Source organism: Dama dama, chromosome Y (genome assembly GCF_033118175.1).
Source record: "Dama dama isolate Ldn47 chromosome Y, ASM3311817v1, whole genome shotgun sequence".
NCBI lineage: Eukaryota > Metazoa > Chordata > Mammalia > Artiodactyla > Cervidae > Dama > Dama dama.
Window position 1 is genome coordinate 13,715,017 of NC_083715.1, and position 72,089 is coordinate 13,787,105.

A 72,089-nucleotide genomic window follows, 5' to 3' on the forward strand; every position below is an offset into this window, starting at 1 on the left:
TAAAAGCCACATGTTGATAGTAGTAGTGGTAATTAGTCACTAAGTCAAGTCCACCTCATTTTTACCTCCATGGACCATACACCACCAGGCTCCTCTGTCCCTTGGATTTCCCACACAAGAATAATGAAGTGGGTTGCCATTCCCTTCTCCAGAGGATCTATCTTCCCCACCCAAGGTTTTCCTAACCCTGGGTCACCTACATTGGCAGGTGGATTCTTTATCTTGTCTTTCATGTATGCTAGATCAAACTTCTGTCAAGACTGGGCTTGTTCAGGACTTCCTTAGTGATCCAGTATCTTAGAGTCGCTTCTCCATGCAGGGGATGTGGGTTATATTGCTGGTCTGGGAAAATTCCACCTGCTGAAGAGTAACTAGGCTCATGGGTCACAACTAAGGAGTCCATGCCCCACAACAAATGAGCTCATGTGCTGGAAATAGAGCCAGTGCTCTGCAACAAGAGAAGCCACCACATGAAGAAGGCTGTGCCTCACTTGCCACAGCTAGAGAAAGCCCTTGGGCAGCAATGAAGACTAGGCACTGCAAAGAAAAAATGAATACAAATTAAAAAAATAATACTGATACAAAAACTGAAACCTTAGAGAAAGACTGAGTCTGTGGAAAATAGAAGTGTAGTTATATATACATAGTAACAAGCAAATATTCTTTAATGTTGAAAAGACATAAAATAGGTATTCTTCCACACATGATGAAATAATACTCATTAGTATGAATTTATCAGAAAATAAAAATGGGCAATAGTTCCACCAGGAGAAGAGGTCAAGACATCCCAAGCATCAGTGTTCTAATTTGTGTTTTGAATATCTCAACCTAGGAATCATCATGTCACTCATGTAATTCATATATATATATATATATATATATATATATATATATATATACACACACACACATATAAAATAATTCATATATACATCCCCTTTAGCCCCTAAGCTCTCTGTTCTGCAGCTATGAGCATATTCTCTTTATATTTCCTTTGAAGCCACCTGGACTTTCTTTTTTTATTTTCTAAAAGATGATATACGTTTTCCTTGTTATAATTTCTGAGGAGACTTCTCCTTCTACACAGACACTAAGAAAATTTTAACATATTTTCCGTTAATAGAATTCATGCTTCCTCTGCCCTAACCATGTTTACCATTCATGTGCACTGCATTTGTTTCAGCAGGCTCTTTAGCACTATCATCTTGAAGCTCTTTTTGCCTTTCTTTAATTTGGTTATAAAGCTCACAAATTTGAAGAGCACATTAACACCTCTTCTCTAACGTGCCCTGCTAGAGTTTGGTGAGCTCTTGGTGAGTTTCAGGGTTTCACTTGCAAAGCCCTGCATTACTCTTGGGGCTGTAGAATCTTCTGAAACTGAAGGAGAGACTACAAGTATTCCAGACTACTTTGATTATGACATATTTATCTAAAGAATTAAACAGTTTTTGCCTTCCCCCCAGAAAACCTTGCCCCTAACTCCTAATGTTCTTACTGATTTTATTGTGGGAATCTGGTAGAACTGACATTTCTCAGTGCTCCCTAATTTCATCAGTAAGCTTTTCTGAGATGAGAACACGTTAGAATTAGTTTTTAAATTAGTCCTAGCAACAGCAATCAGAGAAAAAAGAAGTAAAAGGAATACAGACTGGGGAGGGAACAAAAAAGAAAAAAAAAAAGAAAAACACACCTCTAACTGTTAGCAGATGTCATGACCCTCCAAAGAGAACACTAAGGATGCATGCAGAAAATTACTTGAGCTAATCAAGGAATAGAACAGTTGCAGGATACAAGGTTAATACTCAGGAATCCCTTGCATTCCTATACATTAACAATGAAAATTGAGAACGAGAACTTAAAGAAAGAATCCCATTCAGTATCCAATGAAGAGAATAAAATATTTAGGAATATATTTCCCTAAAACGAAACCAAGGATCTGGTAGAGAAAACTCAAAACCCATGTTGAAAGAAATCAAACATGGCACAAATAGATGAAGAAATGTACCATGTTCTTGGATCGGAAAAATCAATACAGTGACAATCAGTATACAACCCAACGTGATCTGTTGGTACATTCAGTCACCATAGGTACTCTTAGATTCAACCGTGGAATCCCTATCCAACCACCAATGGTGTGTTTCACTGACCCAGAACAAATAATTTCACAATGTGTGTGGAAACACAAAAGACCTCCAATGAGCAAAGCAATCTTCAGAAACAATGGAAATGGAGGACCTGGCCTTCCTGACTTCAGAACTATATTACAAAGCTACAGTCATCCAGACAGCAAGGTACTGGCCCAAAGACAGAAATTCAGACCAATGGAACAAAATAGGAAGTCCAGAGGTGAAGCCACACACCCACAGCCACCTTATCTTTGACAGAGGAGACAAAAATATACAACAGAGGAAAGACAGCCTCTTGGACAAGCGGTGCTGAGAAAACGGGTCAATCACATGCGAAGAATGAGACGTTCATTCCCTTCTAAACCCACAGACGAAAACAAATGCAAGATACATTAAAGACCGAAGCGGAAGACCAGAAATTATAAAACTCTTAGAGGACAACATAGGCAGAACACTTTCCGACAGAAATGACAGCAAGATCCTCTATGACCCACCTCCCAGAATAATGGAAATTAAAACAAACAAAAGGAACCTACTTAAACTTCTAAGCTTCTGCGCAGTGAAGGACACTAAAACAAAGGTGGAAAGACAGCTTTCAGAATGGGAGAAAATTGCAGCAAATCAAACAACTGCCCAAGACATGATCTCCCACATATATAAGCAGCTCCTGCAGCTCAATGCCAGAAAAACAAAGAATCAATCAGAAAGTGGGCAAAAGAACTAACCAAACGTTTCTCTAGAGAAGATATAGAGATGACGAATGAGCACACGAAAGATGCACAACATCAGTTATCAGAGAGAGGTAAGTCAAAACCACAATGAGGTGTCATCTTACGCTGGTCACAATGACCATCACACAAACGCCTCAAGCAAGAAATGCTGGACAAGTGAAAAGGTAACCTTACACTTTTAGTAGAAATGCAAACTGGTAGCGCCACAATAAACCGTTATGAGTTCTTAAGAACCTTGACCCAGCAATCCCACTGCTTGCACACACCCCAGGGAAAGCAGAACTGAAAGAGACACATGTACCTCAATATTCATCACAGCACAGTTTACAATAGCTAGGGCATGGAAACAACCTAGATATCCACTGCAGATGAATGGATCCGGAAGTTGTGGAATATATACACACTGGACTATTACTCAGCTGTGAAAAGGAATGTATTTGAGTTAGTTCTCATGAGGTGGGTGAAACAGGAGCCTGTTCTACAGAGTAAAATAAAGTAAGAAGGAGAAATACAAATACTGTATAGTCATGCGTAAGTATGCAATTTAGCGAGATGGTCACAGTGATCCTACATGCAGGGCAACAGAAGACAGAGATAGAAAGAACAGACTTTTGGACTCTGTGGGACAGGGCAATGGTGGGATGATTTGAGAGAATAGTATTGATCCATGCCCATTACCATACAAACAGATGACTGGTGCCAGTTCAGTGCATGATGCAGGGCACCCAAAGCCTGTGCTCTGGGACAACAAAGAGCAATAGGCTCTCTGGGGAGTGAGGTGGGAGGAGGGTTCTGGATGCGGGATCACGTGTACATTGGTGACTGACTCTTGTTGATGTAAGGCAGAAACCACCCCGATAGTGTAAATTTAATATCCTCCCATCAAAATAATTGTTAAAACTGAAAAGGTTGCTTTCTGAAATTGCAGTGTTGGGAGTTCATGGTCCAGCATATTTTCTAAACCTTTGTAAAAATGTCTGATTGGAAAGAGGGTAGTGTCAAATTACCGTGCCAAGAACTGTGTTCCCACACTCGAAAATCCCACAAAACGGAACTGTCAATATTTTAACTGTCCATTAAAATACTACTTTGTTTTCACCTCCAGGGCATCTTATAGAATGTTTCAAGTGACTGGAGAGGAAACAAAAGAGATCATTCACCTTTAAGCAGCAATTAATGTGGGACAGTCAATTGTGAATAAAGTTCCTAGGCCCGATAAAAATTTACCCATACAGTTTCTTTTTTTGTTCATTTATTTTATTAGTTGGAGGCTAATTACTTTACACCATTGTAGTGGTTTTAGCCATACTTTGACATGGATCAGCCATGGATTTACATGTGTACCCCATCCCGATCCCCCTCCCACCTCCCTCCCCATCCGATCCCTCTGGGTCTTCCCAGTGCACCATCCCTGAGCACTTGTCTCATGCATCCAACCTGGGCTGGTGATCTGTTTCACACTTCAGAGTATACTTGTTTCAGTGCTATTCTCTCAGAATATCCCACCCTCATCTTCTCCCGCAGAGTCCAATTTACCTATACAATTTCTATATGACATGTATCAAAAGAATTCTTCCATGGAAAACTGCACATAAGCAACTCAAGATGAAACACTAGGCCTCAGTTACTAAATGGCAAAAAAAAAAAAAAAAGTGCCATCACCAGTGTTTCCCTTTATTCAACTTCTTACATGGAAATATTACAAACTGGCTTCTCAACAACCAAGCGTTTTGGTTCCAGATATGGGAAGTCTAGGATCAGTGTGCTGGTAGGGTTAGGGTTCTGGTGAAAATCCTCCTCTGATTTGCAAGCTCTGAGTTCTGTCACTGAGGTTAGCTTGCTAAGAGCAGAGATTGATTTCCTATGAGTTCCTCTGTGGTGGCATAATGACACCCCAGAGGGCCTGGCCCCAGTATTATCATCTTCTGGGGTTAGGGCATCAGTGCACAAGTTTTAGGAAAATAAAAACAAAAACCAAACACCAAACAAGCCTAAAACAATCAGACCATGACAACTAGCAAACATAATCTGAGTGTCGATTAAATCTCTGGACAGGCCCATATGTCTTTGGGAAAGTCCACAGACAAGTTTTGCACTATGTCATGTGTGAAGATTCTGGTATTTTTGGCAAAGGGTTGAAGACCGATATGTACAAAGCCTAAATAACAGGAAGTTTTGATTATCCATGAAGTCAACTACTCAAGTTTGTTTCTTCAGAGTATGAAAACCAGTCCTCCATCCCAAATACATTCAGCATATGACTGTTCAGGAAGTCCATAGATTAAGCACCAAAATCACATTGGTGAGCCTTCTTCTTGGGATTAATTATATACACCCTCGGTTTTTAATCTTGGGAAAGAAAACTCTAACAAAGTGAAATGAAACCAGCTGAAGGTTGACTCTCCTTTTTTATATTACAGAAACCATCTAAATGTGTATTCCTATAAATTCTCCAAAGAAATAAGTTTCAGAAATTACTTGATGAATGGTCTCTCTCTACACACCAGTAAAGTTCCATTGAGGTCATTAAACTAGCCCTGAACTTCATTTCTTCTGACTACAGAGGATACTTTCAAATCACACTGTTTAAAAGCAAGGAGACTATCTAAAATTGCTGTAAAACACACACACAAATACACCAGTGACATAAAGCAAGGCCAAAATATATTGAGTGCAACAATTTCCTGTATTTTTCAGTGGCTGTTCCTTCCTTTCCCTTATCTCAGCTAAGGGGAAAAAAATTACGAAAGTCTTAGTCCATAGAATTTACTTATGGAAGTAGATTTTCACACGTACAGTTTGATTCTATTACTCATCAAATTCACCACTATCTGGTTACACCACATATGACTTTTGAGAGCGAAATATATTTTATCTGTAAAGGATCATCTACTTATTTATCCTTCATGGTTGTCATAGTTGAGAAATATTTAAAATGCTAAGTAAAAACACTTTCAACATACAGATCAAGACTTTCAATGTTTAGAAAACTGAGTATTACTTAGTGTCAAATTTCTGCAACTTCTAATCACATGTATTGAACATTAGGACTCCAAACTGTCTTCTGAAAGCTTCGCTGTAGAAATGCCCTTCTTACCATAGTGGCAACACCAAGTTTTGAAAAGAATATATGTTACCAAACAATAAGATTACACTTGGGCAATGTATATAAGAAAATAGCCCTTTGCATTAACTCAAATGCATAGTTCTCCTTGCTGTATGTACATTCTATCAAAAATATCAAGAAACCTCTAGATAACTGGGATACGTAGAAAGACTCTGCAAACAGATGAGTTCATACGAGGGCATATGATGCTGAGGCAATTTATTCAAAACATTCGTTAACTGGAGGTAAAATAGGGGAGGAATCTTCTCTCTTCTTCTTCCTCTCCAGTGTTTTGCAGCACAATTTGTGGTCTTTACCCCTAAGTTCCATTACATTGAAAGAAGCAAGTGTTAACATTTTACTCAAAATACTTCATCAGTTTTTTTTAAAAATACAGTACTTTAAAACAATTAAAATAAACCATGTTTATTTAAGGCCCATCAAACTACATTCATACTTAATTTTTCTTCTTCTTAGCAGGTGATGACCAAAATTCCAACTGTAGCATTATCCTCAACCTTCTGAGTTCAATTCAGATCTGTAAGTGAAAAGAACATCAGATCTACAGAAAAAAATAATTCTAATCATGCATAAAGGATCTTCCTACACTACTTGGAAAATCAATCCTTTTGAACTAAAGTTAAGGACACCAACCAGATTGTTTTCTCAGTTCCCATGTGTTTTCACTGTATCTCTATGATCTCCATGAGAACATCGCACGTTATGCAAGCTATTCTTTTTTCAATGTTTTAAATTAACTTGTTGATCTTAATTGCAGTTTAGGGTTCTTTCTTCTCCTAAAAAAGGGAAGAGCGGTACTAAATCAAATTCTCTGACTCAATCTGATCACAGGAGTGACACTCTAGTACATCACCAGCATAACTGACTCTGGCAAGAACTGCGATTCCGAGATAAAACACATAAACAAAACAAACATAAATACAAACAGAACAAAACCAACAAGAACACATAAACCTAAACAAAATTTCCAAAATAACACAAACTCTTTTCATGACCATTGTCTTTAGTGTTTTCCCCAACTCAACTGCTTAGTCACAGCTCCAGAAATCTGTCCTCTTTTCAGACTAAGGAAAGGCTTAACTCTGTGGCGCTTGGTATTCAAGTGTTCCCTTTGTTTCAATTCCTTGCCTTCAACCCCAGCTCAGCCGTGACTACCTTCAGGTCTCATAGAACATCCTATGCAACTGGTGCATTTTACATTCTCACCACAGAAAGTAACTTGTCAATTGTACCTCCACACTATTAATTGAGCCATAAGGGATCTCTGGCAAAACTGAACAAAATGTTGAGAGACAGAGGACAGCATTTCTATGAAATTTGTTGTCAGCATTACAAACGACCTATGTACTACAAAGATATCATTACATAGACATCTATTTAAAAGACATGTAATTACTGGATTCCTTCTTTGCATATAACCATTTTCTACTTTCTGATTTACAACTGATTTATAAAGCCCGGGTCCACTTTTTCAAATAAAACTGCCTTGTTTTCTTCAGCCACAATTGAACTGACATCTTTAAGATGTTCACTTTAACCTTTACATAATTGGTAACTCCAAATACATAAGAGACAATGACAGAAGCATCAGAAATATCTAAAAAAAAAAAAAATGTAAAACTTTTAGAGCCTCTGAAAAATGATAGCAAAACTGGGAAGAGAAAAAATGAAAAAACATTGAATGATATTGCACCACAACTTTTCTAATCCTTTTTCACCTCCTGTTTCTGGTGTGCTTTAAAATGGGTACAAGATCAGTAGATTACTGGGCTTCCCTGGTGGCTCAGAGGGTAAAATGTCTGCCTGCAATGCTGGAGACCCGGTTTCTATACCTGGGTCAGGAAGATCCCCTGGAGAACGAAATGGCAACCCACTCCAGTATTCTTGCCTGGAGAACCCCACTGACATGGACAGAGGAGCCTAGTAGGCTATAGTCCACAAGCTTGCAAAGAGTCGGACACGACTGAGCGACTTCACTTTCACATCAGTAGAGTATTATCATGTGTTTAAAAATCTGCAACAATCTGGTAAAAAAAAATAATCTGGTAAAATTGTCTGCATTAAAGGTACATATCCAGCTGTTCTAATTCATGGTGTGAGTAAGCTTAAAGTGCCCTGGGTTTTCATGGTTATTTGTGGCCCTGACATGCAGGCTGCTGATCATTCTTTTCCAACCAGGAATTGAACCCGTGATCCATACAGTGGATGCTGAAAATCTTAAAATACTAGACCACCAGGGCAGTGCTTTGGTTTCATTTCCTAGATGATCTGAAAATCCATCAAAGTACAGTACGGACTGGTATGAACACAATAGATGCGAAAGACTGACTAGCAACTAGTAAACTGTATAATGTAGGTGAACGTGTGATTGCTCACTTCCACTTAAAATTCAGTTTCTCTCAGTGTCTGAAAACGCTCTTAATAAGGATGTTGGTAAATGAAAGATCTTGAAATCTGTTTCCGAGGGCAGTGATCCGGTTTAGACTTCCTAAAATGTGCTCCTGGAATTCTGAACTTCTACCTTGGTGTTCAAACACTCATTGATGTTTTTGCACGTTTGGTTTCTACAGTACATTTTTACCACAGAAGTACCAAAAGAAGAAGAAGTCTAACAGGCCTTACAAGAGTATAAGCCATACTGTCATTCCAATTACTCGATGGGCCTGTCTCAAAAGTCAAGAGATACAAATCAATAAAACTTTCACTTAAATACATTCATAGCAGAACAGTGAGACATGGAGGAGTCTTATCATCACTAATTCCTTACCAAGATAAACAACCATTTCCCACAAACTCCAAACCAAAACTTTGTCCTAGAGTGATACAGGACAATTAATGTGACCTCTAAATACACGGGCAACAAAACAGGCCTTCATTTTAAGAATGCTTTGCAGTGAACTAAAATTCCAGTGCTTCAGCAAGCTGGCTTCAACATGCTTTACTTCTATTAATGTACCAGCCTTGTGAGGCAATACACTTTAAACCTGTCTGCTAAACTTCTTAATACTATCACTGTACACCCCCTTGCTTAATAAAGGCTCATTATGGAGTGCCCACTGTCAAACCTAACTGATTTAAAAGACAAACAAACAAGGATCCAAAGAACTATAAAGTTTTTGAAAATTTAAAAAGGTTGCCATGGTGGATTCTGAATATTAAGGAATATTCAAACTCACGGATACATAGGCCTCAATATATATTCACGTGTTCAACCTTCTGAGACCTAAAACGGTAAAAGATCTGACTACTTTCATGTACAAAACATTAAAAAGCATACACACACACGGTTCAGCCTTGACTTACACCTCAGGGTCTTCACCCTCAGCTGCAGGGTCCTTAAACTGGATTTCATCATCATCTTCAGTTTCAAAGGTATCTGTGTCACTAAGTTCCACTAAAAATACAATAAGAGCATACGCTTAAAAATATAAAATCAAGGTGTTACTAGATTAATTGCCTATTTAAAGAAACAATACTGGATTACTACTAAAACACTGAAGTGTACAACAGACTGCTTGTAATCAAACTTCGATTCAACAGTTTCATTCCAAGAAAAATCTTCCCAACTGCAAACACATCACAGAGAACAAACTCACAATGAAACTGCTAAAAGAAGTTCACTGCCAAGTAAGTATTGATCTGATTCCCAATTATCTTAGTATTTCTTAAACGACCTAATTGTCATCAGAATCTTCACTCTTACTTAAAACCACATAACTTGATAATAAAATGCACTCTAATAGAGTAAGTAAAATTGCTATCATGTCCAAAATGTGCGTTTAGTGCACTTCCTCTTTTTGGTTACTAGAAGTATTTTCATCTTTCCAAGCTTACTAGAGGAATACTTTTGTCTTTAAAAAATAAAAGGGATATCTTTTAAAAGCACTCTCCACAAAACGCCACAACAGTACTCTGTATACGAAGAAAAACTGAATACTCCTCCACAAAAATCAATACCAGTACCATAACTGTTGTCATCGAGTAGCTGAAACCAGCTATATAATCTCTTAAGCATTGTTAAGAGGCATTCCTTTAACAACTCGTATGTATAAGTCTAGAGCCCGTAAATTTTTCATTCCCCACCAAAAGAATATACTGCAGGAAGATAATCCATTACTAAGTTCTTAATATACTGAAGTATTTAACACATAGTTAAAGAGGATTGAAGCATATTTGTAAAAATACATAAAGAGAGAGAATCCTGAAACAACTGCTTCACCTAAACACTAATTAGCAAATGCTATGAGAAGACAGGGAAATGTAAAATCTTTGATAATAACTACCATATTCTGGAAGCTCTCCATAAGCCTTCAGACTTCTAGCTTCATCTGCACTGTACTTTAAGATTACATCTGCTCTGTTATCCTTGGAGAAGAACAAGGAAGGATCAAAATTGGTTATGCAAAGAATCATCAGCTGTCTCATAAATTACTTTCAGATAAACACACTTATGTGAAACCTCACCATTCTCTCACCTTCCTTCTATCATCCGCACACACGCGCACACACACACACACACAAGTCCTCGTGATGAAGTCTGCATGCATGACCAAATAAAATATAGACTAGGAAAATGATGTATATAATGCACTGAATCAAAAGTACGAAAAGGAAACACGGCGGCGGGGCGGGGTGGGGGGGGGGGAGTGCTGTGGCACTACTGTCCTTGTTCACTCTCTAACACTGTAGTTCTAAGTGAAGATGGTATTGTTACCCAAGAGAAACCTTTCTATCACCCACAGTTCTTAGAGTATCTTACTGATTTGCATTGTTTGTGGTGATTTAAAAAGATACCTATATTCTCCTAAAACCTGACAGGCTTGGAGTGAAGTCCTTGTGTGTTTATAAAGCTCTTCTGTGTGCTTCTGATGCAAATATGCCTGTGAAGTACTGCCCTAACAAAGTTCACTTTTCTCCATTTTAAAGACGCCCAGTCACTGACAGAGCAAACAATTCTGAATGCTTACAATTAACCTAGAAAAGGCCTAAAGAAAGGCAACTGAAAATATCACAGTCATAAAACTGCAGTGTAGTAGAAAGCAACACTTCTCAAACTATAATGTGCACAAAAAAACATGTAGGTATTGTGTTAAAAGTCTCAGTGCAACTCAGTAGGGAAGAGATTAGCTAATAACGTACTAAGATACTTCCACAGAGTGGGGGTGCTGCTATTATCTTTACAATATGATTTCAGTAACAAGGGTTTGCAATTATCCACAGCAGATTAAAAATCAGAAGAGCTGTTTGTGGCTATCACTTTGAAGTCAGTACCTCAATCCCTTATAGGATTAATATAATTGTGGTTACACTGCCCGTGAAACAAAGAATTAAACTGGGAACTAACAATTTTTCCATTCCTTTCCGGGGTTATATGTAGTTCAACTAAAATAAATGCACATGAAAATGATGCACATTTACAGAGTCTATATTTTTACTCAGCACATATGAAAAATGGAAAGGTTATAAATGGATGATCCAGATCAGAAAAACATACAAAGGAAAAAAATTCAGTAAAGTTTCAGGATATAAAATCAATATGCAAAAGTCAGTTATAGTAGTAATGTGTCCATACTACGCAAAGTAATGTACAGATTCCATGCGATTCCCATAGAAATTCAAGTAGCAGTTATTTTCAGAGACAAAGCTATATGGAACCGCAAACAATCCTAACCACCAAAGCAACCTGGAGGAAGAATAAAGCTGGAGGACACACACTTCCTGCTTTCCAAACACAACTGTCCCAACAATATGTCTCCGGCATTTCACCAGTAATATGGACTCTTGGGACAAAACTCATCACTCAGAAATAAAATTTTTCAAAGACAATCAAAACCCATGAAGGGAACCAAGATCTCAGTATAGAAAAGACATCCTCTCCAATAAACAGTACTGGGAAAACAATACTTAACATATAGTGGACGCCTTTCTTACACCACAAACTGCCTGAAATTACCCTGAAGTAGATCAGAAATTTAAACACAGGCCTGAAACCCTCAAACTACTGGCAAGAGAACGCAGTGCAAAACTACCAAGTGCCGCTCTTGCTCTTTGCTTTTTGTATACGACACCAAAGCCATAAGCAACACAAGCAAAACCTACTCAGTGGAACTACATCACACTAAATCACTTTTGCACAGAAAAGCAAATTGTCAACAACAACTACAAAAAGACAGTGTACTAGATCGGTAAAAATATTTGCAAATGTTATGACCAATGAGGGGATAACATCCAATGCAGATAAATCCTGCCATCTGGAGCAACTAGGATGAAACCGGAGGGTAGTGTGCTAAGAGAAACAAGTCACACAGAGAAGGCAAACACTGTAGGACCTCACTTATATGTGGAATCAAGACTGAAGACACACTAATCAAAGTTCAGGGATGCTCCTAACCTCTCAGCTTCGAGTCACCTGGATTTTCTGCACGAGCCTGAAATGAAGAGCTATCAGTCGCCTGGCTTAGTATCAAAGGTATACCACTGCAAGCACAGGGCCTGAATGCAGAGGATGAGAGGCCTGCTGGTTTTTAATGAAACCTCAAACACGGGCTGTCTGTGATGTTATAAAGAAGCATCCAGTGGCCACAGGCAAGGAAAAGATTCATGCCTTACACAATCTGTTTCAGAAATCACTCAACAAACAATGGCAAGAAAAAAGCCCTGGGAGAAGAAATCGGATCTCCCGTCTCACCATGTTATATTTGCACTTTTGAGTTTTCAACAAAAACAGAAACAAGAACAAACATGGGACGTACAAAGAAAAAGGAAAATGTGTTCGCTCACATACCAGAAAATACGTAGGCAATACAAAGCATGACTGAGAAAGCCTACAAGCTGGACTTAACAGAGACATTACCTCGGGTAGCATGTGTGAAAAGAAGACAAGAAACAGTGTGCATAATGTCGTTTTAATTGTGAAGAATATTTCACTAGAGAATCAAGACAAACTTATTCTTTAAAAGAAAACTAGTGGAGATAAAAAAGTCGCTTTAATCACTAATAGAATGATCACACCAAAAAAATCAACAGGGAAACAGAAGACTGAAATTTACAAATCAGCACATCTTAATTATTTACAGGAAACATGACTTGATAATAGAATAGAGAGAGAAACATGACCTGATAATAGAATTATTGCACTTAAAATTTAACTGGGCACATGTGATGGGTTTGACTTCTGTCTCACAAGTCTTAGTACAAACACTGAGGTCATAGCGGGCAACTAACAAGTAGCTTTTTAAGCATTCATCTCAGATTTATAACATACACTCTAAATGACCTAGTCTATGTCTTACCCTTCTCCTACAAGCCAAACCCCCCCCCCTTGGAGATTAGAGGTTTTGCCTGACTTAATTGCATCATCTTACAGCAGTGATTTCTCAAACTGCGATTTGAGACCTTGAAATTTAAAAACTGCAACTGAGAACCCAACATAAATTACTAAATTTTTTTTAGTGAGTAATAATGCTAATGAAAATCACTCTCATATGCTACTGTTCTATTTCAGCAAAGGGTAGTTTACAAAAGTATTTAAAAAGCAAAATGGGCGGAGTCCTCTGGTGGTCCAATGACAAGGACTCAGGGCTTCCTCAGATGTATTCTGGGTTCAATCTCTGACTGGGGATCTAAGATCCCACGAGCTTCAGCGCCATCAAAAATTAAAGGAAAAGACAAGTGAAAGGAAAATGAATAATCTAGCTCTGTGAAATATATATCATAAAATATGAAGATACCTTCTCATTTTACTGCAGAATACTGAAAACGTCAGCCTGCACCAGAATCACTGAAAACCTAGCACAGAGGCCTGAATACACCTGGACTTTAAAGAAGGACAGAAGGATGAGCTCTAGTATTTATCCAAAATTATAAGAGACTATTTATTACTTATTATATTTAAAATAAAGAAAGAAACAACCAGTCTTCCCTCAAAACACATGTACCGTCAGCCAGCCAGAATCCTATCATCTTAAACACTGTGGATCATAACAAATTTGGATGCCAGAAGGATGAGACTCATAACTGGCTAGAACAGGTCAAATGCATTTTATTGCATCATCTAGATACTGATATTAATGATTCTTAAATTCAAGATTATACACTTACACGTAATTCTTACCTGATAGTCTCGAAGACCAACCAATATAATATCTGAAGAATTTATCCAAACCTATAAAAGAAAACTCATGCTATATTGTATGTAAAATGCAAACAATAGTGTTCAATGTAAAGCAATACTTAATACAAAAAATATAATTCATTCGGTCTGTGAGAAATATCTACTAATGAATTACAGCAAAACTACAGTTGAGTGTGTGTGTGTATGTGTGTGTGGTCTGTGTGTGTTGTGTGTGCATGTGCATGTATGTGTGTATTATCTGTGTGTGTGCTCATGCCTACGAGCATCTGAATGTACAAGAGCATAGTTCTTTGTCACGTGAATTACTTTTATTCACAAATCACTCTGGACATTTTCAGTTCTTTTCAACAAATGAAAATAAGTCATCTACACAAATACAGTCATCTAGTTACCAGTCGACGTCAATTCAGGTTCCCAAACCACTAACTGGAAGAGAATGACTCAAGAGAACAAAACTGATTTTTAATCCAAAAAAGTAGGGTTGAAGGAACTTTTAAACAATATGGTCAATCAACGTGCCAAAATTACTAAATAAGATGCTCTACCATGTTCCAATTTCAAATGTTCCTAACAACACATACAGCTGTTCCCACAAAGCAAAGTCTTACCCAGGACCAAATGTTAGGTTTAGTTAACAATTGGACTTCTGTTGTCTGAAAAATAATCTTCAGGTGTTTTATTTTTCTTGCTTTCTTTCTTTCTTTCTTTCACGGCTTACCATTTCCATTTGGTTCATACACGGACTCTGTCTGTTTCCGCAAGAGCAAACATTTCTGGCATAAGTCCAGTCTAGGTGTCACAAATCATTCTTTCTAAATCTAAGTCCTAGTATTAAAGTTATCAAGCATTTTCTAATTTTATGCGTTTATATTGCCATATAAATCACTATTCTTGAAGTCTTCAAGAATTCACCAAATTCAGTCACTTGGAAGCACAGATAAATGTTTTAAAGGTAAGCTTTGGACTAAAGGAAAATATACCTCCACACTGACCTTTTTTCTCAAGCTTCCTCGGATATGACATATCCTTGTCACACCGTCAAAGCACACTGCTTCCAACCGTGCATTTCCCAACATTTTGGTTACCTGGGCATACTCTTAGGAAGGGGCAGAAAAGAAAAAAGAAAAACAAAACCGTAACATACTGTCCAGTTTTCCTAAAAATGCAACACTTGTGATTAAGTTGGTAACTTCACTGTGAGTGCTAACTTTAGACCAAACCATAATTTAAAACAGAACAAAAGGTTCAAGTATGACAACAAATGAGAGCTGTCTCAGGGGACATATATTAATGTTATCCACAAAAATGGGAGAACTCTTAGGCTCTCAAGCAATGGCTACGGTCTCATTCAGCTAAACTGATGCACTTATCCTCTTGTTTTCTGAGCAAGTAAAAGTTGACAAAAGTGAAGCAGTTAATCCAAAATCACAAACGTTATTTCCACGAAAAGCTATCGCTACTGGGTATATTTAAGTCATCCACTAATTTGAGAAAATCAGTTCAGTCTTTGTCTTCACGACTGCATGCTCCACCTCTGCACACCAAAGTGGCTCACTTCAGACTGCGCCCTACATGCTGGCTTAGCAACCTCTCATGCTGCATATTTGCAAAATCTTGCCTCTCCTTTCCCTCATTAACTCTACTGATAAGCAACAGCAGGCTGATCACCAACGAACATTTGCTTGAGGACACACTGATGCTTATTCTAAAGTCCTTAATAGAGTATTTCAAGATAAAGCGTCAAATGCTTAAAGACAATTCTATCTAAGCATAGTCAAGAGGCCACCAGATTCTACTGTCAGTTGAAGACACTGACATAAGCATTAGCCAGCACGGGATGACGTCTTCTTGACTTTAAATGACAAACGCAGGCATCAGAATAGAGAAAGAAACAGGCAGTTAATATAAAGCAGGTACATTACTAAAGGTTTACTAAGGACAAACATCAAAGTGACAGCCACTGCAGCCACGATATTAAAGGCGACTGCTCCTGGACCTTTCAGGTATGATATAAATAAAGTCCCTGATGATTATACCGTGGAAGTGAGAAACAGATTTAAGGAACTAGATCTGATAGACAGAGTGCCAGATGAACTACAGACAGAGGTTCGTGACATTGTACAGGAGACAGGGAGCAAGACCATCCCCAAGAAAAAGAAATGCAAAAAATGCAAGATGGCTCTCGAGGAGGCCTTACAAACAGCTATGAAAAGAAGGGAAGTGAAAACAAAGGAGTAAAGGAAAGACATACCCATTTGAATGCAGAGTTCCAAACAATGGCAAGGAGAGATAAGAAAGCCTTCCTTGGCGACCAGTGCAAGCAAAGAGAGGAAAATAAAAGAATGGAAAAGATTTCTTCAGGACAATTAGAGATACCAAGGGAACGTGTCATGCAAAGATGGGCTCCAGAAAAGGCAGAAATGGTATGGACTTAACAGAAGCAGAAGATATTAAGAAGAGGTGGCAAGAATACACAGAAGTGCACAAAAATGATCTGCCCGACCCAGATAATCACCAAGGAGTGATCACTCACCTGGAGCCAGACATCTTGGAACGTGAAATCAAGCGGGCCTTAGAAGTATCACTACAGACAAAGCTAGTGGAGGTGATGGATTTCCAGCTGAGCTATTTCAAATCCTCAAAGATGATGCTGTGAAAGTGCTGCAGTCAATGTGCCAGCAAATTTGGAATACTCAGCAGGGGCAAGGGGACAGGAAACGTCAGTTTTCTTTCCAATCCCAAAGAAAGGCAACGCCAAAACCTCTCAAAGTACCGCACTGCTGTACTCATCTCATACGCTGGCAAAGTAATGCTCAAAATTCTACAAGCCAGGCTTCAACAATACATGAACTGTGAACTTCCAGATGTTCAAACCTGGTTTTCTAAAGGCAGAGGAACGGAGATCAAATTGCCAACATCCACTGGATCATGGAAAAAGCAAGAGAGTTCCAGAAAAACATCTATTTCTGCTTTACTGACTATGCCAGAGCCTTTGACTGTGCAGATCACAATAAACTGTGCACAATTCAAAAACGTTGGGAATACCAGCCCACCTGACCTGCCTCTTGAGAAATCTGTATGCAAGTCAGGAAGCAACAGTTACTGGTGGATGTGGAACAACAGACTGGTTCCAAGTAGGAAATGGAGCATATCTAGGCTGCACATTGTCAACCTGCCTATTTAACTTCTATGCAGAGTACATCACGAGAAATGCTGGGCTGGATGAAGCACAAGGTGGAATCAAGACTGCCGGCAAAAATTCAATAATCTCAGATACGCAGATGACAGCACCCTTGAGGAAAGATCCTCTTTATGAGAGTGAAAGAAGAGAGGGAAAAAGTTGGCTTAAAGCTAAACATTCTGAAAACAAAGATCATGGCTTGCGGTGCCATCACTTCATGGCAAATACATAAGGAAGAGTGGAAACAGTGGCTGACTTTAGTTTCGGGGCCTTGAAAGCCACTGCAGATGGTGACCATAAGCATGACATAAAAAGACGCTTGGATGGAAAGTTACAACCAAACTATACAGCATATTGAAAAGCAGAGACATTCCTTTGCCAACAAAGGTGCATCTAGGCAAAGGCTATGGTTTTTCCAGCAGTCATGTATGGATGTGTGAGACAGGACGGTAAAGAAAGCTGAGTGCTGAAGAACTGATGCTCTTGAACTGTGCTGTTGGAGGAGACTCTTGAGAGTCACTTGGACTGCAAGGAGATCCAACCAGTCCATACTAAAGGAGATCAGTCCTGGGTGTTCATTGGAAGGACTGATCTTGAAGCTGAAACTCCAATACTTTGGCCACCTGATGTGACGAGTTGACTCTTTCGCAAAGACCCTGATGCTGGCAAAGATTGAGGACGGGAGGAGAAGGGAACAAGAGAGGATGAGCTGGTTGGATGGCATCACTGACTCAAGGGACATGAGTCTGGCTAAACTCCAGGAGTTGCTGATGGACAGGGAGGCCTGGCTTGCTGTAGTCCACGGCGTTGCAAAGAGTTGGAAATGACTGAGCGACTGAACTGAACTGAACTGCTCCTTGGAAGAAAAGCGATGACAACTCTAGACAGCATGTTAAAAGGCAGAGATATTACTTTGATGACAACGCTCTGTACCGTCAAAGCTCTAGTTCTTCCAGTAGTCATGTATGGATGTGCGAGTTGGGACCATGAAGAGGGCTGAACGCCAAAGAGTTGAAGTGTATCAACTATAGCGCTGGAGAAGACTCTTCAGAGTCCCTTGGGCAGCAAGGAAATCAAATCAGTCAATCCTAAAGGAGATCAACCCTGAATATTCACTGCAAGGACTGCTGCTGAAGCTCCAATACTTTGGCCACCTGATGCAAAGAGTCGACTGCAAGGAGAAGACCCTGATGTGGGAGGGAAAGCAGGAGGGGAAGAGAACAGGACAACAGAAGATGAGACGGTTGGATGGTATCACAGGATTCAAGGGATAAGCGTCTGAGCGAATGCAAGGGTATGGTAAGGACAGGGAACCCAGGTGTACTGCCGTTCACGGGGTCCCGCAAGGGTCACAGACATGGCTTAGTGACTGAGAAACAACTCCCCCAAAGAGATTCTTGTCTCATCTGTCATTATCCTGAAAGGTAAATGGGATTCCAACTATGGACAGTCCCTTGCATCACAGGCCATGAACCCAGCTCAGTACTCAGGGCTGCTACACAGGAGAAAAGAACAAAGAAAAGATAATGATAATTTAAAGACTGGCCCTGAAACACACTTCTAACGTAAGGAAAAAATATGAAGGTCAAAGACCAGATTATCTTTAGAAACACATCATGTTTCAAATAATCAATAAAAATATTTGTGTTTGTTCCTGAGCGTGTGTGTGTGTGTGTGTGTGTGTGTGTTTAGTGACTTGCACTATGCAGGAATAACTACATGGCTTTGTTATGAAGTGCTGGAAATGACTGAAACAAATGGACAAATGTTTATGGTGGTTATATATACACCAGCTCAACAACAGAGAATAGAATTTTCAATTGAGAGAAAGGTATGCACAAGAACTGAACAATATGCTAACTTCAATTCATTTCAACATCCACATATGGCTCCTGGCTATTCCTGAACAGGGGTTTGCCCAGTGGCTCAGCCATGAAGAATCCACCTGCAAACGCAAGAGACAAAGGAGACAACGCACTAGACTTCCGGGCCAGGATGAGCCTGTGGAGAAGCAAATGGCAACATACTCCAGTATTCTTGCCTGGAGAATCCTGTGGACACAGGAGCCAGGTGGGCTACAGTCCCCGAGATCTCAAAAGAGTCAGATGTGACTAAGCGCAAGCACTGGGGCTAGAACCGAGTACCTACCAAGTGACAGTATAATGCTAAGGTTAAATTTCCTGTGACCATGCTACTGGAGTTACATAGGAGAAAGGCTTCGCTCTTACGAGATGGAATATTTAGGGCTAAAGTCCATAACTGTATGTAACGAGACCCGCCTAGAAGAAAGTTTAATATGTTAGGAGGACTTTGACAAAGGAGGCAAGAATATACAGTGGAAAAAAGACAACCTCTTTTAACAAGTGGTGCTGGGAAAACTGGTCAACCACTTGTAAAAGAATGAAACGAGAACACCTTCTAACACCATACACAAAACTAAACTCCAATGCAGTAAGGATCTAAATGTAAGACCAGAAACTATAAAACTCCCAGAGGAGAACATAGGCAAAACACGCTCCGACATAAATCACAGCAGGATCCTCTATGACCCACCTCCCAGAATATTGGAAATAAAAGCAAAAAGAAACAAACGGGACCTAATGAAACTTAAAAGCTTTTGCACAACAAAGGAAACTATCAGCAAGGTGAAAAGACAGCCCTCAGATTGGGAGAAAATAATAGCAAACGAAGCAACAGACAAAGGATTAATCTCAGAAATATACAAGCAACTCCTGCAGCTCAATTCCAGAAAAATAAATGACCCAATCAACAAATGGGCCAAAGAACTAAACAGACATTTCTCCAAAGAAGACATACAGATGGCTAACAAACACATGAGAAGATGCTCAACATCACTCATTATCAGAGAAATGCAAATCAAAACCACAACGAGGTACCATTACACGCCAGTCAGGATGGCTGCTATCCAAAAGTCTACAAGCAATAAATGCTGGAGAGGGTGTGGAGAAAAGGGAACCCTCTTACACTGCTGGTGGGAATGCAAACTAGTACAGACACTATGGAGAACAGTGTGGAGATGTCTTTAAAAACTGGAAATAGAACTGCCATATGACCCAGCAATCCCACTTCTGGACATACACACGGAGGGAACCAGATCTCAAAGAGACACATGCACCCCAGGGTTCATCGCAGTGCTGTTTATAATAGCCAGGACATGGAAGCAACCCAGATGTCCATCAGCAGAGGAATGGATAAGGAAGCTGTGGTACATATACACCATGGAATATTACTCAGCCATTAAAAAGAATTCATTTGAATCAGTTCTAATGAGATGGATGAAACTGGAGCCCATTATACAGAGTGAAGAAAGCCAGAAAGATAAAGACCAATACAGTATACTAATGCATATATATGGAATTTAGAAAGCTGGTAACCATAACCCTACATGCAACACAGAAAGAGAGACACAGATGTACAGAACAGGCTTTTGGACTCTGTGCGAGAAGGCGAGGGTGGGATGTTTTGAGAGAACAGCATCGAAACATGTATACTATCAAGGGTCAAACAGATCACCAGCCCAGGTTGGATGCATGAGACAAGTGCTCGGGGCTGGTGCACTGGGAAGACCCAGAGGGATCGGGTGGAGAGAGAGGTGGGAGGGGGGGTTGGGGTGGGGGAATACATGTATATCCATGGCTGATTCATGCCAATGTATGGCAAACACCACTACAATACTGTAAAGTAATTAGCCTCCAACTAATAAAAATAAATGAAAAAAACAAACAAACAAACAAACAAACAAAATGGTAGGAGGAAAATGTGCATGTTCCAAAAGAAAGAATAGAAGAAAGCACTGAAAATTAGTGAGTCTAAGTTATAAACAAAATATGGGAGTTGCACTCATATTTCATCTCCTCTGTGGGCTTAGCTAAATATGAAAGGGGAAAAAGTAAGTGCTTCAGTCAGTTATTTTACTCTTATTTTAGTCTGCACTTACTCAAGTAAGAGAGAGTCAACTATTCTGTTACTTTATTAAATATGATCATGCACTAGTGACATTGGAGTACTGAGGGGCTGAGGTCTTGGCATGGATTTCTCATAGTCTACTGAAAAATGAGTGCAAAAGTAGGCGATTTTCAATGTTGGCAGCCAGGCTTACTCTGCTCCAAACACTACAATTCACTGTCATTTATACCATGGTTATCCACAGAATAAAAACAGGACACCTTGTTTACAGAAATGCCACATTGTAAACCTGCATGAGAAAACAAATAGTGTACAATAAATTAATACAGAAATTATGGAGAAATATAGGGCACTGTAAATGGGGAAAAGATGGAGATACGAGGGGCTTCCGTCGTGGCTCAGGGGTAGGGAATCCACCTGCCAATACAGCAGACACTGGTCTGACCCCTGGTCCAGGATGAACTCACATGCCTCCCAAAGACTGAGCCCCTGTGCCACAGCTATTGCGCCTGTGCTCTACAGCCTAGAAGCTGCAACTACTGAGCCCATGCACTGCAACTACTGAAGCCTGGTCTCCCAAGAGCCTCTGCTCCACAAGTGGAGAGGGCACCCCGATGGGAAGCTCGTGCATTGCAGCTACAGAGCAGCCCCTGCTGTCCTCATCGAAAGAAAAGCCCATGCGCAGTAAAGAAGGCCCAGCACAGCAAAAAAAAAAACAAAAAGAAAAACACATAAGCAGATAAAAATCATTTAGATGAAGAAAAACAAGGGAGTTATCAGACAACTCCTCAGCATTATGACTAAGACATGTTTCAGATCAAACTGTGAAATTCACATTACTAGAAAAGGTATAAGTAAAGAATTCTTACCTTGTCCATCTTCTTTAAAGACTAGGTCTCTATTTTTATATTCATTCTCCTTCTTACCCTTACGCTTGTTTCTGCCTCCTTTACCTAAGTGATTAAAAAGTGAATAAAAATTGAAATCTAATCATCTGTATAATAGTTTACAAACTCAACTGTAAAACAAACGAACATAAGCTTTGAAACTTTACAAAAACACAGGGGAACAAACAGGTTATCATTTAAATAGCAGGAAAATATTAACAGACCTCAAAAGAGATTTACAATTTAACCTAACTTGCTTACCGATTAGCCGCTTACCAATTGCCAATGACGTTCTTCTAAATCGCTTAACAGCTAATATCAACCACATAACACATTACCAGAGATAACCATTAGCATTTTTATTATCCATGCTTTCCAATTAAACCTGGATTCTATACATTCTCTTCCACAATTTACTTTCCAATTAATAAACCAAGACTACTCCATATATCTGTAAAGGAATGGAAACTGAAAAATCACATGTAGAAACGTCTTCAGTTTGGCATGAGCGTTAGCAGCTGGTTTAAAAGTCCCACAGAAGGAAGACGGGAGCCACCCAAGGCTGGACTGAAGATAACATTAACAAAAATGTATTGAACATCTATTAAGCACCAAGCTGTACTAAGTCAGCATTCATAAAGTCAGTCCTATTCTCTTCAGGATACACAACCCAATGTGGGCATCTGAAACTTCATTCCTAAAAACAGAGGAGGAAACAAGGACTGTTTCTCTTGTTACAAATGCACACTTATTTGTAAGCTAAAAGTGAATTAAATAGATTAGAAAAAAACAAGTAGAAGTGGTTTGTAATTTACCTAACACATTATGAAAAAGAGGTTTCTAGAATTTGCCTGGATAGTTAGCAGGAAAACATTTGCTTGCTAGAGAAAGGCTGTGCCAGTTGGTTTGGGGAATGTAGAGAGCACTGAACTCAAAGGTGAAAAATTTGACCCAATGTGGCAAACCTTAAGGAAGCCTTGAGAGCTAACATGAAGTGTCAGGAATGAATAATGAAGAGAGGTTTGCTTCTCGTGTAATGTGAAATGTGGTGCTACTCTGAAGGAGATATTCTCACTCCTAGCAGTTCCAGTTTGCCAAGAGGCATTACAAGAGTATTAAACATGACACAAGAACAACTCAGGTCTCTAAAAAGGAGAATTCAAGGACTGACTGTCCCAGGGCTCTGCTTCAGTTAGCTTAGAAGTACCGTTTTGGAAGTTACAAGCAGAAGTACTGTCAAATCTGGTTATTTGTGAACTGTCTGACTCAGAATAAAGACAAATAGAAATACACAGTGCCAGCATCTATTTTACTGGATAAGAAGGCTGAACACGTTGGGATATGTGTGCGTTCTAAAGAAGGTTAAGGTTTGTGACAGGCAGAAGAAAGTAAACTGGCAGACATGAACCTAAACGTGCAACAGCGTTTTGCCTCCGTGTTTGCAAAGCAGTCTTTTCACCAGTAGTCAACCGCGCACAAAGTAAACTACTGACAAGTATTTACTAGACCCAAAAAGAGAATCAGTGTGTCACAAACAACAGCTAAGGAGAGTCTTCGGAAGGGATGAAGGCCTCAGGGACGAAGCCTCAGCTGCCCGAAAGTAGCCTTCTGCCAGTTTACTACCGTCCTGCAGTTAAACTGGCATGAATCCAAAACTAATCGTATTTTCAGCTCCGTGTAAAACTGACAAAAGCGGAGAGGAAATTATCCCGCTATGTCTACAGAGCGGGAGGAAGCAGGAGCCGCTTCCTAGCTCCTCTGTGGACTGTGGAGTCCGCTCAAAGACCTCAGCCAACCACACAATGGAGAAACTACCACTGACCGCGGCAGAGCAGACCCTGGTGCCAGGAAGCCGAGTCATTACCTTTATTCTTGGGCATAGCTGCAACGGCAGGCTCACTGTTTCCAAGCAGCTTCCGGTGCCGCTGCCGCTGGCAGGTAATCCTCCGAGGTTTCCAAGGAGCTAACCTACACACTCCGACTTGAGAACTCGCGCGAGAAATCGGAGCGCAGCCACGCCTAGCAGCAGCAAAATGGCGACCCAGCCAGTGTCACGTGGTTAACGTCACTTTCCCCGCCTCTGACGCTATGGGCCTATCCTCCAAGCACAGTCTCTTCCGCCCTACGGAGCACGTGTAGTCCAAACCCACTGACTTCCTGGCACTCAACAATGTGAGGGACGCTGTGACAGATTGCAGTAGACAGGTATAGATTTTTGGAGAACACTGCGCTGAGCGAGATGTGTCAATATAGTGGAGACCGCATGCATTTCCCCAACTAGAAAGGGCTTGAGCTGACTCAAACTACTGAGTAGACTTTTGCTATTTTGTAATAAGTGCTCTTGACCATTTGCTCTCTGATCGTTTCTTTGTTTGAATTGTATGTGTTGTCTTCCTTCTTGGAGAAACAAATTCCACCAGGAGGCTTCTGTTAGAAATATGGTACATAGTACACTGGTGGAAGAATTAAAGAGAAAGGGTATAGATGTCTCTCAAAAGATTGAGCCCAGGATCATTACAGACCCCTCTTAGGTCCACCAAGATTGGTGTATCCAGATGTCGTATCCAGTGTCAGATGGGTAGAATAAAGTTTAAAGTTAGTGTAAACAAACAAAATAAATGGATAAAGAATAAAATTTAGAAATATCAAAAACTTTCTCTTCAGAAATGTTCAGGATTGTTTTTCATAGTGATGGAAGTGATGGATAGTTTCACCTATTTTAAGTATGAGGAAACATTCGGGACTACGTGTTACTTCACTTGAACTAATTTATGCAAGACGCCCTACCTTTTGACGTGAGAAACCACTATTGTCCATGTGCTTTAACCACTAAAGAAAAGTCACTCTTGATCGACTTAAGGAAAGACGTCAAAATCTACTGCAGTTGTCCATCAGCAGTGCATGCTTGAGAAACTCCGGATGGGAAAAACATGATGAAGCATTTCTGTGCTTGGGTCTATGGGTCCCTAGATGGTTAAGATGAATATGGGAATGGAAACTTTAGTGATTCCACATGCTTGCCTAGAGAAACGCTACAATCTCTTGCTTTCAATCCTTGTTTGTTTGGCGTGTTTTTTTTTTTTTTTTTTTTCTTTGTGATTATCAGGAATGTTTACGAAAGTTATGTGTTTCACTACATATAGTTTCTGCGTTAAAGAAGGTTGTATATGTACTGGCTCTGCCCCTGCGTCTGCCTCTAAGCCTCCTCTCAAAACTGTGTGAAAGACCATTTCCAGCCTGTGGTCTTCAAGTTTCCTGAACTTATGATTTTCTATTTATACTATTAATTATTTATGATATTTTATCAACAATACTATGATTTCCCTCACTTTTGCTTTTTGTTTTGCCTCAAGGTCAAAACGGTGTATGGAAAGTTGGTTTCCTTCAATCATGCCCTATAATCAATGAGCCCACATAGCAAGGATTGACAATTGATACTTTTTAGCAGAATTGAGGGCTTCCCTGGTAGCTCAACCAGTAAAGAATCCACTGCAATGGCAGGACACCCCAGTTTGTTTCCCAAGGTTGAAAGATCCTCTGGAGGAGGCATAGGCTACCCACTCCAGTATTCTTGTGCTTCCTTCATGGCTCAGATGGGAAACGATCTGACTGCAATGCGGTCAACCTGTCTTCCGCCCCTGGGTTGGGCAGATCCCTCGAAGAGGGCGGAGCAACCCACTCCAGTATTCTGGCCTGGAGACTACCTGTGGACACAGGAGCTTGACGGACAAGAGTCTATGATGTCACAAAGAATCAGACACAACTGCAAAACTAAGCATACTAGAAACCAAAATTTATTTTTGTAAGAAAAGTGCTTGAAAAGCTTGATATATGGAGGTCTGACTAAGAAAGTGTATTTGACCCTGAAAAAAATTCAAAAAGCAATGAACTTTTACTCCTCTCTTGTCTATAGAACCCTAGGACAACTGGAGTGTCTGTTCCCCTTTCAGAGGCAAGTTGTTCTGGTAGAATATGTTAAAAGATTAAACAAACAACATATTCCTAGTGACATGCTGCTTTCACCAATGAAGCAATGTGGAATTCAAGATCAGTACCAAAGCAAGAGCAAAACTGCTGTCAGCTGCAGTTGTAAGACATGACCTCCAAAGAGAACTACATACGTGCATATAAATGACTGACTGAATTATCTTCCAGTACACTATAAAACTACACAGACAGTATTATAAAGGATTTTGCTTTTCCAGTCAATAGTACAGGAGTGTCTTTGAGTTACTGATAGCTTTAATAACCAAAAGCAGTGACCACTTTTCAGACGTTCCATCCAAAGTCATTTGAACAAAGCTGTCAACTTGTCCCCCTTACTAAAAGCCACATGTTGATAGTAGTAGTGGTAATTAGTCACTAAGTCAAGTCCACCTCATTTTTACCTCCATGGACCATACACCACCAGGCTCCTCTGTCCCTTGGATTTCCCACACAAGAATAATGAAGTGGGTTGCCATTCCCTTCTCCAGAGGATCTATCTTCCCCACCCAAGGTTTTCCTAACCCTGGGTCACCTACATTGGCAGGTGGATTCTTTATCTTGTCTTTCATGTATGCTAGATCAAACTTCTGTCAAGACTGGGCTTGTTCAGGACTTCCTTAGTGATCCAGTATCTTAGAGTCGCTTCTCCATGCAGGGGATGTGGGTTATATTGCTGGTCTGGGAAAATTCCACCTGCTGAAGAGTAACTAGGCTCATGGGTCACAACTAAGGAGTCCATGCCCCACAACAAATGAGCTCATGTGCTGGAAATAGAGCCAGTGCTCTGCAACAAGAGAAGCCACCACATGAAGAAGGCTGTGCCTCACTTGCCACAGCTAGAGAAAGCCCTTGGGCAGCAATGAAGACTAGGCACTGCAAAGAAAAAATGAATACAAATTAAAAAAATAATACTGATACAAAAACTGAAACCTTAGAGAAAGACTGAGTCTGTGGAAAATAGAAGTGTAGTTATATATACATAGTAACAAGCAAATATTCTTTAATGTTGAAAAGACATAAAATAGGTATTCTTCCACACATGATGAAATAATACTCATTAGTATGAATTTATCAGAAAATAAAAATGGGCAATAGTTCCACCAGGAGAAGAGGTCAAGACATCCCAAGCATCAGTGTTCTAATTTGTGTTTTGAATATCTCAACCTAGGAATCATCATGTCACTCATGTAATTCATATATATATATATATACACACACACATATAAAATAATTCATATATACATCCCCTTTAGCCCCTAAGCTCTCTGTTCTGCAGCTATGAGCATATTCTCTTTATATTTCCTTTGAAGCCACCTGGACTTTCTTTTTTTATTTTCTAAAAGATGATATACGTTTTCCTTGTTATAATTTCTGAGGAGACTTCTCCTTCTACACAGACACTAAGAAAATTTTAACATATTTTCCGTTAATAGAATTCATGCTTCCTCTGCCCTAACCATGTTTACCATTCATGTGCACTGCATTTGTTTCAGCAGGCTCTTTAGCACTATCATCTTGAAGCTCTTTTTGCCTTTCTTTAATTTGGTTATAAAGCTCACAAATTTGAAGAGCACATTAACACCTCTTCTCTAACGTGCCCTGCTAGAGTTTGGTGAGCTCTTGGTGAGTTTCAGGGTTTCACTTGCAAAGCCCTGCATTACTCTTGGGGCTGTAGAATCTTCTGAAACTGAAGGAGAGACTACAAGTATTCCAGACTACTTTGATTATGACATATTTATCTAAAGAATTAAACAGTTTTTGCCTTCCCCCCAGAAAACCTTGCCCCTAACTCCTAATGTTCTTACTGATTTTATTGTGGGAATCTGGTAGAACTGACATTTCTCAGTGCTCCCTAGTTTCATCAGTAAGCTTTTCTGAGATGAGAACACGTTAGAATTAGTTTTTAAATTAGTCCTAGCAACAGCAATCAGAGAAAAAAGAAGTAAAAGGAATACAGACTGGGGAGGGAACAAAAAAGAAAAAAAAAAAGAAAAACACACCTCTAACTGTTAGCAGATGTCATGACCCTCCAAAGAGAACACTAAGGATGCATGCAGAAAATTACTTGAGCTAATCAAGGAATAGAACAGTTGCAGGATACAAGGTTAATACTCAGGAATCCCTTGCATTCCTATACATTAACAATGAAAATTGAGAACGAGAACTTAAAGAAAGAATCCCATTCAGTATCCAATGAAGAGAATAAAATATTTAGGAATATATTTCCCTAAAACGAAACCAAGGATCTGGTAGAGAAAACTCAAAACCCATGTTGAAAGAAATCAAACATGGCACAAATAGATGAAGAAATGTACCATGTTCTTGGATCGGAAAAATCAATACAGTGACAATCAGTATACAACCCAACGTGATCTGTTGGTACATTCAGTCACCATAGGTACTCTTAGATTCAACCGTGGAATCCCTATCCAACCACCAATGGTGTGTTTCACTGACCCAGAACAAATAATTTCACAATGTGTGTGGAAACACAAAAGACCTCCAATGAGCAAAGCAATCTTCAGAAACAATGGAAATGGAGGACCTGGCCTTCCTGACTTCAGAACTATATTACAAAGCTACAGTCATCCAGACAGCAAGGTACTGGCCCAAAGACAGAAATTCAGACCAATGGAACAAAATAGGAAGTCCAGAGGTGAAGCCACACACCCACAGCCACCTTATCTTTGACAGAGGAGACAAAAATATACAACAGAGGAAAGACAGCCTCTTGGACAAGCGGTGCTGAGAAAACGGGTCAATCACATGCGAAGAATGAGACGTTCATTCCCTTCTAAACCCACAGACGAAAACAAATGCAAGATACATTAAAGACCGAAGCGGAAGACCAGAAATTATAAAACTCTTAGAGGACAACATAGGCAGAACACTTTCCGACAGAAATGACAGCAAGATCCTCTATGACCCACCTCCCAGAATAATGGAAATTAAAACAAACAAAAGGAACCTACTTAAACTTCTAAGCTTCTGCGCAGTGAAGGACACTAAAACAAAGGTGGAAAGACAGCTTTCAGAATGGGAGAAAATTGCAGCAAATCAAACAACTGCCCAAGACATGATCTCCCACATATATAAGCAGCTCCTGCAGCTCAATACCAGAAAAACAAAGAATCAATCAGAAAGTGGGCAAAAGAACTAACCAAACGTTTCTCTAGAGAAGATATAGAGATGACGAATGAGCACACGAAAGATGCACAACATCAGTTATCAGAGAGAGGTAAGTCAAAACCACAATGAGGTGTCATCTTACGCTGGTCACAATGACCATCACACAAACGCCTCAAGCAAGAAATGCTGGACAAGTGAAAAGGTAACCTTACACTTTTAGTAGAAATGCAAACTGGTAGCGCCACAATAAACCGTTATGAGTTCTTAAGAACCTTGACCCAGCAATCCCACTGCTTGCACACACCCCAGGGAAAGCAGAACTGAAAGAGACACATGTACCTCAATATTCATCACAGCACAGTTTACAATAGCTAGGGCATGGAAACAACCTAGATATCCACTGCAGATGAATGGATCCGGAAGTTGTGGAATATATACACACTGGACTATTACTCAGCTGTGAAAAGGAATGTATTTGAGTTAGTTCTCATGAGGTGGGTGAAACAGGAGCCTGTTCTACAGAGTAAAATAAAGTAAGAAGGAGAAATACAAATACTGTATAGTCATGCGTAAGTATGCAATTTAGCGAGATGGTCACAGTGATCCTACATGCAGGGCAACAGAAGACAGAGATAGAAAGAACAGACTTTTGGACTCTGTGGGACAGGGCAATGGTGGGATGATTTGAGAGAATAGTATTGATCCATGCCCATTACCATACAAACAGATGACTGGTGCCAGTTCAGTGCATGATGCAGGGCACCCAAAGCCTGTGCTCTGGGACAACAAAGAGCAATAGGCTCTCTGGGGAGTGAGGTGGGAGGAGGGTTCTGGATGCGGGATCACGTGTACATTGGTGACTGACTCTTGTTGATGTAAGGCAGAAACCACCCCGATAGTGTAAATTTAATATCCTCCCATCAAAATAATTGTTAAAACTGAAAAGGTTGCTTTCTGAAATTGCAGTGTTGGGAGTTCATGGTCCAGCATATTTTCTAAACCTTTGTAAAAATGTCTGATTGGAAAGAGGGTAGTGTCAAATTACCGTGCCAAGAACTGTGTTCCCACACTCGAAAATCCCACAAAACGGAACTGTCAATATTTTAACTGTCCATTAAAATACTACTTTGTTTTCACCTCCAGGGCATCTTATAGAATGTTTCAAGTGACTGGAGAGGAAACAAAAGAGATCATTCACCTTTAAGCAGCAATTAATGTGGGACAGTCAATTGTGAATAAAGTTCCTAGGCCCGATAAAAATTTACCCATACAGTTTCTTTTTTTGTTCATTTATTTTATTAGTTGGAGGCTAATTACTTTACACCATTGTAGTGGTTTTAGCCATACTTTGACATGGATCAGCCATGGATTTACATGTGTACCCCATCCCGATCCCCCTCCCACCTCCCTCCCCATCCGATCCCTCTGGGTCTTCCCAGTGCACCATCCCTGAGCACTTGTCTCATGCATCCAACCTGGGCTGGTGATCTGTTTCACACTTCAGAGTATACTTGTTTCAGTGCTATTCTCTCAGAATATCCCACCCTCATCTTCTCCCGCAGAGTCCAATTTACCTATACAATTTCTATATGACATGTATCAAAAGAATTCTTCCATGGAAAACTGCACATAAGCAACTCAAGATGAAACACTAGGCCTCAGTTACTAAATGGCAAAAAAAAAAAAAAAAAGTGCCATCACCAGTGTTTCCCTTTATTCAACTTCTTACATGGAAATACTACAAACTGGCTTCTCAACAACCAAGCGTTTTGGTTCCAGATATGGGAAGTCTAGGATCAGTGTGCTGGTAGGGTTAGGGTTCTGGTGAAAATCCTCCTCTGATTTGCAAGCTCTGAGTTCTGTCACTGAGGTTAGCTTGCTAAGAGCAGAGATTGATTTCCTATGAGTTCCTCTGTGGTGGCATAATGACACCCCAGAGGGCCTGGCCCCAGTATTATCATCTTCTGGGGTTAGGGCATCAGTGCACAAGTTTTAGGAAAATAAAAACAAAAACCAAACACCAAACAAGCCTAAAACAATCAGACCATGACAACTAGCAAACATAATCTGAGTGTCGATTAAATCTCTGGACAGGCCCATATGTCTTTGGGAAAGTCCACAGACAAGTTTTGCACTATGTCATGTGTGAAGATTCTGGTATTTTTGGCAAAGGGTTGAAGACCGATATGTACAAAGCCTAAATAACAGGAAGTTTTGATTATCCATGAAGTCAACTACTCAAGTTTGTTTCTTCAGAGTATGAAAACCAGTCCTCCATCCCAAATACATTCAGCATATGACTGTTCAGGAAGTCCATAGATTAAGCACCAAAATCACATTGGTGAGCCTTCTTCTTGGGATTAATTATATACACCCTCGGTTTTTAATCTTGGGAAAGAAAACTCTAACAAAGTGAAATGAAACCAGCTGAAGGTTGACTCTCCTTTTTTATATTACAGAAACCATCTAAATGTGTATTCCTATAAATTCTCCAAAGAAATAAGTTTCAGAAATTACTTGATGAATGGTCTCTCTCTACACACCAGTAAAGTTCCATTGAGGTCATTAAACTAGCCCTGAACTTCATTTCTTCTGACTACAGAGGATACTTTCAAATCACACTGTTTAAAAGCAAGGAGACTATCTAAAATTGCCGTAAAACACACACACAAATACACCAGTGACATAAAGCAAGGCCAAAATATATTGAGTGCAACAATTTCCTGTATTTTTCAGTGGCTGTTCCTTCCTTTCCCTTATCTCAGCTAAGGGGAAAAAAATTACGAAAGTCTTAGTCCATAGAATTTACTTATGGAAGTAGATTTTCACACGTACAGTTTGATTCTATTACTCATCAAATTCACCACTATCTGGTTACACCACATATGACTTTTGAGAGCGAAATATATTTTATCTGTAAAGGATCATCTACTTATTTATCCTTCATGGTTGTCATAGTTGAGAAATATTTAAAATGCTAAGTAAAAACACTTTCAACATACAGATCAAGACTTTCAATGTTTAGAAAACTGAGTATTACTTAGTGTCAAATTTCTGCAACTTCTAATCACATGTATTGAACATTAGGACTCCAAACTGTCTTCTGAAAGCTTCGCTGTAGAAATGCCCTTCTTACCATAGTGGCAACACCAAGTTTTGAAAAGAATATATGTTACCAAACAATAAGATTACACTTGGGCAATGTATATAAGAAAATAGCCCTTTGCATTAACTCAAATGCATAGTTCTCCTTGCTGTATGTACATTCTATCAAAAATATCAAGAAACCTCTAGATAACTGGGATACGTAGAAAGACTCTGCAAACAGATGAGTTCATACGAGGGCATATGATGCTGAGGCAATTTATTCAAAACATTCGTTAACTGGAGGTAAAATAGGGGAGGAATCTTCTCTCTTCTTCTTCCTCTCCAGTGTTTTGCAGCACAATTTGTGGTCTTTACCCCTAAGTTCCATTACATTGAAAGAAGCAAGTGTTAACATTTTACTCAAAATACTTCATCAGTTTTTTTTAAAAATACAGTACTTTAAAACAATTAAAATAAACCATGTTTATTTAAGGCCCATCAAACTACATTCATACTTAATTTTTCTTCTTCTTAGCAGGTGATGACCAAAATTCCAACTGTAGCATTATCCTCAACCTTCTGAGTTCAATTCAGATCTGTAAGTGAAAAGAACATCAGATCTACAGAAAAAAATAATTCTAATCATGCATAAAGGATCTTCCTACACTACTTGGAAAATCAATCCTTTTGAACTAAAGTTAAGGACACCAACCAGATTGTTTTCTCAGTTCCCATGTGTTTTCACTGTATCTCTATGATCTCCATGAGAACATCGCACGTTATGCAAGCTATTCTTTTTTCAATGTTTTAAATTAACTTGTTGATCTTAATTGCAGTTTAGGGTTCTTTCTTCTCCTAAAAAAGGGAAGAGCGGTACTAAATCAAATTCTCTGACTCAATCTGATCACAGGAGTGACACTCTAGTACATCACCAGCATAACTGACTCTGGCAAGAACTGCGATTCCGAGATAAAACACATAAACAAAACAAACATAAATACAAACAGAACAAAACCAACAAGAACACATAAACCTAAACAAAATTTCCAAAATAACACAAACTCTTTTCATGACCATTGTCTTTAGTGTTTTCCCCAACTCAACTGCTTAGTCACAGCTCCAGAAATCTGTCCTCTTTTCAGACTAAGGAAAGGCTTAACTCTGTGGCGCTTGGTATTCAAGTGTTCCCTTTGTTTCAATTCCTTGCCTTCAACCCCAGCTCAGCCGTGACTACCTTCAGGTCTCATAGAACATCCTATGCAACTGGTGCATTTTACATTCTCACCACAGAAAGTAACTTGTCAATTGTACCTCCACACTATTAATTGAGCCATAAGGGATCTCTGGCAAAACTGAACAAAATGTTGAGAGACAGAGGACAGCATTTCTATGAAATTTGTTGTCAGCATTACAAACGACCTATGTACTACAAAGATATCATTACATAGACATCTATTTAAAAGACATGTAATTACTGGATTCCTTCTTTGCATATAACCATTTTCTACTTTCTGATTTACAACTGATTTATAAAGCCCGGGTCCACTTTTTCAAATAAAACTGCCTTGTTTTCTTCAGCCACAATTGAACTGACATCTTTAAGATGTTCACTTTAACCTTTACATAATTGGTAACTCCAAATACATAAGAGACAATGACAGAAGCATCAGAAATATCTAAAAAAAAAAAAAATGTAAAACTTTTAGAGCCTCTGAAAAATGATAGCAAAACTGGGAAGAGAAAAAATGAAAAAACATTGAATGATATTGCACCACAACTTTTCTAATCCTTTTTCACCTCCTGTTTCTGGTGTGCTTTAAAATGGGTACAAGATCAGTAGATTACTGGGCTTCCCTGGTGGCTCAGAGGGTAAAATGTCTGCCTGCAATGCTGGAGACCCGGTTTCTATACCTGGGTCAGGAAGATCCCCTGGAGAACGAAATGGCAACCCACTCCAGTATTCTTGCCTGGAGAACCCCACTGACATGGACAGAGGAGCCTAGTAGGCTATAGTCCACAAGCTTGCAAAGAGTCGGACACGACTGAGCGACTTCACTTTCACATCAGTAGAGTATTATCATGTGTTTAAAAATCTGCAACAATCTGGTAAAAAAAAATAATCTGGTAAAATTGTCTGCATTAAAGGTACATATCCAGCTGTTCTAATTCATGGTGTGAGTAAGCTTAAAGTGCCCTGGGTTTTCATGGTTATTTGTGGCCCTGACATGCAGGCTGCTGATCATTCTTTTCCAACCAGGAATTGAACCCGTGATCCATACAGTGGATGCTGAAAATCTTAAAATACTAGACCACCAGGGCAGTGCTTTGGTTTCATTTCCTAGATGATCTGAAAATCCATCAAAGTACAGTACGGACTGGTATGAACACAATAGATGCGAAAGACTGACTAGCAACTAGTAAACTGTATAATGTAGGTGAACGTGTGATTGCTCACTTCCACTTAAAATTCAGTTTCTCTCAGTGTCTGAAAACGCTCTTAATAAGGATGTTGGTAAATGAAAGATCTTGAAATCTGTTTCCGAGGGCAGTGATCCGGTTTAGACTTCCTAAAATGTGCTCCTGGAATTCTGAACTTCTACCTTGGTGTTCAAACACTCATTGATGTTTTTGCACGTTTGGTTTCTACAGTACATTTTTACCACAGAAGTACCAAAAGAAGAAGAAGTCTAACAGGCCTTACAAGAGTATAAGCCATACTGTCATTCCAATTACTCGATGGGCCTGTCTCAAAAGTCAAGAGATACAAATCAATAAAACTTTCACTTAAATACATTCATAGCAGAACAGTGAGACATGGAGGAGTCTTATCATCACTAATTCCTTACCAAGATAAACAACCATTTCCCACAAACTCCAAACCAAAACTTTGTCCTAGAGTGATACAGGACAATTAATGTGACCTCTAAATACACGGGCAACAAAACAGGCCTTCATTTTAAGAATGCTTTGCAGTGAACTAAAATTCCAGTGCTTCAGCAAGCTGGCTTCAACATGCTTTACTTCTATTAATGTACCAGCCTTGTGAGGCAATACACTTTAAACCTGTCTGCTAAACTTCTTAATACTATCACTGTACACCCCCTTGCTTAATAAAGGCTCATTATGGAGTGCCCACTGTCAAACCTAACTGATTTAAAAGACAAACAAACAAGGATCCAAAGAACTATAAAGTTTTTGAAAATTTAAAAAGGTTGCCATGGTGGATTCTGAATATTAAGGAATATTCAAACTCACGGATACATAGGCCTCAATATATATTCACGTGTTCAACCTTCTGAGACCTAAAACGGTAAAAGATCTGACTACTTTCATGTACAAAACATTAAAAAGCATACACACACACGGTTCAGCCTTGACTTACACCTCAGGGTCTTCACCCTCAGCTGCAGGGTCCTTAAACTGGATTTCATCATCATCTTCAGTTTCAAAGGTATCTGTGTCACTAAGTTCCACTAAAAATACAATAAGAGCATACGCTTAAAAATATAAAATCAAGGTGTTACTAGATTAATTGCCTATTTAAAGAAACAATACTGGATTACTACTAAAACACTGAAGTGTACAACAGACTGCTTGTAATCAAACTTCGATTCAACAGTTTCATTCCAAGAAAAATCTTCCCAACTGCAAACACATCACAGAGAACAAACTCACAATGAAACTGCTAAAAGAAGTTCACTGCCAAGTAAGTATTGATCTGATTCCCAATTATCTTACTATTTCTTAAACGACCTAATTGTCATCAGAATCTTCACTCTTACTTAAAACCACATAACTTGATAATAAAATGCACTCTAATAGAGTAAGTAAAATTGCTATCATGTCCAAAATGTGCGTTTAGTGCACTTCCTCTTTTTGGTTACTAGAAGTATTTTCATCTTTCCAAGCTTACTAGAGGAATACTTTTGTCTTCAAAAAATAAAAGGGATATCTTTTAAAAGCACTCTCCACAAAACGCCACAACAGTACTCTGTATACGAAGAAAAACTGAATACTCCTCCACAAAAATCAATACCAGTACCATAACTGTTGTCATCGAGTAGCTGAAACCAGCTATATAATCTCTTAAGCATTGTTAAGAGGCATTCCTTTAACAACTCGTATGTATAAGTCTAGAGCCCGTAAATTTTTCATTCCCCACCAAAAGAATATACTGCAGGAAGATAATCCATTACTAAGTTCTTAATATACTGAAGTATTTAACACATAGTTAAAGAGGATTGAAGCATATTTGTAAAAATACATAAAGAGAGAGAATCCTGAAACAACTGCTTCACCTAAACACTAATTAGCAAATGCTATGAGAAGACAGGGAAATGTAAAATCTTTGATAATAACTACCATATTCTGGAAGCTCTCCATAAGCCTTCAGACTTCTAGCTTCATCTGCACTGTACTTTAAGATTACATCTGCTCTGTTATCCTTGGAGAAGAACAAGGAAGGATCAAAATTGGTTATGCAAAGAATCATCAGCTGTCTCATAAATTACTTTCAGATAAACACACTTATGTGAAACCTCACCATTCTCTCACCTTCCTTCTATCATCCGCACACACGCGCACACACACACACACACAAGTCCTCGTGATGAAGTCTGCATGCATGACCAAATAAAATATAGACTAGGAAAATGATGTATATAATGCACTGAATCAAAAGTACGAAAAGGAAACACGGCGGCGGGGCGGGGTGGGGGGGGGGGAATGCTGTGGCACTACTGTCCTTGTTCACTCTCTAACACTGTAGTTCTAAGTGAAGATGGTATTGTTACCCAAGAGAAACCTTTCTATCACCCACAGTTCTTAGAGTATCTTACTGATTTGCATTGTTTGTGGTGATTTAAAAAGATACCTATATTCTCCTAAAACCTGACAGGCTTGGAGTGAAGTCCTTGTGTGTTTATAAAGCTCTTCTGTGTGCTTCTGATGCAAATATGCCTGTGAAGTACTGCCCTAACAAAGTTCACTTTTCTCCATTTTAAAGACGCCCAGTCACTGACAGAGCAAACAATTCTGAATGCTTACAATTAACCTAGAAAAGGCCTAAAGAAAGGCAACTGAAAATATCACAGTCATAAAACTGCAGTGTAGTAGAAAGCAACACTTCTCAAACTATAATGTGCACAAAAAAACATGTAGGTATTGTGTTAAAAGTCTCAGTGCAACTCAGTAGGGAAGAGATTAGCTAATAATGTACTAAGATACTTCCACAGAGTGGGGGTGCTGCTATTATCTTTACAATATGATTTCAGTAACAAGGGTTTGCAATTATCCACAGCAGATTAAAAATCAGAAGAGCTGTTTGTGGCTATCACTTTGAAGTCAGTACCTCAATCCCTTATAGGATTAATATAATTGTGGTTACACTGCCCGTGAAACAAAGAATTAAACTGGGAACTAACAATTTTTCCATTCCTTTCCGGGGTTATATGTAGTTCAACTAAAATAAATGCACATGAAAATGATGCACATTTACAGAGTCTATATTTTTACTCAGCACATATGAAAAATGGAAAGGTTATAAATGGATGATCCAGATCAGAAAAACATACAAAGGAAAAAAATTCAGTAAAGTTTCAGGATATAAAATCAATATGCAAAAGTCAGTTATAGTAGTAATGTGTCCATACTACGCAAAGTAATGTACAGATTCCATGCGATTCCCATAGAAATTCAAGTAGCAGTTATTTTCAGAGACAAAGCTATATGGAACCGCAAACAATCCTAACCACCAAAGCAACCTGGAGGAAGAATAAAGCTGGAGGACACACACTTCCTGCTTTCCAAACACAACTGTCCCAACAATATGTCTCCGGCATTTCACCAGTAATATGGACTCTTGGGACAAAACTCATCACTCAGAAATAAAATTTTTCAAAGACAATCAAAACCCATGAAGGGAACCAAGATCTCAGTATAGAAAAGACATCCTCTCCAATAAACAGTACTGGGAAAACAATACTTAACATATAGTGGACGCCTTTCTTACACCACAAACTGCCTGAAATTACCCTGAAGTAGATCAGAAATTTAAACACAGGCCTGAAACCCTCAAACTACTGGCAAGAGAACGCAGTGCAAAACTACCAAGTGCCGCTCTTGCTCTTTGCTTTTTGTATACGACACCAAAGCCATAAGCAACACAAGCAAAACCTACTCAGTGGAACTACATCACACTAAATCACTTTTGCACAGAAAAGCAAATTGTCAACAACAACTACAAAAAGACAGTGTACTAGATCGGTAAAAATATTTGCAAATGTTATGACCAATGAGGGGATAACATCCAATGCAGATAAATCCTGCCATCTGGAGCAACTAGGATGAAACCGGAGGGTAGTGTGCTAAGAGAAACAAGTCACACAGAGAAGGCAAACACTGTAGGACCTCACTTATATGTGGAATCAAGACTGAAGACACACTAATCAAAGTTCAGGGATGCTCCTAACCTCTCAGCTTCGAGTCACCTGGATTTTCTGCACGAGCCTGAAATGAAGAGCTATCAGTCGCCTGGCTTAGTATCAAAGGTATACCACTGCAAGCACAGGGCCTGAATGCAGAGGATGAGAGGCCTGCTGGTTTTTAATGAAACCTCAAACACGGGCTGTCTGTGATGTCATAAAGAAGCATCCAGTGGCCACAGGCAAGGAAAAGATTCATGCCTTACACAATCTGTTTCAGAAATCACTCAACAAACAATGGCAAGAAAAAAGCCCTGGGAGAAGAAATCGGATCTCCCGTCTCACCATGTTATATTTGCACTTTTGAGTTTTCAACAAAAACAGAAACAAGAACAAACATGGGACGTACAAAGAAAAAGGAAAATGTGTTCGCTCACATACCAGAAAATACGTAGGCAATACAAAGCATGACTGAGAAAGCCTACAAGCTGGACTTAACAGAGACATTACCTCGGGTAGCATGTGTGAAAAGAAGACAAGAAACAGTGTGCATAATGTCGTTTTAATTGTGAAGAATATTTCACTAGAGAATCAAGACAAACTTATTCTTTAAAAGAAAACTAGTGGAGATAAAAAAGTCGCTTTAATCACTAATAGAATGATCACACCAAAAAAATCAACAGGGAAACAGAAGACTGAAATTTACAAATCAGCACATCTTAATTATTTACAGGAAACATGACTTGATAATAGAATAGAGAGAGAAACATGACCTGATAATAGAATTATTGCACTTAAAATTTAACTGGGCACATGTGATGGGTTTGACTTCTGTCTCACAAGTCTTAGTACAAACACTGAGGTCATAGCGGGCAACTAACAAGTAGCTTTTTAAGCATTCATCTCAGATTTATAACATACACTCTAAATGACCTAGTCTATGTCTTACCCTTCTCCTACAAGCCAAACCCCCCCCCCTTGGAGATTAGAGGTTTTGCCTGACTTAATTGCATCATCTTACAGCAGTGATTTCTCAAACTGCGATTTGAGACCTTGAAATTTAAAAACTGCAACTGAGAACCCAACATAAATTACTAAATTTTTTTTAGTGAGTAATAATGCTAATGAAAATCACTCTCATATGCTACTGTTCTATTTCAGCAAAGGGTAGTTTACAAAAGTATTTAAAAAGCAAAATGGGCGGAGTCCTCTGGTGGTCCAATGACAAGGACTCAGGGCTTCCTCAGATGTATTCTGGGTTCAATCTCTGACTGGGGATCTAAGATCCCACGAGCTTCAGCGCCATCAAAAATTAAAGGAAAAGACAAGTGAAAGGAAAATGAATAATCTAGCTCTGTGAAATATATATCATAAAATATGAAGATACCTTCTCATTTTACTGCAGAATACTGAAAACGTCAGCCTGCACCAGAATCACTGAAAACCTAGCACAGAGGCCTGAATACACCTGGACTTTAAAGAAGGACAGAAGGATGAGCTCTAGTATTTATCCAAAATTATAAGAGAATATTTATTACTTATTATATTTAAAATAAAGAAAGAAACAACCAGTCTTCCCACAAAACACATGTACCGTCAGCCAGCCAGAATCCTATCATCTTAAACACTGTGGATCATAACAAATTTGGATGCCAGAAGGATGAGACTCATAACTGGCTAGAACAGGTCAAATGCATTTTATTGCATCATCTAGATACTGATATTAATGATTCTTAAATTCAAGATTATACACTTACACGTAATTCTTACCTGATAGTCTCGAAGACCAACCAATATAATATCTGAAGAATTTATCCAAACCTATAAAAGAAAACTCATGCTATATTGTATGTAAAATGCAAACAATAGTGTTCAATGTAAAGCAATACTTAATACAAAAAATATAATTCATTCGGTCTGTGAGAAATATCTACTAATGAATTACAGCAAAACTACAGTTGAGTGTGTGTGTGTATGTGTGTGTGGTCTGTGTGTGTGTTGTGTGTGCATGTGCATGTATGTGTGTATTATCTGTGTGTGTGCTCATGCCTACGAGCATCTGAATGTACAAGAGCATAGTTCTTTGTCACGTGAATTACTTTTATTCACAAATCACTCTGGACATTTTCAGTTCTTTTCAACAAATGAAAATAAGTCATCTACACAAATACAGTCATCTAGTTACCAGTCGACGTCAATTCAGGTTCCCAAACCACTAACTGGAAGAGAATGACTCAAGAGAACAAAACTGATTTTTAATCCAAAAAAGTAGGGTTGAAGGAACTTTTAAACAATATGGTCAATCAACGTGCCAAAATTACTAAATAAGATGCTCTACCATGTTCCAATTTCAAATGTTCCTAACAACACATACAGCTGTTCCCACAAAGCAAAGTCTTACCCAGGACCAAATGTTAGGTTTAGTTAACAATTGGACTTCTGTTGTCTGAAAAATAATCTTCAGGTGTTTTATTTTTCTTGCTTTCTTTCTTTCTTTCTTTCACGGCTTACCATTTCCATTTGGTTCATACACGGACTCTGTCTGTTTCCGCAAGAGCAAACATTTCTGGCATAAGTCCAGTCTAGGTGTCACAAATCATTCTTTCTAAATCTAAGTCCTAGTATTAAAGTTATCAAGCATTTTCTAATTTTATGCGTTTATATTGCCATATAAATCACTATTCTTGAAGTCTTCAAGAATTCACCAAATTCAGTCACTTGGAAGCACAGATAAATGTTTTAAAGGTAAGCTTTGGACTAAAGGAAAATATACCTCCACACTGACCTTTTTTCTCAAGCTTCCTCGGATATGACATATCCTTGTCACACCGTCAAAGCACACTGCTTCCAACCGTGCATTTCCCAACATTTTGGTTACCTGGGCATACTCTTAGGAAGGGGCAGAAAAGAAAAAAGAAAAACAAAACCGTAACATACTGTCCAGTTTTCCTAAAAATGCAACACTTGTGATTAAGTTGGTAACTTCACTGTGAGTGCTAACTTTAGACCAAACCATAATTTAAAACAGAACAAAAGGTTCAAGTATGACAACAAATGAGAGCTGTCTCAGGGGACATATATTAATGTTATCCACAAAAATGGGAGAACTCTTAGGCTCTCAAGCAATGGCTACGGTCTCATTCAGCTAAACTGATGCACTTATCCTCTTGTTTTCTGAGCAAGTAAAAGTTGACAAAAGTGAAGCAGTTAATCCAAAATCACAAACGTTATTTCCACGAAAAGCTATCGCTACTGGGTATATTTAAGTCATCCACTAATTTGAGAAAATCAGTTCAGTCTTTGTCTTCACGACTGCATGCTCCACCTCTGCACACCAAAGTGGCTCACTTCAGACTGCGCCCTACATGCTGGCTTAGCAACCTCTCATGCTGCATATTTGCAAAATCTTGCCTCTCCTTTCCCTCATTAACTCTACTGATAAGCAACAGCAGGCTGATCACCAACGAACATTTGCTTGAGGACACACTGATGCTTATTCTAAAGTCCTTAATAGAGTATTTCAAGATAAAGCGTCAAATGCTTAAAGACAATTCTATCTAAGCATAGTCAAGAGGCCACCAGATTCTACTGTCAGTTGAAGACACTGACATAAGCATTAGCCAGCACGGGATGACGTCTTCTTGACTTTAAATGACAAACGCAGGCATCAGAATAGAGAAAGAAACAGGCAGTTAATATAAAGCAGGTACATTACTAAAGGTTTACTAAGGACAAACATCAAAGTGACAGCCACTGCAGCCACGATATTAAAGGCGACTGCTCCTGGACCTTTCAGGTATGATATAAATAAAGTCCCTGATGATTATACCGTGGAAGTGAGAAACAGATTTAAGGAACTAGATCTGATAGACAGAGTGCCAGATGAACTACAGACAGAGGTTCGTGACATTGTACAGGAGACAGGGAGCAAGACCATCCCCAAGAAAAAGAAATGCAAAAAATGCAAGATGGCTCTCGAGGAGGCCTTACAAACAGCTATGAAAAGAAGGGAAGTGAAAACAAAGGAGTAAAGGAAAGACATACCCATTTGAATGCAGAGTTCCAAACAATGGCAAGGAGAGATAAGAAAGCCTTCCTTGGCGACCAGTGCAAGCAAAGAGAGGAAAATAAAAGAATGGAAAAGATTTCTTCAGGACAATTAGAGATACCAAGGGAACGTGTCATGCAAAGATGGGCTCCAGAAAAGGCAGAAATGGTATGGACTTAACAGAAGCAGAAGATATTAAGAAGAGGTGGCAAGAATACACAGAAGTGCACAAAAATGATCTGCCCGACCCAGATAATCACCAAGGAGTGATCACTCACCTGGAGCCAGACATCTTGGAACGTGAAATCAAGCGGGCCTTAGAAGTATCACTACAGACAAAGCTAGTGGAGGTGATGGATTTCCAGCTGAGCTATTTCAAATCCTCAAAGATGATGCTGTGAAAGTGCTGCAGTCAATGTGCCAGCAAATTTGGAATACTCAGCAGGGGCAAGGGGACAGGAAACGTCAGTTTTCTTTCCAATCCCAAAGAAAGGCAACGCCAAAACCTCTCAAAGTACCGCACTGCTGTACTCATCTCATACGCTGGCAAAGTAATGCTCAAAATTCTACAAGCCAGGCTTCAACAATACATGAACTGTGAACTTCCAGATGTTCAAACCTGGTTTTCTAAAGGCAGAGGAACGGAGATCAAATTGCCAACATCCACTGGATCATGGAAAAAGCAAGAGAGTTCCAGAAAAACATCTATTTCTGCTTTACTGACTATGCCAGAGCCTTTGACTGTGCAGATCACAATAAACTGTGCACAATTCAAAAACGTTGGGAATACCAGCCCACCTGACCTGCCTCTTGAGAAATCTGTATGCAAGTCAGGAAGCAACAGTTACTGGTGGATGTGGAACAACAGACTGGTTCCAAGTAGGAAATGGAGCATATCTAGGCTGCACATTGTCAACCTGCCTATTTAACTTCTATGCAGAGTACATCACGAGAAATGCTGGGCTGGATGAAGCACAAGGTGGAATCAAGACTGCCGGCAAAAATTCAATAATCTCAGATACGCAGATGACAGCACCCTTGAGGAAAGATCCTCTTTATGAGAGTGAAAGAAGAGAGGGAAAAAGTTGGCTTAAAGCTAAACATTCTGAAAACAAAGATCATGGCTTGCGGTGCCATCACTTCATGGCAAATACATAAGGAAGAGTGGAAACAGTGGCTGACTTTAGTTTCGGGGCCTTGAAAGCCACTGCAGATGGTGACCATAAGCATGACATAAAAAGACGCTTGGATGGAAAGTTACAACCAAACTATACAGCATATTGAAAAGCAGAGACATTCCTTTGCCAACAAAGGTGCATCTAGGCAAAGGCTATGGTTTTTCCAGCAGTCATGTATGGATGTGTGAGACAGGACGGTAAAGAAAGCTGAGTGCTGAAGAACTGATGCTCTTGAACTGTGCTGTTGGAGGAGACTCTTGAGAGTCACTTGGACTGCAAGGAGATCCAACCAGTCCATACTAAAGGAGATCGGTCCTGGGTGTTCATTGGAAGGACTGATCTTGAAGCTGAAACTCCAATACTTTGGCCACCTGATGTGACGAGTTGACTCTTTCGCAAAGACCCTGATGCTGGCAAAGATTGAGGACGGGAGGAGAAGGGAACAAGAGAGGATGAGCTGGTTGGATGGCATCACTGACTCAAGGGACATGAGTCTGGCTAAACTCCAGGAGTTGCTGATGGACAGGGAGGCCTGGCTTGCTGTAGTCCACGGCGTTGCAAAGAGTTGGAAATGACTGAGCGACTGAACTGAACTGAACTGCTCCTTGGAAGAAAAGCGATGACAACTCTAGACAGCATGTTAAAAGGCAGAGATATTACTTTGATGACAACGCTCTGTACCGTCAAAGCTCTAGTTCTTCCAGTAGTCATGTATGGATGTGCGAGTTGGGACCATGAAGAGGGCTGAACGCCAAAGAGTTGAAGTGTATCAACTGTAGCGCTGGAGAAGACTCTTCAGAGTCCCTTGGGCAGCAAGGAAATCAAATCAGTCAATCCTAAAGGAGATCAACCCTGAATATTCACTGCAAGGACTGCTGCTGAAGCTCCAATACTTTGGCCACCTGATGCAAAGAGTCGACTGCAAGGAGAAGACCCTGATGTGGGAGGGAAAGCAGGAGGGGAAGAGAACAGGACAACAGAAGATGAGACGGTTGGATGGTATCACAGGATTCAAGGGATAAGCGTCTGAGCGAATGCAAGGGTATGGTAAGGACAGGGAACCCAGGTGTACTGCCATTCACGGGGTCCCGCAAGGGTCACAGACATGGCTTAGTGACTGAGAAACAACTCCCCCAAAGAGATTCTTGTCTCATCTGTCATTATCCTGAAAGGTAAATGGGATTCCAACTATGGACAGTCCCTTGCATCACAGGCCATGAACCCAGCTCAGTACTCAGGGCTGCTACACAGGAGAAAAGAACAAAGAAAAGATAATGATAATTTAAAGACTGGCCCTGAAACACACTTCTAACGTAAGGAAAAAATATGAAGGTCAAAGACCAGATTATCTTTAGAAACACATCATGTTTCAAATAATCAATAAAAATATTTGTGTTTGTTCCTGAGCGTGTGTGTGTGTGTGTGTGTGTGTGTGTTTAGTGACTTGCACTATGCAGGAATAACTACATGGCTTTGTTATGAAGTGCTGGAAATGACTGAAACAAATGGACAAATGTTTATGGTGGTTATATATACACCAGCTCAACAACAGAGAATAGAATTTTCAATTGAGAGAAAGGTATGCACAAGAACTGAACAATATGCTAACTTCAATTCATTTCAACATCCACATATGGCTCCTGGCTATTCCTGAACAGGGGTTTGCCCAGTGGCTCAGCCATGAAGAATCCACCTGCAAACGCAAGAGACAAAGGAGACAACGCACTAGACTTCCGGGCCAGGATGAGCCTGTGGAGAAGCAAATGGCAACATACTCCAGTATTCTTGCCTGGAGAATCCTGTGGACACAGGAGCCAGGTGGGCTACAGTCCCCGAGATCTCAAAAGAGTCAGATGTGACTAAGCGCAAGCACTGGGGCTAGAACCGAGTACCTACCAAGTGACAGTATAATGCTAAGGTTAAATTTCCTGTGACCATGCTACTGGAGTTACATAGGAGAAAGGCTTCGCTCTTACGAGATGGAATATTTAGGGCTAAAGTCCATAACTGTATGTAACGAGACCCGCCTAGAAGAAAGTTTAATATGTTAGGAGGACTTTGACAAAGGAGGCAAGAATATACAGTGGAAAAAAGACAACCTCTTTTAACAAGTGGTGCTGGGAAAACTGGTCAACCACTTGTAAAAGAATGAAACGAGAACACCTTCTAACACCATACACAAAACTAAACTCCAATGCAGTAAGGATCTAAATGTAAGACCAGAAACTATAAAACTCCCAGAGGAGAACATAGGCAAAACACGCTCCGACATAAATCACAGCAGGATCCTCTATGACCCACCTCCCAGAATATTGGAAATAAAAGCAAAAAGAAACAAACGGGACCTAATGAAACTTAAAAGCTTTTGCACAACAAAGAAACTATCAGCAAGGTGAAAAGACAGCCCTCAGATTGGGAGAAAATAATAGCAAACGAAGCAACAGACAAAGGATTAATCTCAGAAATATACAAGCAACTCCTGCAGCTCAATTCCAGAAAAATAAATGACCCAATCAACAAATGGGCCAAAGAACTAAACAGACATTTCTCCAAAGAAGACATACAGATGGCTAACAAACACATGAGAAGATGCTCAACATCACTCATTATCAGAGAAATGCAAATCAAAACCACAACGAAGTACCATTACACGCCAGTCAGGATGGCTGCTATCCAAAAGTCTACAAGCAATAAATGCTGGAGAGGGTGTGGAGAAAAGGGAACCCTCTTACACTGCTGGTGGGAATGCAAACTAGTACAGCCGCTATGGAGAACAGTGTGGAGATGTCTTTAAAAACTGGAAATAGAACTGCCATATGACCCAGCAATCCCACTTCTGGACATACACACGGAGGGAACCAGATCTCAAAGAGACACATGCACCCCAGGGTTCATCGCAGCGCTGTTTATAATAGCCAGGACATGGAAGCAACCCAGATGTCCATCAGCAGAGGAATGGATAAGGAAGCTGTGGTACATATACACCATGGAATATTACTCAGCCATTAAAAAGAATTCATTTGAATCAGTTCTAATGAGATGGATGAAACTGGAGCCCATTATACAGAGTGAAGAAAGCCAGAAAGATAAAGACCAATACAGTATACTAATGCATATATATGGAATTTAGAAAGCTGGTAACCATAACCCTACATGCAACACAGAAAGAGAGACACAGATGTACAGAACAGGCTTTTGGACTCTGTGCGAGAAGGCGAGGGTGGGATGTTTTGAGAGAACAGCATCGAAACATGTATACTATCAAGGGTCAAACAGATCACCAGCCCAGGTTGGATGCATGAGACAAGTGCTCGGGGCTGGTGCACTGGGAAGACCCAGAGGGATCGGGTGGAGAGAGAGGTGGGAGGGGGGGTTGGGGTGGGGGAATACATGTATATCCATGGCTGATTCATGCCAATGTATGGCAAACACCACTACAATACTGTAAAGTAATTAGCCTCCAACTAATAAAAATAAATGAAAAAAACAAACAAACAAACAAAATGGTAGGAGGAAAATGTGCATGTTCCAAAAGAAAGAATAGAAGAAAGCACTGAAAATTAGTGAGTCTAAGTTATAAACAAAATATGGGAGTTGCACTCATATTTCATCTCCTCTGTGGGCTTAGCTAAATATGAAAGGGGAAAAAGTAAGTGCTTCAGTCAGTTATTTTACTCTTATTTTAGTCTGCACTTACTCAAGTAAGAGAGAGTCAACTATTCTGTTACTTTATTAAATATGATCATGCACTAGTGACATTGGAGTACTGAGGGGCTGAGGTCTTGGCATGGATTTCTCATAGTCTACTGAAAAATGAGTGCAAAAGTAGGCGATTTTCAATGTTGGCAGCCAGGCTTACTCTGCTCCAAACACTACAATTCACTGTCATTTATACCATGGTTATCCACAGAATAAAAACAGGACACCTTGTTTACAGAAATGCCACATTGTAAACCTGCATGAGAAAAGAAATAGTGTACAATAAATTAATACAGAAATTATGGAGAAATATAGGGCACTGTAAATGGGGAAAAGATGGAGATACGAGGGGCTTCCGTCGTGGCTCAGGGGTAGGGAATCCACCTGCCAATACAGCAGACACTGGTCTGACCCCTGGTCCAGGATGAACTCACATGCCTCCCAAAGACTGAGCCCCTGTGCCACAGCTATTGCGCCTGTGCTCTACAGCCTAGAAGCTGCAACTACTGAGCCCATGCACTGCAACTACTGAAGCCTGGTCTCCCAAGAGCCTCTGCTCCACAAGTGGAGAGGGCACCCCGATGGGAAGCTCGTGCATTGCAGCTACAGAGCAGCCCCTGCTGTCCTCATCGAAAGAAAAGCCCATGCGCAGTAAAGAAGGCCCAGCACAGCAAAAAAAAAAACAAAAAGAAAAACACATAAGCAGATAAAAATCATTTAGATGAAGAAAAACAAGGGAGTTATCAGACAACTCCTCAGCATTATGACTAAGACATGTTTCAGATCAAACTGTGAAATTCACATTACTAGAAAAGGTATAAGTAAAGAATTCTTACCTTGTCCATCTTCTTTAAAGACTAGGTCTCTATTTTTATATTCATTCTCCTTCTTACCCTTACGCTTGTTTCTGCCTCCTTTACCTAAGTGATTAAAAAGTGAATAAAAATTGAAATCTAATCATCTGTATAATAGTTTACAAACTCAACTGTAAAACAAACGAACATAAGCTTTGAAACTTTACAAAAACACAGGGGAACAAACAGGTTATCATTTAAATAGCAGGAAAATATTAACAGACCTCAAAAGAGATTTACAATTTAACCTAACTTGCTTACCGATTAGCCGCTTACCAATTGCCAATGACGTTCTTCTAAATCGCTTAACAGCTAATATCAACCACATAACACATTACCAGAGATAACCATTAGCATTTTTATTATCCATGCTTTCCAATTAAACCTGGATTCTATACATTCTCTTCCACAATTTACTTTCCAATTAATAAACCAAGACTACTCCATATATCTGTAAAGGAATGGAAACTGAAAAATCATATGTAGAAACGTCTTCAGTTTGGCATGAGCGTTAGCAGCTGGTTTAAAAGTCCCACAGAAGGAAGATGGGAGCCACCCAAGGCTGGACTGAAGATAACATTAACAAAAATGTATTGAACATCTATTAAGCACCAAGCTGTACTAAGTCAGCATTCATAAAGTCAGTCCTATTCTCTTCAGGATACACAACCCAATGTGGGCATCTGAAACTTCATTCCTAAAAACAGAGGAGGAAACAAGGACTGTTTCTCTTGTTACAAATGTACACTTATTTGTAAGCTAAAAGTGAATTAAATAGATTAGAAAAAAACAAGTAGAAGTGGTTTGTAATTTACCTAACACATTATGAAAAAGAGGTTTCTAGAATTTGCCTGGATAGTTAGCAGGAAAACATTTGCTTGCTAGAGAAAGGCTGTGCCAGTTGGTTTGGGGAATGTAGAGAGCACTGAACTCAAAGGTGAAAAATTTGACCCAATGTGGCAAACCTTAAGGAAGCCTTGAGAGCTAACATGAAGTGTCAGGAATGAATAATGAAGAGAGGTTTGCTTCTCGTGTAATGTGAAATGTGGTGCTACTCTGAAGGAGATATTCTCACTCCTAGCAGTTCCAGTTTGCCAAGAGGCATTACAAGAGTATTAAACATGACACAAGAACAACTCAGGTCTCTAAAAAGGAGAATTCAAGGACTGACTGTCCCAGGGCTCTGCTTCAGTTAGCTCAGAAGTACCGTTTTGGAAGTTACAAGCAGAAGTACTGTCAAATCTGGTTATTTGTGAACTGTCTGACTCAGAATAAAGACAAATAGAAATACACAGTGCCAGCATCTATTTTACTGGATAAGAAGGCTGAACACGTTGGGATATGTGTGCGTTCTAAAGAAGGTTAAGGTTTGTGACAGGCAGAAGAAAGTAAACTGGCAGACATGAACCTAAACGTGCAACAGCGTTTTGCCTCCGTGTTTGCAAAGCAGTCTTTTCACCAGTAGTCAACCGCGCACAAAGTAAACTACTGACAAGTATTTACTAGACCCAAAGAGAGAATCAGTGTGTCACAAACAACAGCTAAGGGAGAGTCTTCGGAAGGGATGAAGGCCTCAGGGACGAAGCCTCAGCTGCACGAAAGTAGCCTTCTGCCAGTTTACTAACGGCCTGCAGTTAAACTGGCATGAATCCAAAACTAATCGTATTTTCAGCTCCGTGTAAAACTGACAAAAGCGGAGAGGAAATTATCCCGCTATGTCTACAGAGCGGGAGGAAGCAGGAGCCGCTTCCTAGCTCCTCTGTGGACTGTGGAGTCCGCTCAAAGACCTCAGCCAACCACACAATGGAGAAACTACCACTGACCGCGGCAGAGCAGACCCTGGTGCCAGGAAGCCGAGTCATTACCTTTATTCTTGGGCATAGCTGCAACGGCAGGCTCACTGTTTCCAAGCAGCTTCCGGTGCCGCTGCCGCTGGCAGGTAATCCTCCGAGGTTTCCAAGGAGCTAACCTACACACTCCGACTTGAGAACTCGCGCGAGAAATCGGAGCGCAGCCACGCCTAGCAGCAGCAAAATGGCGACCCAGCCAGTGTCACGTGGTTAACGTCACTTTCCCCGCCTCTGACGCTATGGGCCTATCCTCCAAGCACAGTCTCTTCCGCCCTACGGAGCACGTGTAGTCCAAACCCACTGACTTCCTGGCACTCAACAATGTGAGGGACGCTGTGACAGATTGCAGTAGACAGGTATAGATTTTTGGAGAACACTGCGCTGAGCGAGATGTGTCAATATAGTGGAGACCGCATGCATTTCCCCAACTAGAAAGGGCTTGAGCTGACTCAAACTACTGAGTAGACTTTTGCTATTTTGTAATAAGTGCTCTTGACCATTTGCTCTCTGATCGTTTCTTTGTTTGAATTGTATGTGTTGTCTTCCTTCTTGGAGAAACAAATTCCACCAGGAGGCTTCTGTTAGAAATATGGTACATAGTACACTGGTGGAAGAATTAAAGAGAAAGGGTATAGATGTCTCTCAAAAGATTGAGCCCAGGATCATTACAGACCCCTCTTAGGTCCACCAAGATTGGTGTATCCAGATGTCGTATCCAGTGTCAGATGGGTAGAATAAAGTTTAAAGTTAGTGTAAACAAACAAAATAAATGGATAAAGAATAAAATTTAGAAATATCAAAAACTTTCTCTTCAGAAATGTTCAGGATTGTTTTTCATAGTGATGGAAGTGATGGATAGTTTCACCTATTTTAAGTATGAGGAAACATTCGGGACTACGTGTTACTTCACTTGAACTAATTTATGCAAGACGCCCTACCTTTTGACGTGAGAAACCACTATTGTCCATGTGCTTTAACCACTAAAGAAAAGTCACTCTTGATCGACTTAAGGAAAGACGTCAAAATCTACTGCAGTTGTCCATCAGCAGTGCATGCTTGAGAAACTCCGGATGGGAAAAACATGATGAAGCATTTCTGTGCTTGGGTCTATGGGTCCCTAGATGGTTAAGATGAATATGGGAATGGAAACTTTAGTGATTCCACATGCTTGCCTAGAGAAACGCTACAGTCTCTTGCTTTCAATCCTTGTTTGTTTGGCGTGTTTTTTTTTTTTTTTTTTCTTTGTGATTATCAGGAATGTTTACGAAAGTTATGTGTTTCACTACATATAGTTTCTGCGTTAAAGAAGGTTGTATATGTACTGGCTCTGCCCCTGCGTCTGCCTCTAAGCCTCCTCTCAAAACTGTGTGAAAGACCATTTCCAGCCTGTGGTCTTCAAGTTTCCTGAACTTATGATTTTCTATTTATACTATTAATTATTTATGATATTTTATCAACAATACTATGATTTCCCTCACTTTTGCTTTTTGTTTTGCCTCAAGGTCAAAACGCTGTATGGAAAGTTGGTTTCCTTCAATCATGCCCTATAATCAATGAGCCCACATAGCAAGGATTGACAATTGATACTTTTTAGCAGAATTGAGGGCTTCCCTGGTAGCTCAACCAGTAAAGAATCCACTGCAATGGCAGGACACCCCAGTTTGTTTCCCAAGGTTGAAAGATCCTCTGGAGGAGGCATAGGCTACCCACTCCAGTATTCTTGTGCTTCCTTCATGGCTCAGATGGGAAACGATCTGACTGCAATGCGGTCAACCTGTCTTCCGCCCCTGGGTTGGGCAGATCCCTCGAAGAGGGCGGAGCAACCCACTCCAGTATTCTGGCCTGGAGACTACCTGTGGACACAGGAGCTTGACGGACAAGAGTCTATGATGTCACAAAGAATCAGACACAACTGCAAAACTAAGCATACTAGAAACCAAAATTTATTTTTGTAAGAAAAGTGCTTGAAAAGCTTGATATATGGAGGTCTGACTAAGAAAGTGTATTTGACCCTGAAAAAAATTCAAAAAGCAATGAACTTTTACTCCTCTCTTGTCTATAGAACCCTAGGACAACTGGAGTGTCTGTTCCCCTTTCAGAGGCAAGTTGTTCTGGTAGAATATGTTAAAAGATTAAACAAACAACATATTCCTAGTGACATGCTGCTTTCACCAATGAAGCAATGTGGAATTCAAGATCAGTACCAAAGCAAGAGCAAAACTGCTGTCAGCTGCAGTTGTAAGACATGACCTCCAAAGAGAACTACATACGTGCATATAAATGACTGACTGAATTATCTTCCAGTACACTATAAAACTACACAGACAGTATTATAAAGGATTTTGCTTTTCCAGTCAATAGTACAGGAGTGTCTTTGAGTTACTGATAGCTTTAATAACCAAAAGCAGTGACCACTTTTCAGACGTTCCATCCAAAGTCATTTGAACAAAGCTGTCAACTTGTCCCCCTTACTAAAAGCCACATGTTGATAGTAGTAGTGGTAATTAGTCACTAAGTCAAGTCCACCTCATTTTTACCTCCATGGACCATACACCACCAGGCTCCTCTGTCCCTTGGATTTCCCACACAAGAATAATGAAGTGGGTTGCCATTCCCTTCTCCAGAGGATCTATCTTCCCCACCCAAGGTTTTCCTAACCCTGGGTCACCTACATTGGCAGGTGGATTCTTTATCTTGTCTTTCATGTATGCTAGATCAAACTTCTGTCAAGACTGGGCTTGTTCAGGACTTCCTTAGTGATCCAGTATCTTAGAGTCGCTTCTCCATGCAGGGGATGTGGGTTATATTGCTGGTCTGGGAAAATTCCACCTGCTGAAGAGTAACTAGGCTCATGGGTCACAACTAAGGAGTCCATGCCCCACAACAAATGAGCTCATGTGCTGGAAATAGAGCCAGTGCTCTGCAACAAGAGAAGCCACCACATGAAGAAGGCTGTGCCTCACTTGCCACAGCTAGAGAAAGCCCTTGGGCAGCAATGAAGACTAGGCACTGCAAAGAAAAAATGAATACAAATTAAAAAAATAATACTGATACAAAAACTGAAACCTTAGAGAAAGACTGAGTCTGTGGAAAATAGAAGTGTAGTTATATATACATAGTAACAAGCAAATATTCTTTAATGTTGAAAAGACATAAAATAGGTATTCTTCCACACATGATGAAATAATACTCATTAGTATGAATTTATCAGAAAATAAAAATGGGCAATAGTTCCACCAGGAGAAGAGGTCAAGACATCCCAAGCATCAGTGTTCTAATTTGTGTTTTGAATATCTCAACCTAGGAATCATCATGTCACTCATGTAATTCATATATATATATATATACACACACACATATAAAATAATTCATATATACATCCCCTTTAGCCCCTAAGCTCTCTGTTCTGCAGCTATGAGCATATTCTCTTTATATTTCCTTTGAAGCCACCTGGACTTTCTTTTTTTATTTTCTAAAAGATGATATACGTTTTCCTTGTTATAATTTCTGAGGAGACTTCTCCTTCTACACAGACACTAAGAAAATTTTAACATATTTTCCGTTAATAGAATTCATGCTTCCTCTGCCCTAACCATGTTTACCATTCATGTGCACTGCATTTGTTTCAGCAGGCTCTTTAGCACTATCATCTTGAAGCTCTTTTTGCCTTTCTTTAATTTGGTTATAAAGCTCACAAATTTGAAGAGCACATTAACACCTCTTCTCTAACGTGCCCTGCTAGAGTTTGGTGAGCTCTTGGTGAGTTTCAGGGTTTCACTTGCAAAGCCCTGCATTACTCTTGGGGCTGTAGAATCTTCTGAAACTGAAGGAGAGACTACAAGTATTCCAGACTACTTTGATTATGACATATTTATCTAAAGAATTAAACAGTTTTTGCCTTCCCCCCAGAAAACCTTGCCCCTAACTCCTAATGTTCTTACTGATTTTATTGTGGGAATCTGGTAGAACTGACATTTCTCAGTGCTCCCTAGTTTCATCAGTAAGCTTTTCTGAGATGAGAACACGTTAGAATTAGTTTTTAAATTAGTCCTAGCAACAGCAATCAGAGAAAAAAGAAGTAAAAGGAATACAGACTGGGGAGGGAACAAAAAAGAAAAAAAAAAAGAAAAACACACCTCTAACTGTTAGCAGATGTCATGACCCTCCAAAGAGAACACTAAGGATGCATGCAGAAAATTACTTGAGCTAATCAAGGAATAGAACAGTTGCAGGATACAAGGTTAATACTCAGGAATCCCTTGCATTCCTATACATTAACAATGAAAATTGAGAACGAGAACTTAAAGAAAGAATCCCATTCAGTATCCAATGAAGAGAATAAAATATTTAGGAATATATTTCCCTAAAACGAAACCAAGGATCTGGTAGAGAAAACTCAAAACCCATGTTGAAAGAAATCAAACATGGCACAAATAGATGAAGAAATGTACCATGTTCTTGGATCGGAAAAATCAATACAGTGACAATCAGTATACAACCCAACGTGATCTGTTGGTACATTCAGTCACCATAGGTACTCTTAGATTCAACCGTGGAATCCCTATCCAACCACCAATGGTGTGTTTCACTGACCCAGAACAAATAATTTCACAATGTGTGTGGAAACACAAAAGACCTCCAATGAGCAAAGCAATCTTCAGAAACAATGGAAATGGAGGACCTGGCCTTCCTGACTTCAGAACTATATTACAAAGCTACAGTCATCCAGACAGCAAGGTACTGGCCCAAAGACAGAAATTCAGACCAATGGAACAAAATAGGAAGTCCAGAGGTGAAGCCACACACCCACAGCCACCTTATCTTTGACAGAGGAGACAAAAATATACAACAGAGGAAAGACAGCCTCTTGGACAAGCGGTGCTGAGAAAACGGGTCAATCACATGCGAAGAATGAGACGTTCATTCCCTTCTAAACCCACAGACGAAAACAAATGCAAGATACATTAAAGACCGAAGCGGAAGACCAGAAATTATAAAACTCTTAGAGGACAACATAGGCAGAACACTTTCCGACAGAAATGACAGCAAGATCCTCTATGACCCACCTCCCAGAATAATGGAAATTAAAACAAACAAAAGGAACCTACTTAAACTTCTAAGCTTCTGCGCAGTGAAGGACACTAAAACAAAGGTGGAAAGACAGCTTTCAGAATGGGAGAAAATTGCAGCAAATCAAACAACTGCCCAAGACATGATCTCCCACATATATAAGCAGCTCCTGCAGCTCAATACCAGAAAAACAAAGAATCAATCAGAAAGTGGGCAAAAGAACTAACCAAACGTTTCTCTAGAGAAGATATAGAGATGACGAATGAGCACACGAAAGATGCACAACATCAGTTATCAGAGAGAGGTAAGTCAAAACCACAATGAGGTGTCATCTTACGCTGGTCACAATGACCATCACACAAACGCCTCAAGCAAGAAATGCTGGACAAGTGAAAAGGTAACCTTACACTTTTAGTAGAAATGCAAACTGGTAGCGCCACAATAAACCGTTATGAGTTCTTAAGAACCTTGACCCAGCAATCCCACTGCTTGCACACACCCCAGGGAAAGCAGAACTGAAAGAGACACATGTACCTCAATATTCATCACAGCACAGTTTACAATAGCTAGGGCATGGAAACAACCTAGATATCCACTGCAGATGAATGGATCCGGAAGTTGTGGAATATATACACACTGGACTATTACTCAGCTGTGAAAAGGAATGTATTTGAGTTAGTTCTCATGAGGTGGGTGAAACAGGAGCCTGTTCTACAGAGTAAAATAAAGTAAGAAGGAGAAATACAAATACTGTATAGTCATGCGTAAGTATGCAATTTAGCGAGATGGTCACAGTGATCCTACATGCAGGGCAACAGAAGACAGAGATAGAAAGAACAGACTTTTGGACTCTGTGGGACAGGGCAATGGTGGGATGATTTGAGAGAATAGTATTGATCCATGCCCATTACCATACAAACAGATGACTGGTGCCAGTTCAGTGCATGATGCAGGGCACCCAAAGCCTGTGCTCTGGGACAACAAAGAGCAATAGGCTCTCTGGGGAGTGAGGTGGGAGGAGGGTTCTGGATGCGGGATCACGTGTACATTGGTGACTGACTCTTGTTGATGTAAGGCAGAAACCACCCCGATAGTGTAAATTTAATATCCTCCCATCAAAATAATTGTTAAAACTGAAAAGGTTGCTTTCTGAAATTGCAGTGTTGGGAGTTCATGGTCCAGCATATTTTCTAAACCTTTGTAAAAATGTCTGATTGGAAAGAGGGTAGTGTCAAATTACCGTGCCAAGAACTGTGTTCCCACACTCGAAAATCCCACAAAACGGAACTGTCAATATTTTAACTGTCCATTAAAATACTACTTTGTTTTCACCTCCAGGGCATCTTATAGAATGTTTCAAGTGACTGGAGAGGAAACAAAAGAGATCATTCACCTTTAAGCAGCAATTAATGTGGGACAGTCAATTGTGAATAAAGTTCCTAGGCCCGATAAAAATTTACCCATACAGTTTCTTTTTTTGTTCATTTATTTTATTAGTTGGAGGCTAATTACTTTACACCATTGTAGTGGTTTTAGCCATACTTTGACATGGATCAGCCATGGATTTACATGTGTACCCCATCCCGATCCCCCTCCCACCTCCCTCCCCATCCGATCCCTCTGGGTCTTCCCAGTGCACCATCCCTGAGCACTTGTCTCATGCATCCAACCTGGGCTGGTGATCTGTTTCACACTTCAGAGTATACTTGTTTCAGTGCTATTCTCTCAGAATATCCCACCCTCATCTTCTCCCGCAGAGTCCAATTTACCTATACAATTTCTATATGACATGTATCAAAAGAATTCTTCCATGGAAAACTGCACATAAGCAACTCAAGATGAAACACTAGGCCTCAGTTACTAAATGGCAAAAAAAAAAAAAAAAAGTGCCATCACCAGTGTTTCCCTTTATTCAACTTCTTACATGGAAATACTACAAACTGGCTTCTCAACAACCAAGCGTTTTGGTTCCAGATATGGGAAGTCTAGGATCAGTGTGCTGGTAGGGTTAGGGTTCTGGTGAAAATCCTCCTCTGATTTGCAAGCTCTGAGTTCTGTCACTGAGGTTAGCTTGCTAAGAGCAGAGATTGATTTCCTATGAGTTCCTCTGTGGTGGCATAATGACACCCCAGAGGGCCTGGCCCCAGTATTATCATCTTCTGGGGTTAGGGCATCAGTGCACAAGTTTTAGGAAAATAAAAACAAAAACCAAACACCAAACAAGCCTAAAACAATCAGACCATGACAACTAGCAAACATAATCTGAGTGTCGATTAAATCTCTGGACAGGCCCATATGTCTTTGGGAAAGTCCACAGACAAGTTTTGCACTATGTCATGTGTGAAGATTCTGGTATTTTTGGCAAAGGGTTGAAGACCGATATGTACAAAGCCTAAATAACAGGAAGTTTTGATTATCCATGAAGTCAACTACTCAAGTTTGTTTCTTCAGAGTATGAAAACCAGTCCTCCATCCCAAATACATTCAGCATATGACTGTTCAGGAAGTCCATAGATTAAGCACCAAAATCACATTGGTGAGCCTTCTTCTTGGGATTAATTATATACACCCTCGGTTTTTAATCTTGGGAAAGAAAACTCTAACAAAGTGAAATGAAACCAGCTGAAGGTTGACTCTCCTTTTTTATATTACAGAAACCATCTAAATGTGTATTCCTATAAATTCTCCAAAGAAATAAGTTTCAGAAATTACTTGATGAATGGTCTCTCTCTACACACCAGTAAAGTTCCATTGAGGTCATTAAACTAGCCCTGAACTTCATTTCTTCTGACTACAGAGGATACTTTCAAATCACACTGTTTAAAAGCAAGGAGACTATCTAAAATTGCCGTAAAACACACACACAAATACACCAGTGACATAAAGCAAGGCCAAAATATATTGAGTGCAACAATTTCCTGTATTTTTCAGTGGCTGTTCCTTCCTTTCCCTTATCTCAGCTAAGGGGAAAAAAATTACGAAAGTCTTAGTCCATAGAATTTACTTATGGAAGTAGATTTTCACACGTACAGTTTGATTCTATTACTCATCAAATTCACCACTATCTGGTTACACCACATATGACTTTTGAGAGCGAAATATATTTTATCTGTAAAGGATCATCTACTTATTTATCCTTCATGGTTGTCATAGTTGAGAAATATTTAAAATGCTAAGTAAAAACACTTTCAACATACAGATCAAGACTTTCAATGTTTAGAAAACTGAGTATTACTTAGTGTCAAATTTCTGCAACTTCTAATCACATGTATTGAACATTAGGACTCCAAACTGTCTTCTGAAAGCTTCGCTGTAGAAATGCCCTTCTTACCATAGTGGCAACACCAAGTTTTGAAAAGAATATATGTTACCAAACAATAAGATTACACTTGGGCAATGTATATAAGAAAATAGCCCTTTGCATTAACTCAAATGCATAGTTCTCCTTGCTGTATGTACATTCTATCAAAAATATCAAGAAACCTCTAGATAACTGGGATACGTAGAAAGACTCTGCAAACAGATGAGTTCATACGAGGGCATATGATGCTGAGGCAATTTATTCAAAACATTCGTTAACTGGAGGTAAAATAGGGGAGGAATCTTCTCTCTTCTTCTTCCTCTCCAGTGTTTTGCAGCACAATTTGTGGTCTTTACCCCTAAGTTCCATTACATTGAAAGAAGCAAGTGTTAACATTTTACTCAAAATACTTCATCAGTTTTTTTTAAAAATACAGTACTTTAAAACAATTAAAATAAACCATGTTTATTTAAGGCCCATCAAACTACATTCATACTTAATTTTTCTTCTTCTTAGCAGGTGATGACCAAAATTCCAACTGTAGCATTATCCTCAACCTTCTGAGTTCAATTCAGATCTGTAAGTGAAAAGAACATCAGATCTACAGAAAAAAATAATTCTAATCATGCATAAAGGATCTTCCTACACTACTTGGAAAATCAATCCTTTTGAACTAAAGTTAAGGACACCAACCAGATTGTTTTCTCAGTTCCCATGTGTTTTCACTGTATCTCTATGATCTCCATGAGAACATCGCACGTTATGCAAGCTATTCTTTTTTCAATGTTTTAAATTAACTTGTTGATCTTAATTGCAGTTTAGGGTTCTTTCTTCTCCTAAAAAAGGGAAGAGCGGTACTAAATCAAATTCTCTGACTCAATCTGATCACAGGAGTGACACTCTAGTACATCACCAGCATAACTGACTCTGGCAAGAACTGCGATTCCGAGATAAAACACATAAACAAAACAAACATAAATACAAACAGAACAAAACCAACAAGAACACATAAACCTAAACAAAATTTCCAAAATAACACAAACTCTTTTCATGACCATTGTCTTTAGTGTTTTCCCCAACTCAACTGCTTAGTCACAGCTCCAGAAATCTGTCCTCTTTTCAGACTAAGGAAAGGCTTAACTCTGTGGCGCTTGGTATTCAAGTGTTCCCTTTGTTTCAATTCCTTGCCTTCAACCCCAGCTCAGCCGTGACTACCTTCAGGTCTCATAGAACATCCTATGCAACTGGTGCATTTTACATTCTCACCACAGAAAGTAACTTGTCAATTGTACCTCCACACTATTAATTGAGCCATAAGGGATCTCTGGCAAAACTGAACAAAATGTTGAGAGACAGAGGACAGCATTTCTATGAAATTTGTTGTCAGCATTACAAACGACCTATGTACTACAAAGATATCATTACATAGACATCTATTTAAAAGACATGTAATTACTGGATTCCTTCTTTGCATATAACCATTTTCTACTTTCTGATTTACAACTGATTTATAAAGCCCGGGTCCACTTTTTCAAATAAAACTGCCTTGTTTTCTTCAGCCACAATTGAACTGACATCTTTAAGATGTTCACTTTAACCTTTACATAATTGGTAACTCCAAATACATAAGAGACAATGACAGAAGCATCAGAAATATCTAAAAAAAAAAAAAATGTAAAACTTTTAGAGCCTCTGAAAAATGATAGCAAAACTGGGAAGAGAAAAAATGAAAAAACATTGAATGATATTGCACCACAACTTTTCTAATCCTTTTTCACCTCCTGTTTCTGGTGTGCTTTAAAATGGGTACAAGATCAGTAGATTACTGGGCTTCCCTGGTGGCTCAGAGGGTAAAATGTCTGCCTGCAATGCTGGAGACCCGGTTTCTATACCTGGGTCAGGAAGATCCCCTGGAGAACGAAATGGCAACCCACTCCAGTATTCTTGCCTGGAGAACCCCACTGACATGGACAGAGGAGCCTAGTAGGCTATAGTCCACAAGCTTGCAAAGAGTCGGACACGACTGAGCGACTTCACTTTCACATCAGTAGAGTATTATCATGTGTTTAAAAATCTGCAACAATCTGGTAAAAAAAAATAATCTGGTAAAATTGTCTGCATTAAAGGTACATATCCAGCTGTTCTAATTCATGGTGTGAGTAAGCTTAAAGTGCCCTGGGTTTTCATGGTTATTTGTGGCCCTGACATGCAGGCTGCTGATCATTCTTTTCCAACCAGGAATTGAACCCGTGATCCATACAGTGGATGCTGAAAATCTTAAAATACTAGACCACCAGGGCAGTGCTTTGGTTTCATTTCCTAGATGATCTGAAAATCCATCAAAGTACAGTACGGACTGGTATGAACACAATAGATGCGAAAGACTGACTAGCAACTAGTAAACTGTATAATGTAGGTGAACGTGTGATTGCTCACTTCCACTTAAAATTCAGTTTCTCTCAGTGTCTGAAAACGCTCTTAATAAGGATGTTGGTAAATGAAAGATCTTGAAATCTGTTTCCGAGGGCAGTGATCCGGTTTAGACTTCCTAAAATGTGCTCCTGGAATTCTGAACTTCTACCTTGGTGTTCAAACACTCATTGATGTTTTTGCACGTTTGGTTTCTACAGTACATTTTTACCACAGAAGTACCAAAAGAAGAAGAAGTCTAACAGGCCTTACAAGAGTATAAGCCATACTGTCATTCCAATTACTCGATGGGCCTGTCTCAAAAGTCAAGAGATACAAATCAATAAAACTTTCACTTAAATACATTCATAGCAGAACAGTGAGACATGGAGGAGTCTTATCATCACTAATTCCTTACCAAGATAAACAACCATTTCCCACAAACTCCAAACCAAAACTTTGTCCTAGAGTGATACAGGACAATTAATGTGACCTCTAAATACACGGGCAACAAAACAGGCCTTCATTTTAAGAATGCTTTGCAGTGAACTAAAATTCCAGTGCTTCAGCAAGCTGGCTTCAACATGCTTTACTTCTATTAATGTACCAGCCTTGTGAGGCAATACACTTTAAACCTGTCTGCTAAACTTCTTAATACTATCACTGTACACCCCCTTGCTTAATAAAGGCTCATTATGGAGTGCCCACTGTCAAACCTAACTGATTTAAAAGACAAACAAACAAGGATCCAAAGAACTATAAAGTTTTTGAAAATTTAAAAAGGTTGCCATGGTGGATTCTGAATATTAAGGAATATTCAAACTCACGGATACATAGGCCTCAATATATATTCACGTGTTCAACCTTCTGAGACCTAAAACGGTAAAAGATCTGACTACTTTCATGTACAAAACATTAAAAAGCATACACACACACGGTTCAGCCTTGACTTACACCTCAGGGTCTTCACCCTCAGCTGCAGGGTCCTTAAACTGGATTTCATCATCATCTTCAGTTTCAAAGGTATCTGTGTCACTAAGTTCCACTAAAAATACAATAAGAGCATACGCTTAAAAATATAAAATCAAGGTGTTACTAGATTAATTGCCTATTTAAAGAAACAATACTGGATTACTACTAAAACACTGAAGTGTACAACAGACTGCTTGTAATCAAACTTCGATTCAACAGTTTCATTCCAAGAAAAATCTTCCCAACTGCAAACACATCACAGAGAACAAACTCACAATGAAACTGCTAAAAGAAGTTCACTGCCAAGTAAGTATTGATCTGATTCCCAATTATCTTAGTATTTCTTAAACGACCTAATTGTCATCAGAATCTTCACTCTTACTTAAAACCACATAACTTGATAATAAAATGCACTCTAATAGAGTAAGTAAAATTGCTATCATGTCCAAAATGTGCGTTTAGTGCACTTCCTCTTTTTGGTTACTAGAAGTATTTTCATCTTTCCAAGCTTACTAGAGGAATACTTTTGTCTTCAAAAAATAAAAGGGATATCTTTTAAAAGCACTCTCCACAAAACGCCACAACAGTACTCTGTATACGAAGAAAAACTGAATACTCCTCCACAAAAATCAATACCAGTACCATAACTGTTGTCATCGAGTAGCTGAAACCAGCTATATAATCTCTTAAGCATTGTTAAGAGGCATTCCTTTAACAACTCGTATGTATAAGTCTAGAGCCCGTAAATTTTTCATTCCCCACCAAAAGAATATACTGCAGGAAGATAATCCATTACTAAGTTCTTAATATACTGAAGTATTTAACACATAGTTAAAGAGGATTGAAGCATATTTGTAAAAATACATAAAGAGAGAGAATCCTGAAACAACTGCTTCACCTAAACACTAATTAGCAAATGCTATGAGAAGACAGGGAAATGTAAAATCTTTGATAATAACTACCATATTCTGGAAGCTCTCCATAAGCCTTCAGACTTCTAGCTTCATCTGCACTGTACTTTAAGATTACATCTGCTCTGTTATCCTTGGAGAAGAACAAGGAAGGATCAAAATTGGTTATGCAAAGAATCATCAGCTGTCTCATAAATTACTTTCAGATAAACACACTTATGTGAAACCTCACCATTCTCTCACCTTCCTTCTATCATCCGCACACACGCGCACACACACACACACACAAGTCCTCGTGATGAAGTCTGCATGCATGACCAAATAAAATATAGACTAGGAAAATGATGTATATAATGCACTGAATCAAAAGTACGAAAAGGAAACACGGCGGCGGGGCGGGGTGGGGGGGGGGGAATGCTGTGGCACTACTGTCCTTGTTCACTCTCTAACACTGTAGTTCTAAGTGAAGATGGTATTGTTACCCAAGAGAAACCTTTCTATCACCCACAGTTCTTAGAGTATCTTACTGATTTGCATTGTTTGTGGTGATTTAAAAAGATACCTATATTCTCCTAAAACCTGACAGGCTTGGAGTGAAGTCCTTGTGTGTTTATAAAGCTCTTCTGTGTGCTTCTGATGCAAATATGCCTGTGAAGTACTGCCCTAACAAAGTTCACTTTTCTCCATTTTAAAGACGCCCAGTCACTGACAGAGCAAACAATTCTGAATGCTTACAATTAACCTAGAAAAGGCCTAAAGAAAGGCAACTGAAAATATCACAGTCATAAAACTGCAGTGTAGTAGAAAGCAACACTTCTCAAACTATAATGTGCACAAAAAAACATGTAGGTATTGTGTTAAAAGTCTCAGTGCAACTCAGTAGGGAAGAGATTAGCTAATAATGTACTAAGATACTTCCACAGAGTGGGGGTGCTGCTATTATCTTTACAATATGATTTCAGTAACAAGGGTTTGCAATTATCCACAGCAGATTAAAAATCAGAAGAGCTGTTTGTGGCTATCACTTTGAAGTCAGTACCTCAATCCCTTATAGGATTAATATAATTGTGGTTACACTGCCCGTGAAACAAAGAATTAAACTGGGAACTAACAATTTTTCCATTCCTTTCCGGGGTTATATGTAGTTCAACTAAAATAAATGCACATGAAAATGATGCACATTTACAGAGTCTATATTTTTACTCAGCACATATGAAAAATGGAAAGGTTATAAATGGATGATCCAGATCAGAAAAACATACAAAGGAAAAAAATTCAGTAAAGTTTCAGGATATAAAATCAATATGCAAAAGTCAGTTATAGTAGTAATGTGTCCATACTACGCAAAGTAATGTACAGATTCCATGCGATTCCCATAGAAATTCAAGTAGCAGTTATTTTCAGAGACAAAGCTATATGGAACCGCAAACAATCCTAACCACCAAAGCAACCTGGAGGAAGAATAAAGCTGGAGGACACACACTTCCTGCTTTCCAAACACAACTGTCCCAACAATATGTCTCCGGCATTTCACCAGTAATATGGACTCTTGGGACAAAACTCATCACTCAGAAATAAAATTTTTCAAAGACAATCAAAACCCATGAAGGGAACCAAGATCTCAGTATAGAAAAGACATCCTCTCCAATAAACAGTACTGGGAAAACAATACTTAACATATAGTGGACGCCTTTCTTACACCACAAACTGCCTGAAATTACCCTGAAGTAGATCAGAAATTTAAACACAGGCCTGAAACCCTCAAACTACTGGCAAGAGAACGCAGTGCAAAACTACCAAGTGCCGCTCTTGCTCTTTGCTTTTTGTATACGACACCAAAGCCATAAGCAACACAAGCAAAACCTACTCAGTGGAACTACATCACACTAAATCACTTTTGCACAGAAAAGCAAATTGTCAACAACAACTACAAAAAGACAGTGTACTAGATCGGTAAAAATATTTGCAAATGTTATGACCAATGAGGGGATAACATCCAATGCAGATAAATCCTGCCATCTGGAGCAACTAGGATGAAACCGGAGGGTAGTGTGCTAAGAGAAACAAGTCACACAGAGAAGGCAAACACTGTAGGACCTCACTTATATGTGGAATCAAGACTGAAGACACACTAATCAAAGTTCAGGGATGCTCCTAACCTCTCAGCTTCGAGTCACCTGGATTTTCTGCACGAGCCTGAAATGAAGAGCTATCAGTCGCCTGGCTTAGTATCAAAGGTATACCACTGCAAGCACAGGGCCTGAATGCAGAGGATGAGAGGCCTGCTGGTTTTTAATGAAACCTCAAACACGGGCTGTCTGTGATGTTATAAAGAAGCATCCAGTGGCCACAGGCAAGGAAAAGATTCATGCCTTACACAATCTGTTTCAGAAATCACTCAACAAACAATGGCAAGAAAAAAGCCCTGGGAGAAGAAATCGGATCTCCCGTCTCACCATGTTATATTTGCACTTTTGAGTTTTCAACAAAAACAGAAACAAGAACAAACATGGGACGTACAAAGAAAAAGGAAAATGTGTTCGCTCACATACCAGAAAATACGTAGGCAATACAAAGCATGACTGAGAAAGCCTACAAGCTGGACTTAACAGAGACATTACCTCGGGTAGCATGTGTGAAAAGAAGACAAGAAACAGTGTGCATAATGTCGTTTTAATTGTGAAGAATATTTCACTAGAGAATCAAGACAAACTTATTCTTTAAAAGAAAACTAGTGGAGATAAAAAAGTCGCTTTAATCACTAATAGAATGATCACACCAAAAAAATCAACAGGGAAACAGAAGACTGAAATTTACAAATCAGCACATCTTAATTATTTACAGGAAACATGACTTGATAATAGAATAGAGAGAGAAACATGACCTGATAATAGAATTATTGCACTTAAAATTTAACTGGGCACATGTGATGGGTTTGACTTCTGTCTCACAAGTCTTAGTACAAACACTGAGGTCATAGCGGGCAACTAACAAGTAGCTTTTTAAGCATTCATCTCAGATTTATAACATACACTCTAAATGACCTAGTCTATGTCTTACCCTTCTCCTACAAGCCAAACCCCCCCCCCTTGGAGATTAGAGGTTTTGCCTGACTTAATTGCATCATCTTACAGCAGTGATTTCTCAAACTGCGATTTGAGACCTTGAAATTTAAAAACTGCAACTGAGAACCCAACATAAATTACTAAATTTTTTTTAGTGAGTAATAATGCTAATGAAAATCACTCTCATATGCTACTGTTCTATTTCAGCAAAGGGTAGTTTACAAAAGTATTTAAAAAGCAAAATGGGCGGAGTCCTCTGGTGGTCCAATGACAAGGACTCAGGGCTTCCTCAGATGTATTCTGGGTTCAATCTCTGACTGGGGATCTAAGATCCCACGAGCTTCAGCGCCATCAAAAATTAAAGGAAAAGACAAGTGAAAGGAAAATGAATAATCTAGCTCTGTGAAATATATATCATAAAATATGAAGATACCTTCTCATTTTACTGCAGAATACTGAAAACGTCAGCCTGCACCAGAATCACTGAAAACCTAGCACAGAGGCCTGAATACACCTGGACTTTAAAGAAGGACAGAAGGATGAGCTCTAGTATTTATCCAAAATTATAAGAGAATATTTATTACTTATTATATTTAAAATAAAGAAAGAAACAACCAGTCTTCCCACAAAACACATGTACCGTCAGCCAGCCAGAATCCTATCATCTTAAACACTGTGGATCATAACAAATTTGGATGCCAGAAGGATGAGACTCATAACTGGCTAGAACAGGTCAAATGCATTTTATTGCATCATCTAGATACTGATATTAATGATTCTTAAATTCAAGATTATACACTTACACGTAATTCTTACCTGATAGTCTCGAAGACCAACCAATATAATATCTGAAGAATTTATCCAAACCTATAAAAGAAAACTCATGCTATATTGTATGTAAAATGCAAACAATAGTGTTCAATGTAAAGCAATACTTAATACAAAAAATATAATTCATTCGGTCTGTGAGAAATATCTACTAATGAATTACAGCAAAACTACAGTTGAGTGTGTGTATGTATGTGTGTGTGGTCTGTGTGTGTGTTGTGTGTGCATGTGCATGTATGTGTGTATTATCTGTGTGTGTGCTCATGCCTACGAGCATCTGAATGTACAAGAGCATAGTTCTTTGTCACGTGAATTACTTTTATTCACAAATCACTCTGGACATTTTCAGTTCTTTTCAACAAATGAAAATAAGTCATCTACACAAATACAGTCATCTAGTTACCAGTCGACGTCAATTCAGGTTCCCAAACCACTAACTGGAAGAGAATGACTCAAGAGAACAAAACTGATTTTTAATCCAAAAAAGTAGGGTTGAAGGAACTTTTAAACAATATGGTCAATCAACGTGCCAAAATTACTAAATAAGATGCTCTACCATGTTCCAATTTCAAATGTTCCTAACAACACATACAGCTGTTCCCACAAAGCAAAGTCTTACCCAGGACCAAATGTTAGGTTTAGTTAACAATTGGACTTCTGTTGTCTGAAAAATAATCTTCAGGTGTTTTATTTTTCTTGCTTTCTTTCTTTCTTTCTTTCACGGCTTACCATTTCCATTTGGTTCATACACGGACTCTGTCTGTTTCCGCAAGAGCAAACATTTCTGGCATAAGTCCAGTCTAGGTGTCACAAATCATTCTTTCTAAATCTAAGTCCTAGTATTAAAGTTATCAAGCATTTTCTAATTTTATGCGTTTATATTGCCATATAAATCACTATTCTTGAAGTCTTCAAGAATTCACCAAATTCAGTCACTTGGAAGCACAGATAAATGTTTTAAAGGTAAGCTTTGGACTAAAGGAAAATATACCTCCACACTGACCTTTTTTCTCAAGCTTCCTCGGATATGACATATCCTTGTCACACCGTCAAAGCACACTGCTTCCAACCGTGCATTTCCCAACATTTTGGTTACCTGGGCATACTCTTAGGAAGGGGCAGAAAAGAAAAAAGAAAAACAAAACCGTAACATACTGTCCAGTTTTCCTAAAAATGCAACACTTGTGATTAAGTTGGTAACTTCACTGTGAGTGCTAACTTTAGACCAAACCATAATTTAAAACAGAACAAAAGGTTCAAGTATGACAACAAATGAGAGCTGTCTCAGGGGACATATATTAATGTTATCCACAAAAATGGGAGAACTCTTAGGCTCTCAAGCAATGGCTACGGTCTCATTCAGCTAAACTGATGCACTTATCCTCTTGTTTTCTGAGCAAGTAAAAGTTGACAAAAGTGAAGCAGTTAATCCAAAATCACAAACGTTATTTCCACGAAAAGCTATCGCTACTGGGTATATTTAAGTCATCCACTAATTTGAGAAAATCAGTTCAGTCTTTGTCTTCACGACTGCATGCTCCACCTCTGCACACCAAAGTGGCTCACTTCAGACTGCGCCCTACATGCTGGCTTAGCAACCTCTCATGCTGCATATTTGCAAAATCTTGCCTCTCCTTTCCCTCATTAACTCTACTGATAAGCAACAGCAGGCTGATCACCAACGAACATTTGCTTGAGGACACACTGATGCTTATTCTAAAGTCCTTAATAGAGTATTTCAAGATAAAGCGTCAAATGCTTAAAGACAATTCTATCTAAGCATAGTCAAGAGGCCACCAGATTCTACTGTCAGTTGAAGACACTGACATAAGCATTAGCCAGCACGGGATGACGTCTTCTTGACTTTAAATGACAAACGCAGGCATCAGAATAGAGAAAGAAACAGGCAGTTAATATAAAGCAGGTACATTACTAAAGGTTTACTAAGGACAAACATCAAAGTGACAGCCACTGCAGCCACGATATTAAAGGCGACTGCTCCTGGACCTTTCAGGTATGATATAAATAAAGTCCCTGATGATTATACCGTGGAAGTGAGAAACAGATTTAAGGAACTAGATCTGATAGACAGAGTGCCAGATGAACTACAGACAGAGGTTCGTGACATTGTACAGGAGACAGGGAGCAAGACCATCCCCAAGAAAAAGAAATGCAAAAAATGCAAGATGGCTCTCGAGGAGGCCTTACAAACAGCTATGAAAAGAAGGGAAGTGAAAACAAAGGAGTAAAGGAAAGACATACCCATTTGAATGCAGAGTTCCAAACAATGGCAAGGAGAGATAAGAAAGCCTTCCTTGGCGACCAGTGCAAGCAAAGAGAGGAAAATAAAAGAATGGAAAAGATTTCTTCAGGACAATTAGAGATACCAAGGGAACGTGTCATGCAAAGATGGGCTCCAGAAAAGGCAGAAATGGTATGGACTTAACAGAAGCAGAAGATATTAAGAAGAGGTGGCAAGAATACACAGAAGTGCACAAAAATGATCTGCCCGACCCAGATAATCACCAAGGAGTGATCACTCACCTGGAGCCAGACATCTTGGAACGTGAAATCAAGCGGGCCTTAGAAGTATCACTACAGACAAAGCTAGTGGAGGTGATGGATTTCCAGCTGAGCTATTTCAAATCCTCAAAGATGATGCTGTGAAAGTGCTGCAGTCAATGTGCCAGCAAATTTGGAATACTCAGCAGGGGCAAGGGGACAGGAAACGTCAGTTTTCTTTCCAATCCCAAAGAAAGGCAACGCCAAAACCTCTCAAAGTACCGCACTGCTGTACTCATCTCATACGCTGGCAAAGTAATGCTCAAAATTCTACAAGCCAGGCTTCAACAATACATGAACTGTGAACTTCCAGATGTTCAAACCTGGTTTTCTAAAGGCAGAGGAACGGAGATCAAATTGCCAACATCCACTGGATCATGGAAAAAGCAAGAGAGTTCCAGAAAAACATCTATTTCTGCTTTACTGACTATGCCAGAGCCTTTGACTGTGCAGATCACAATAAACTGTGCACAATTCAAAAACGTTGGGAATACCAGCCCACCTGACCTGCCTCTTGAGAAATCTGTATGCAAGTCAGGAAGCAACAGTTACTGGTGGATGTGGAACAACAGACTGGTTCCAAGTAGGAAATGGAGCATATCTAGGCTGCACATTGTCAACCTGCCTATTTAACTTCTATGCAGAGTACATCACGAGAAATGCTGGGCTGGATGAAGCACAAGGTGGAATCAAGACTGCCGGCAAAAATTCAATAATCTCAGATACGCAGATGACAGCACCCTTGAGGAAAGATCCTCTTTATGAGAGTGAAAGAAGAGAGGGAAAAAGTTGGCTTAAAGCTAAACATTCTGAAAACAAAGATCATGGCTTGCGGTGCCATCACTTCATGGCAAATACATAAGGAAGAGTGGAAACAGTGGCTGACTTTAGTTTCGGGGCCTTGAAAGCCACTGCAGATGGTGACCATAAGCATGACATAAAAAGACGCTTGGATGGAAAGTTACAACCAAACTATACAGCATATTGAAAAGCAGAGACATTCCTTTGCCAACAAAGGTGCATCTAGGCAAAGGCTATGGTTTTTCCAGCAGTCATGTATGGATGTGTGAGACAGGACGGTAAAGAAAGCTGAGTGCTGAAGAACTGATGCTCTTGAACTGTGCTGTTGGAGGAGACTCTTGAGAGTCACTTGGACTGCAAGGAGATCCAACCAGTCCATACTAAAGGAGATCAGTCCTGGGTGTTCATTGGAAGGACTGATCTTGAAGCTGAAACTCCAATACTTTGGCCACCTGATGTGACGAGTTGACTCTTTCGCAAAGACCCTGATGCTGGCAAAGATTGAGGACGGGAGGAGAAGGGAACAAGAGAGGATGAGCTGGTTGGATGGCATCACTGACTCAAGGGACATGAGTCTGGCTAAACTCCAGGAGTTGCTGATGGACAGGGAGGCCTGGCTTGCTGTAGTCCACGGCGTTGCAAAGAGTTGGAAATGACTGAGCGACTGAACTGAACTGAACTGCTCCTTGGAAGAAAAGCGATGACAACTCTAGACAGCATGTTAAAAGGCAGAGATATTACTTTGATGACAACGCTCTGTACCGTCAAAGCTCTAGTTCTTCCAGTAGTCATGTATGGATGTGCGAGTTGGGACCATGAAGAGGGCTGAACGCCAAAGAGTTGAAGTGTATCAACTGTAGCGCTGGAGAAGACTCTTCAGAGTCCCTTGGGCAGCAAGGAAATCAAATCAGTCAATCCTAAAGGAGATCAACCCTGAATATTCACTGCAAGGACTGCTGCTGAAGCTCCAATACTTTGGCCACCTGATGCAAAGAGTCGACTGCAAGGAGAAGACCCTGATGTGGGAGGGAAAGCAGGAGGGGAAGAGAACAGGACAACAGAAGATGAGACGGTTGGATGGTATCACAGGATTCAAGGGATAAGCGTCTGAGCGAATGCAAGGGTATGGTAAGGACAGGGAACCCAGGTGTACTGCCGTTCACGGGGTCCCGCAAGGGTCACAGACATGGCTTAGTGACTGAGAAACAACTCCCCCAAAGAGATTCTTGTCTCATCTGTCATTATCCTGAAAGGTAAATGGGATTCCAACTATGGACAGTCCCTTGCATCACAGGCCATGAACCCAGCTCAGTACTCAGGGCTGCTACACAGGAGAAAAGAACAAAGAAAAGATAATGATAATTTAAAGACTGGCCCTGAAACACACTTCTAACGTAAGGAAAAAATATGAAGGTCAAAGACCAGATTATCTTTAGAAACACATCATGTTTCAAATAATCAATAAAAATATTTGTGTTTGTTCCTGAGCGTGTGTGTGTGTGTGTGTGTGTGTGTGTGTTTAGTGACTTGCACTATGCAGGAATAACTACATGGCTTTGTTATGAAGTGCTGGAAATGACTGAAACAAATGGACAAATGTTTATGGTGGTTATATATACACCAGCTCAACAACAGAGAATAGAATTTTCAATTGAGAGAAAGGTATGCACAAGAACTGAACAATATGCTAACTTCAATTCATTTCAACATCCACATATGGCTCCTGGCTATTCCTGAACAGGGGTTTGCCCAGTGGCTCAGCCATGAAGAATCCACCTGCAAACGCAAGAGACAAAGGAGACA

General features: G+C 39.6%; 3 protein-coding genes across 3 annotated transcripts in view; all 3 read right to left on the reverse strand.

Annotated features, from left to right (window-relative positions):
- Window positions 1–9,283: 9,283 nt before the first annotated feature.
- Window positions 9,284–23,993, reverse strand: LOC133053613 (eukaryotic translation initiation factor 1A, Y-chromosomal-like). Its single transcript, XM_061138164.1, has 6 exons — window positions 23,978–23,993; window positions 22,096–22,179; window positions 15,111–15,214; window positions 14,098–14,148; window positions 10,268–10,349; window positions 9,284–9,378 (listed from the first exon to the last, which is right to left on the reverse strand). Exons 1-6 carry the CDS (start codon window positions 23,991–23,993, stop codon window positions 9,284–9,286), a joined length of 432 nt encoding a protein of 143 aa, XP_060994147.1.
- An 11,701-nt stretch (window positions 23,994–35,694) lies between these two features.
- Window positions 35,695–50,398, reverse strand: LOC133053614 (eukaryotic translation initiation factor 1A, Y-chromosomal-like). The gene is made up of 6 exons (XM_061138165.1): window positions 50,383–50,398; window positions 48,500–48,583; window positions 41,524–41,627; window positions 40,509–40,559; window positions 36,679–36,760; window positions 35,695–35,789 (listed from the first exon to the last, which is right to left on the reverse strand). The coding sequence occupies exons 1-6, from the start codon at window positions 50,396–50,398 to the stop codon at window positions 35,695–35,697; spliced, it is 432 nt and encodes a 143-aa protein (XP_060994148.1).
- Window positions 50,399–62,097: 11,699 nt separating this feature from the next.
- LOC133053615 (eukaryotic translation initiation factor 1A, Y-chromosomal-like) overlaps window positions 62,098–72,089 on the reverse strand; it is a 14,706-nt gene continuing 4,714 nt past the window's right edge. The window contains exons 3-6 of the mRNA XM_061138167.1: window positions 67,927–68,030; window positions 66,912–66,962; window positions 63,082–63,163; window positions 62,098–62,192 (exon numbers count right to left, since the gene is read on the reverse strand). Coding sequence (XP_060994150.1) covers window positions 62,098–62,192; window positions 63,082–63,163; window positions 66,912–66,962; window positions 67,927–68,030 — 332 coding nt within the window. The remainder of the gene's footprint in view (window positions 62,193–63,081; window positions 63,164–66,911; window positions 66,963–67,926; window positions 68,031–72,089) is intronic.

What these genes read in the sequence shown, in the direction of transcription:
- LOC133053613 (XM_061138164.1), bottom strand. An exon ending in CTTTAAAGAAGATGGACAAG is followed by an intron (nt 15,215 to 22,095) that starts GTAAGAATTCTT and finishes CCCCTTCCTAAG; the next exon opens with AGTATGCCCAGGTAACCAAA. An exon ending in TTGGTCTTCGAGACTATCAG is followed by an intron (nt 10,350 to 14,097) that starts GTAAGAATTACG and finishes TTCTTCTCCAAG; the next exon opens with GATAACAGAGCAGATGTAAT.
- LOC133053614 (XM_061138165.1), bottom strand. An exon ending in CTTTAAAGAAGATGGACAAG is followed by an intron (nt 41,628 to 48,499) that starts GTAAGAATTCTT and finishes CCCCTTCCTAAG; the next exon opens with AGTATGCCCAGGTAACCAAA. An exon ending in TTGGTCTTCGAGACTATCAG is followed by an intron (nt 36,761 to 40,508) that starts GTAAGAATTACG and finishes TTCTTCTCCAAG; the next exon opens with GATAACAGAGCAGATGTAAT.